Source organism: Dermacentor andersoni, chromosome 8 (assembly GCF_023375885.2).
Source record: "Dermacentor andersoni chromosome 8, qqDerAnde1_hic_scaffold, whole genome shotgun sequence".
NCBI lineage: Eukaryota > Metazoa > Arthropoda > Arachnida > Ixodida > Ixodidae > Dermacentor > Dermacentor andersoni.
Window position 1 is genome coordinate 7,075,997 of NC_092821.1, and position 72,089 is coordinate 7,148,085.

Sequence of the window (72,089 nt, forward strand, 5' to 3'; positions counted from 1 at the left end):
AATTAACACAAAATACAAAGGCGATCAGTACACACGACCCGGTAACACTGCTACTAGCGTTCTACTGTTAGTGGATGGCGTTCGTGCTCACGTCTGGTTCGGTGCGGATGTGGCGTGGTATGGGTCCCGTAGTCCGTGTCGGAGTGGCGTTCGATGTTCTAGGGCTGCCGTCGCTGGTGGCGTCGTTGGCGGCGTCGTTGGCTGCGTCGTACACGCTCCCGGTCCAAACGCCCATGAAGGTGTTGCCGATGATGTTGGCGTTGGGGAACCACCCGGAAGAGTGGCAGCAGCGCTGGACAGCAGGTGGTAGCAGGTGCAGGTGGCAGCAGGTGGTAGCAGGTAGCAGGTGGTAGCAGGTGGTAGCATCCTCCATGGACTTCCCGGAACGAGGTTAGGAACGGCAGGAAGTATGCTGTGCGAAGCCGTAGAACGCGAGCTCACTGGAGCAGTAGCCGGCATCGCTCTCTTCCGGCCGAACCGTCCATGACCCGCCGAGCCTCCGCTGCTCTGTTCTTCCCCCCGTGCCTCGCCCTTCCTCGCCCTTTTATAGCATTCACGTTAGTCCATGTAATCCTCCTGTTCGTCTTCTCTTCTCCTCCACTCATCGCTTTTCACCTCCACAGATTCTTCTTTTTCTTCTCTTCTCCGCCAATCATCACTTGTCCCCACATTGAGTACATCTTTATCTCCTATAGTCTTCGGTTATTCCACGTCATGCCTAACTCCATCCTCGTCAGCTTCTTGAAACCTTTCTTCGTTCATAATTTTATCTTAGTTTCTCTCTTATACGTGACAAACTGATATGCTAGTTGAGATTAAGAAAAGAAAAATGGAATCAGCAGGCAGGCCATGCACGTCTTCAATGACTTGTTGCCAATTCATAACAGGTGATTACATAAGCGTGACAGGATGGATGTCAAGGAGAGAGAACTCAAGCCGAGGATGGTAGAAAATTGCTTAATGAGACAACATATGATGTTTGTAGGCGTAGGATGCAATCAGCTCGTATAATACGGGATTGTAAGGAGATGCATTTGTTTTGCAGTGAAAAAAAAAATAGGTTTGTGGTGCTGACAGTAGAGACTGGTAAAGCTGCGGGGACACCTCAACTGTTAGCACACTAATTAACATGACAATTGGCTCTAAAAAAGACAACCCCATTTCTGAAAAATAAAGCAACGTTGTCCCGACACATTGTTTTATTATGCATACTACACTAACGGCTTCCACAGTTAAGGGCACTTAATACCAATAATGCAACGAGCATTTTTCTTTGTAAAGAATGGTTTATATGTAGTTGATTCCTTCCAATAATCCACTTATTTTGCAGCAACACATTCTGCTGCTGGAGGCACTCGAGCGCCTGGTAGCAGTAGGCGAGCGCCAGGCACGTGCTCTTGAGAGTGTGGCAGAAGTCCAGAGGGCTGCTCTGCAACAGTAGTATCGGTGCTCTCACTGCTCTCCAGTCGAGCCCCGAGAAGGCACCTTATAAAGGAGCTTTCAGTTTATTATTTTTTTCATTATTCAATAACATCAATAAAATTATTGTAGTAAACATTGTTCTTTGCATATTAGGACACTTGTAACATGCACTTGGTGTCTCTTCAAAATAGCCAAAAACGTAAGACAGCCTGTGCCGCTCCTGGACCATGTAAATGAAAAATACACTAATGCAGCATACACGTCATTGTGCCCTTTGTTCTTTCTATGTGCAAGAATACAGTGCGTGTTGATTAGCCACAAGATGAACGGTGTAATTCACAATGAAAAGACAGGAAACAGAAGGAGCTGAATAATGCTATCACATATAGACTGTGCATTGGACTGCAACACTCCCCGATTCAAACGTGACATTACATGCATATTTGATATCACATATTAAAGCCTTTAACAATGTCATATATTTGCATGTGCTAATTTTCACACAGCTTAAGCCCTTGCATAGCTCACTTCTGATGTATCCATTTCATAGGCGAAATAATTGTACACTCTGTCCTATTGTGTTGTATGAAAAGCAGCATCCTCTTCAGTCGGATGCAACTTCAGAAGACAGGAGAGGCCAAGATGACCAAAGCGCAGCAGCCGATTGCCTCCACGTCTAAAGAAATAGTCCCTCTACAATGAGCGGGTATTAGTGCATCCGGCGGCACGACGTCAGTCTAGAGTGCGTGCCCATTAGTGCAGGCTTTGTTCACCTGCCTTTAAAGTGCATAATCCGCGGCCTCCAAAAGTTGTATCCGACTATACAGTCAGGTAATACCTTGCACCAGTTGCATAGATTTTAGTAACTTGATAGCACGCAATGATCAGAAACAGAAATCTATAAAGGCACCCAAGCAAAGCTGGCTGACCACACTTCCATTATGAGCGGCTGTAAACAGGTCTCGCCAAATATTCCCATGACGTCCTTGAAAAAGAGCTGGTTTGGCACTTCTTTAGAATCAAAAACAGATTACAGTGAACGTTGTGTACCACGTCAAAACAAACTGAGCTTGGTTATCTGCGCATGATGTAATGGAAGCTTGTGCTTCACATAGGGAACAAACTGATCTGTCCAGTACATTTGCTGAGTCCGGTGTGGCACCTATTATATCATTAGTGTCAATATACAAATTACACTTTTCAAAGGCCATTCATTTCACAATTATTTTTGTATGACGGTTCTTTCAATCAGTGCTTGTATTATATGAGCAGGTGTATTCGAAAGCAACGCTTTGTTTGCAAGCTTTCAGACTTCCATAATTGTGTGGCAAAGGACTGGCATGTTGTCGAATAGTTCACACTTCCTCAGACCTGAACCAAAGAAGCCCAATGCTCTATTTGAAGTTGGATCGCACAACAATTCGACGGCACACAAAGAAGAGTAACATACACAGCAGAGCGTTCTGCTGTGTGTATCTCTTCTTTGTGTCCCGTCGAATTGTTGTGCCATTCAACTTCAAGCTTCTTTACCAATACACCCAGTCTTCAACCTCACCAATGCTCTAGTTATTAGGCCACAATGGCGCACATCTTTGAAATGTCCCAACACAACTTAGCTCTACGAAAAATCACATGTGTTAAATTTTGCAGCACAGGTGTACGCGCATGCTATATTCTCTACCACTAAACTCACAGGAATCAAAGGGGCAAGCATTAACTAGCCTTACTGCTGCCGTTGACATCATCATCATTACACCAATTGAAAGACAGTGCCACGTTTCAGTAAAGGGAGTGACGGAGGGAAAGGTGTGACAGTGAGGCTTACAATAAAAATAGGGGTTACAAGACATGGTCAGTGCCGAAATATGGTGCATGTCGCTCATCCTACTTTGGCATTGTGGCAAGCTTTCACTGGTTTGGCATATCACGTCTTGTGCAATCACTGCTATAAACATGTGCAAAAGGTCGATTTGCTCTGCAATTTTTGTTTTTATCATGGCCGGTTAAAGACCCACTTTTCATTGAGTTCGGCACATTTCTCCCGGCATGTAATTTCGCCTTAGTTGTTCATGACATCTTCACGCACACAGAGTTCTGCAGAGCATTGGATCTGCATTGTTCTACTGCTTAAGAATGATAGCCCCATTATGAGACGCAAATATATGATTTATCCTTGCAGAATAACGCTGCCCCCCCAAAAAAAGAAAGATACACTGGACCTCTGGTACATGCATCAACAGTGAACAGAGCAAACACCCTGAAATATTTTCTTCATGCAAGCCAGCACACTAAGATTCTCACTGCATTTTCATTTCGCCACAAATGCATAGGCACAATCGGCTTTGCGCAACATCCACATTTCGCGCTGCAACAAATTGTGCAATACCTCGCCGTTTCATAGTGCGGCCGATAGATGACGCATGACCACAATTCAGCATTATGCATACTAAGTAACTTCACCAATGAAGAACCCCAAGTTCTTTATGAGATTAGCAGTAATAGGTTACTTCACACAATTTGTGATATCCATTTATCTATCTATACTTAACCTCCTTCCCAAGAAAGTGAGCCGTTCGGAATGCACCCTGACAGACAAGTATAACAATCGGCAGAAAGTCAGCAACCAGCGAAAAAGTCAGTATCATAGGCAACCGCATATGAGATGTCGGTAACACAAAATATAAGTCGGCTACACAGAAGTGACAAATTTGGCAATATAGCGTGTCTAGACATTGCTTCAATGCTAATCGCAGCACCACTGACATTGAAGGCGCCTTAATTCCTACATACGTTCCGTCGACAAACCCGACTATGTTCGTAGTGTTCCCGCGAAGTAGGAAGCATTCTTTTATATATGCACGCTCAGCCGCAGTCTTCGAGAAAGCTAGCCACCGCTTACGCACTGCCGCATCGATAAGCGCGTCAGACACACCTCTGACACAGCGGCTAACAGTAGTTTGATGACGTCCAACGTAACGCTCGGCGCCGACGCTTCCCTGAGAACTCCCAGTCCCGTAGAAACGGAGGGCGCCGAGGACTTTCTCTACGACGGTGAGCGAATGAAGCCCGCCACGCTGTCTCCGCACACGAGAGTCTTCGCCTAGCTCGTCACACAGCCAGCGCACTGGCGTCTTCGACAAGCGAAAATGACGCTGTAACGACACGTCGGTCATGTAGGTTAGCGGGTCGAGACGGTTATACTGACGCTTGCTGCCGCTGGATGCAATGGCACAGGCTGCTGCAACCACCGCCATATTACCGAGTTGAACTCGGAGGGGGTTTCGCGATGTACGAGTTTAGCACGAGTTCGCCTGTCAACCAAAACCAGAGGTCACGCCCCTCGCGAGGCATGCAACTCTTGTGCGCGCACCCACCACGGTTGGGCCCCGCCCAACTTATCTTTCGACAACAGCGACGCGGTGTCGAGCTAAGAGGCATCAACAATCTTGACCACAGACATCATCGTGACCGCCAACACTGTCATCGGTGATGTACTGAGCAGCACAATCAAAAACAAAGCGTTGACTGTCGCTGGCTTATGCATACATCTTCTCGGGCTGAGATGGCCCCACAACATGGTTTCATTGCCTGCATTGTGGTGACGTAGCGCACAGTAAATAACCATCGGCACGTCACTGTAGCTGCTTTCAAGGCGTCGATGCGCTGAGAGGGACGACGATACTGAGGAGTGCGTATCGCAGCAGTCGTTTGAGATGGCTGCTCTGTCATCGGTGATGTATTCGAGCCACTGCGTCGTAAACACGATCAGCGTCTGAGAATTGCTCGCTCTTTTAGACCCAGTGCAATAGCATTTTTTCATCACAAGCACTGCGCACTCAACTGTTCCAACGCCTTTCTCCGTTCTAAGTCTCATTTCATAACTGCACACAAGAGCCCCCACCTGCCAAAATGCGATTGCTGCGGTGTCGTTACGATATCCATCTGCGATCGCTGCTGGCTCCAGCAGAGGTACTCCGCAAGCACCTTGGACTGCACAACACACTGAAACACTACGTACATGCGCTCAGAGGTACCTTCACTGGGCATGCGATGACAAGCGGCGAATTGTGTCGCTGGAAAGCACGCACTTCTTCGCAATGTATCGCAAAGGCTTCGCGCGCTAAGATAGACTGGTACATTTTCACTGAAGTGCGTCACTACACACCCTGAAACAACATACCGCCATTTTGCAGCGGCAGCGGTTGCTCCCGTATCTATGACTAATGTGTCATTCTTAGTTCGTACAGCGGGGGCTTTAATAGCCTAGTGAAGCGCCTGCGATGAACAGCCGTAACGCGGCGCTGCGTTTCTATTTCTCAAATAGAGAAACAGTGGTCATGACCCTCCATGGGTCATGACTGACTTTGTTGGGAATAGCACTGCAGCGCCCCTAGGCAACTTCTTACCGTATTAACTCCCTCGTGCGTGCGACACTCTTCAATGTATCCGTTTATAAGCTTTCGCCTCACTGTCGCCACTCGCGGCAAGTGCAAAATCTAATAATTAGCTCGATCTCCGATGTAATCAGAAATTTCTGTGATTCAAAACGAAAAAGAGATAATTAAAGAAATAAAAATGATCGTTATTTTATTTGCTGTATTTTAACGTATTCGTTTGAGTCAAAGTGTAGGTGCAAGAATGCGCCGCATGTACCCTGTTCGCATTCGATGGGGGATAGAAAGATAGTGCCCGAAAGAGGAGGCACGCCCTCAACGCACCCGGGAAAGGCATAGCGAGCGGCTCACGGCAAATGTGCAGACATACAAAGGGATAGTCATGGTATTGATAAGTTGCGATAATCCGTTGATAACAATAAACGGCGCTGGCGCGTTTCGTTGTGCAGCCTTCTGCGCTTGAAACGTGGAAGCAGCGTATCGCGCAGGGTGGGCTCATGTTGTCATACGAGGCTTTTCGCCTACATATTGCTTTGCCTGTAGCTTTCCCGCGTTCCGCGCTAACTCCGTTGACTGACTCCCCTTGATCAAACTCGGGTAAAACACGGGTGAATGAGAAACTCGGCGCATCCTGGTTAGCCCCTCAGGTCAGTAGAAGCCACTTCTTATGCGGTCGTAAGTTTTCTGGATGCCAAGGTGGCCCATAGTCAAATCGTCATGAGAGGCTTGAAGAACACGAGCCCGAAGGCAGCCAGGCAGTACGGGTGCCCAGCGTTGTCCATCAGGGTGATGGATACGGTGGTGCAGCACGGCGTTTTGTAGCTTGAATTGTGACAGCTGTCGACGAAGGCTGGCGTTAGGCGGGCGCGAAGCTGCACGAAGGCGGTCTATAATACGGCGACAGTACGAATCGGCGAGTTGTTAAGACGAAAATGATTCATCGTTATCCGAAGTGAGATGGTCAAGAGTGGCGATGAACAAAATCGCTGTAGAAGAGCCGTGACAGATTGCGGCCCTTGAGGTGGTTGGTGCGGAGTTTTTCATGAGTTCGTCTGTAGGAAGCCGGCAGCCGGAATGAGCCTCTGCGTCTTGGTGCTTTTTACCAGACTTGTAGATGATCTCAAAGTCATATTCTTGGAGACGACGAATTAAGAGACCAACACGTCCTGACATGTTCTTGAGCGTGGAGAGTCAGCATAAGGCGTGACGGTCCGCAGCGATGGTAAAATGGCGCCCGTGGAGATAAGGGCTAAACTTCTGAAAGGACGAATCGACCGATAGGCATTCCTGCTCGGTCATGGTATAGTTCTTGTCGGTAGCTGTGAGCACGCGGCTTGCATATGGAACAACTCTGTCATGCAAAGAGGTGTCTCGATGGGGATGAACAGCACCAATTCCATCACCACTGGCGTCCGTGTGCAAGACTGTGTGTGCAATCGCATCAAAATGACACAGGACAGGTTAAGATGTGAGGGCAACCTTCAGCTGGTCAAAACCAGGTTCACATTCCGGTGACCACATGAAGGGAGCACCAGAACGAAGTAGGTTGTATAAAGGAGCTGCCGAAGAGGCGAAGTCGCGTGCAAATCGGCGAAAATAGGAAGCGATACCATGGAAACTGCGTAGTTCTTTGGTCTTTTCTGGTCGAGGAAAGCAAAGCACCGTCCAAATTTTGTGACGATCAGGTCGAGTACCACTCTTGCTCACAATGTGACCCAACACCTTAATCGTCTTGCTTGCAAAACAGCACGAACCTGAGTTGCGCTATGCTGCCGCAACTCCTCGACACCATTAACAAGGTATGGTCAGATGGCGTTGTCCCTCCGGGCTGGAAATCGGCTATTGTGATGCCGATTCCGAAACCAGCAAGTCGCCGACTGACCTCGGCAGCTTCCGACCCGTTTTTGTAATGGTAGCGTTGTGCAAGCTTGCTGAGAAAATGCTAGCCATATGAATTTTGTGGTGGCTATAGCACCATGGTTTCTACCACCCTGCTGAAATTGGCTTCCGTTCAACCATAGGTGCTGAAGATGGGCTCGCTGTATTGGCATGCCCAGTTTTATCGTCAACACGTAGCCACACTGTCCGTGCTGTCCTCGCTATGGACGTCGAAAAGGCGTACCATGACATCAATCATGATGCCGCCTTGGCTTCAATTCACATGCTGCATTTTCCGCCTACACTACGAAATTTTGTCAAATCTTTCCTTGAAGACCGACACATTGCAATTCGCCTCGGTGGTGACGTCGTCGGCTCATTGTCCCTCTTCGCGGCGTAGTTCAGGGATCGGTATTGTCATCCACATTATTCAATATTGCTTTCATCCCGCTTACATGGCGCTTACACGATGTACGCGACATAAAGTTATTGTTGTATGCTGGTGACATCACGGTTTGGAGCACTCATCGTGACCTGCAGACTCAGGCCGCTGGCCTTGAATAAGCTTTAGATATTACGTCGACTTACGCTTCTTCGGTTGGCCTTAAGTGTTCCATCAGCAAATCTGCTTACATGTCAGTCGCCAATCGCTGGGGCTGCGGTAAACTCTCTGCAACACGCATTCGTCTTATATCCGGAACCTCACTTCAACAACGTTCAACTATAAAAATTTTGGGTCTGACGGACCACGAGTCGGGAAACGGAACTGCTTGGCTCACCAGCGCTGAAAAGCAGGTGATTCAGACGTTGTGTTTGATCAAGCGCATTGCTCCTAAAACGGGCGGCACCCGCTCATATGTTCCGCGACAGTCGGTGAAGGTGGTAGTGCAGCAACGCCTTGTTTATCAAGCCAACTTGGAGCATTTCACGAGGGCACAATGGGATCACGTTAAAGCTGTTAAATGCGAGGCAGTGAGGGTCATCACTTCTCTTCCCCACATCACCCCGATCGTGGCTCTCCAAGAGAATGCACAGCTGAACATACTAGGTGAGCTGGTGCAGCAGCGACGTGATGCCCACAGGCTTAAGGCAAGCCTATCACACAACTTGTGCTCTCAGGCTCTCTCGTACTTCCTTCTACCACCATCGCCAGTTCTTCCTATCTGGCGTTTTGTACAGGTGAGCGATAACAAGCCAACTGATATGCGTCGCCCGACATCAACTCACGCGACCAAATTATAGCTCGACACCCACCTCCGCTTGGCTAAATCGTGCTTACGTTTATGCAAGCATTCAGGAATGTGAAACGACCACTACACTTTATTGCCCTTACTCACCTGCCCTTAATAAGACGTCCCAGTTTAAAATCCAAGAGCTTCCTTCCTCGTTTCGTGCTGAGCTCCTTGCTGTTCGAGAAGCGTTCTGCTCTGTTGCCGCCTTTCCCATGGTCCCCACGGCCGCGTCGTCATCCGTACTGATTCCCTTCAAATGACGCGGCTTCTGCGACGCGTCAGTCACATCGATTCATCTTCTGGTGGCAAGAAACCCACTGCCATTATGTATCGAGTGCATCCCACGCGACCTTGTAAGCTTCCAAAGCCGTGCGGATTCTGCGACCCGTCTACCAACCTCTCCATTGTCACTGCCTCAGCTCTTTCAGCAAATGATGCCACCCTCCTTTTAACTAGAAAGGAGCACCTCTGGCGCACCACACGTGCTCTCATACCTCCGTGTGCGGTAAACCTACCCCGCCGTCTTACACGTGCAGAGGAGGTTGCGCTTCGGAGGATCCGAGTCTGGGTTGCCCTCATTCCTGCCGTGACTAGGAAGTGGCCTCATTTTCGCCAGTCATATCCTCGCCCTCGGTGTCCAGTCAGCAACTCACGAAATGCTGAAGTCGCCATCCACCACCTGCTTTGGGTTTGCCCTGCATTGAAACCGACGAGGCTCCGGCACCTCACAGCAGCGGGACTTTCGCCGCATAATATTAGCGATTATACTGCGTGGACAAAGGAATCACATTATCGATCCCTCTTGGACTTCGTTAGAACCGCAAATCTTTTTTCATTCATTTAATTAGCCTTATTCCCCCCCAACCCATACCCACGTATGCCCTGTGGCATTTACCCTCGCATTAAAAAAATTGGAGCCTTATCAAGGTTAAGCCCAGTGGATGCTTCGCATCCACTGGGCTTAACCTTAGCATATCCTTAGCGTTTGGAGGCATCTTGACCGCATACACGCCCGGCGCAAAGACGCTGCCGCGGTTGCGGGCACAGAGACTGACGCGACGGCGGGCGCGCGCCGCTTCATCCCTGGCGTGACGTCACATATCGCGTGATGCAGCGATGGTGGCGCCGCCGCCGCGTCGCGCGCGACGGCGCGAACCGAAGCGTGGAGGCCTCCGCCGGGCGACGTCCGACGGCGCGATATGAGGCCCCATCTGCAGCCAGTGTGACGTCATCACGTGACGTCACATCATGTGATCTCACTTCAGGGTCAATGGTGGCCACCGCCGGGAGGTGACCGACGGCGCGATATGAGGCCCCATCTGCAGCCGGTGTGACGTCATTACGTGACGTCATGTCACGTGACCTACTTGAAGGTCACTTGAAGGTCAATGGTGGCCACCGCCGGGAGGCGACCGACGGCGCGATATGAGGCCCCATCTGCAGCCGGTGTGACGTCATCACGTGACGTCATGTCACGTGACCTACTTGAAGGTCACTTGAAGGTCAATGGTGGCCACCGCCGGGCGTCGCGCGAAGGCCCGAAACCTACGTTATATGCTTCGCACAAAAATATCCACCTAATAGCATGTAGGACGAGATGGTAGGCAATTAGTAGGGGCGGCTCTATGCGCTGGGGGATAGTGCGGTATTGAGGGGACGTTCGCCGGAGGCGCGACACCAATCAGCGCGTATGTGGGTAGAGACCACGTTGAACGGACACCGGTTGGAGGCGCGGTAGCAACCTAGGTGTATGTTGGTAGGATGCGAGGAGCAGGAGTGTCAACATGCGCAGAGCAAGTCATGGACGCGAGCTTCCTCCTTGATGACGAAGCGCAATCCTGCGCCAGAACGCTGAGAAGTACGGTCTAACAGAGATGAAAAGCCAAGTGATTGAAGTTCCTCGCAGATAATAGCCCGAATCATTACACGCAGGTAAGGGTCCGCCACAGAACGATGTTCGCAGTCCGGCTGCAAGCGTACGGGCTCGAGCTAGTCGAGGCGCTAGCACGTCAAGGCGATGTCAGCGACTGTAGCCGGGTTCCTCACGGCAAGCACGTTGAAGGCCGCAGTCTCAATGTCGTTAAGACGATGACGTACCCTAACCGACTCAGGGAAACAACGACGAACAATTTCCAAACGGTTCTGGCCTCGTAGTTCCTGATTCGCACGTGCGCAGACGGTCGTGAACTCGGTTAGGCAAACCGTACAGGCGTACAGACGACCTTATACTGTAGTGAATACATGCTCGTCATCTACAGGTGTACAATAGGAAACCCGCGTAAAGTAATATAAATGCAAATGTAGAAGAAATAACTAGACGCAAGCGACTACTTTTTTACTTGATGAAACTCACTATGTGAATTTTGCAACTGTTGTTATTTTTTCAATATTATTTGCATGCTACTGCAAACCTTCTCATTACCTTTTCTCTTCCTTTAGCGCTACATCTTTTTTTCGGTGGTGGGGCGGGGAGTTCTCACTAAAATGTCAGCGCAAGGTATGTCAGTAGAGTCAGTTTAAGTCAATTTATTTATCTAAAATGCCTGAAAACATGTTTGAATTATCCACGGTATACAGGTTTGATGATCGCGGAAGGCAGCACGGCATAGTATTTCTCAATCGTGCTAAAATAGTAGTTTCGGAGTCTCCAGTACCCAAGCGGCCATGGACGCCGCTAGATAGACAATATGTTGTCGGTGGATTGAACAGCACTAAAAAGAACACACTAAAGAAATATTGCACCCTTAAGGGTGCTTTTCGTTTCTATAGCTCACCCCCTTACACCTTTAGCAAAGGGTGTTTAGAGAACGAATACACCCATATGAAAGAGTGTTTAGTTGGAACTATACCGTTGTCACCAATGGGTGTTAAGCCAGCGTTACACCCTTTCCAACGAATGGGTGTTCTGTCATAATTTGCACCCAGGTTTATCAAGGTTCTCGTTAGAGGCATAACAACCTTTTCACTTAAGGGTGTATTATGCAGCTCTAAATCTACTCATATAGGTTGTTTGCATGCATCAGGCATAAAATAGCCATGCATTTACGCGCAGTTGACATGAGTGGTACAAATGTTGCATGACATATGTCCAATTCATTGAGGACGGTCCTCAGATAGCTTGCGACTGCAATACTATACCACATGGAAACAGAATTATTGTATGTGGAATAAACAAACGAAAGCGCTCCTTCGAATGTGTGCATACTGCAAAGACATACCGAGCTCATTTTCAAGGAGGTAATTATTTATTTCTCTACATTACAAAAGTTGCAAATACAGTTATTTAAATATCGGCAAAGTGCCTTCAGAACGGGCGCTGAGACAGTCACATAGACTGAACTTGTGAGCCACAAAAAATTCCCCAGTAGGGCACTTATACGTGCGTGGTAAAATGTCCCTTGTGACGAGCAATGAAACGACGTGCAGCACACTTTGATTTGGAGACATCGATGTCAAGAAAAACGTTCTCGAAACCACAGCAAAGGCTGTGCGCTGCTCTGTTCTAAGTTGTGTCAAACAGCCCACATGCAGCCATGACCGCCGTCACTCCTTCGTCAATGGTGCCAAGTAGTCGGTGCTTGTCAATTGGCAGAAATAAATCGTCAGCTTCTTCAATGCTTTCTCCCATGAATGTCAGGCATGGTGTACTGGGTGCGTGAAAAGTCTGCATAAATGGTAATGACATTTTCCTGTCACGAAATTTCAGCAGGAAGATGCTGTATGCTTCCAATCTCTCCCGATGCATACAGGCACAAAATCACTTTTTATGAGTGGCCATAGTACAAACACAACATATTTGAGAAAATCAAGCGCAAATAAAATTTTCTGCAAAAATAACCGACATGACTGAATTACTATCAGTTACAAGGCGTTAGATTGCCAAAGAGTGTACTATACACTGCCATTACTTCAACTGACAGTTGGCAACCTGAAAAGAATAAATAAAAAAGCCCGTTTGCATGTGCAACCTCGCACTACCGCTTAAAGGGTCCGTGAAGCGGTTCGGACAAAATTTGTAGACGCGTAGTGTACAGTTACAGTAAAACATTTGCGTAAAGAAAAAAAATAACATTAGAACATTTGAATGGTGAAGCGTCTTATATTGAGAGCTACGGACTATTACAAGTTACCCTCTTCCCTAGCCATGATTTTTCTCCCTTCGTTTGCCGAGTGATCGTAGGCAAGCTCCGCCTTCACTGGCTCTGCGTCATGATGTGACGTCGAGCCCTGTACTTCCGTTTGTCTTGGAGCCACTGTGTGAATTCTCTCCAACCTCTCCAGTAGCCTCCTGGCCGTTGATCCCGAGCAAGAGCTGAACCAGCCAAACACAGAGCTAACATTGCTGTAACCAAATGTAAAACATTTTAAACATTTAAAACGTGTTCAAGGTTACCCTCCTACCGAAAATTTACACCAGCAGAATAAAATGCACTTGCTCTGTGTTTGGTTGAGCTTTGTGCCACCAGGTGGCTTCACCATGCAGGCAGTTTGAGTTTTCGCCGCTCATTCCGTAAAATGTCCAGTCGACTTGTGCTTGCATTTACCCGAATACCAGACACGCTAATCTATTGTGGTAGCAATCCTTTGGCATGAATCGACGGCCACAAATGCATAGATGCCGGTGCCGATCCGATACCGGCAGTCCAATGCACTGCCACCACTTCACTCATCTGCTGTCTTGCCGAGGCGGAGACAAAACGTCACAGCTGGACATTGCCAGTCGCTACGTTTGCAGCCTAAAGCGCAACGAAGGCGAACCATGGTTCTCGCGTAACGATCGAGACCAACACTGACCGCGCAGCTCCCGTCAGCACGGACTACGTTTACCACAAGGAGACGATACTTGCTGGATGCCAAAGGTGCTTTAGTGTAGATACATTGTCCTCGCGCATCCTCTTTCTCTTACTTCCCCTTTATAGAAAGAAATTAACTAACATTGTAACTATTACAAACAACATTTGTTCACCATAATGTTTGAAAAATTGTTGATGACGGGCCATGGGCAGCCAATGGGATAGCTCACTCTATTGACGTCATATGGTCAAACCGCGTCACTTGGTCAGGGACGGCTGAAAACTGAGGCGAGTTGCATGCTGCACTCGGTAGCGATGTGCTTTTTAAAACACTTTAATAAATTACGCGCTATAAGCAGAGCACTTAGATGCGTCAATAGTCAGAAGGACCTACCCTGACAACTCAGTACAGTTGTAGAATATCAATATCGTTTCAGGGTCCCTTTAAGACAAACCTTCACGACATATTTCGCTGTCAACTAGTTGACAGAACAGAAATGCCAAATTTGTGCTTTTTCTTTTGTATAGAGTCAATGATGTCATGAACATTTTAATCTTTGTTCCTGATTATGACGCGCCCTTTTCAGAAAAATGCCTTACAACCACATGCGACAATTCGCTTATGGAAGTGAAGCTGTGCCCTTTAAATAGCGTTGGCACAACCTCTGATTAAGGCAGGCACCACTCTGACGAATGTACGGTTTTCCACAGGATACATGAATGTTGTACACCATGCAACAGACACCGGCAACAAAACGACTGTCATGGTTTGCGCAGCACAGGTTTCTCCCTGATAGTCCTGCCGTTTTTTTTTTTTTTGCGTCATGACAAAGGCATTTTAGACTATACCCGGTGGTGAAAAAAATACAAGAGGCACAACATGCGCGTTTGCTTTTTCAGCGCGGACCTAGTTGGGTGGTTTCGTGCTTCTCTTGGAAAAAAGGGCAGAACACTCAGGGAAAGATCTGCGCTCTGCCCACAGGAAAAACCTGTGCGTACTCGATCGTGTATAACATTCCACTATGCCTTGGCAAAATATACGATGGTTAGAGTGGCGCCTGCCTGAGTGAGAGGTTACGCCAAACAATCTTTATAGAGCACGCGTTTGTCACATTTGTCAGTGCACTGTCAGTTATGTTGCTGCAAGCTCTTTCTGAAAGGACACGTCATAATCAGAATAATAGACCAAAGCATGTGACATCATCAACCTCCTCCACAGAAGAAAACATGAGTTTTGAATTTGCTCCTCCCATCACTGCCTGAAGGCGAAGTCAGTCTGAGAAATTTGGCTTAAATGATTTTGCACAGGGAGGTGATCGGCTTTTTGTATTTATTCCTTTCATATTAATTTATTTATTTCCTTGTACCCTCACGACCGAAGTATTACAGAGAGGATTGTGTAAAAAAAAAAAAAAAAAAAAACGTACGCAAATAAATAACACAGCCGCAAGAAATGGTTCGTTATTACAGCAAAATGTATTAGTTCATTGTTTCCGGGACCGATGATGTCTGGTAAAGCCGTACGAAACTTTGGGTTGTCCTTCATTGCGGCAGCTGCACCGGGAAGGTGGTTCCATTCCTGAGAGGTCTTAGGAATAAACGATCCGTTACACGTTCTGGTGCGTCTCTGAATGATTCCAACCTTGTGGCTATAATCAATGCGAGAGAAAATGTAGGTAGGTTATGACATAAGATAGCAATGTAGCAATTAACTTTCAGCTGTTGGAGCAGAACTTGTCCTGCGTGTTTTTCTCCATGGCCATCCCTTTTGTGCAACCATGACAATGAACTTGAATGAGCTCACCCAATTTTCCACCTTATAGCTTAGATTCGTGCCCTACGTCTTATTACTGAACCATTAGGTTAGTGGGTGCCTAATTCACTAACGACCCTTCAAGAGCCAATACGCCCTCTTACAAGGCCAGTGAAGTCAAGGTATAGCTATAAATATCTCAAGTATCACCAATGCTAAAAGCATTGAAGAAATTTAAGCATGAAGGAAAAAAAAACAGTCAAGAACACAAAGGACAAGAGAAGTTCGCACCACAGCGACTGGACTATCAACTGAGCTTTATGAATTATTAATAAATAATAATGAAGCTCAGCTTTATTAATAAAGTTCAGTTGATAGTCCAGTCGTAGTGGTGTGAACTTCTCCTCTTGTCCTTTGTGTTTTTGGCTGGTTTTTTCCTTCAAGTATGTACCAACTGGCCCGGATTTCAACCCTTCTGCAAATTTAAGCATTTTAGTATGTAAGGTTATACTATAGAGAAAGTGACAGAAAAATTCAGCATCTTATACATATGTAAGGGCACAGCATGTGCATTCTTGCATAACTTACGAGTGAAACGAAAATTGCACCACATGTGTTGAGTTCATGCAGATGTTTTGCCATCAGCATAAGAATGCGCACTGTTCGGATATCTGCAATAGAAATGAAAAAAAAATTCCTTGTTACCTTGAATTTCTGATGTTCAAGATTATTCCTACACAAAAATAATGGCTTCACAGTATATAGGAAGAATTCAATGCTGCATAGTAACTTTCAATGAAAGGGATTTGTTGCAAGTAGTACGTGTATGCCTTTGTTGCTTCTAAGAGCCTTATGTGGTCTACGCCTGAGTATTATTGCAAATGCTTAGTGATTATGCCCAGCAAAAAAAGCTGACTGCATATATCAAATTGAATACTTAATGCAAGTTTATTTTATGACAAGTAAGGAATTAAATGACAAAATATGTCAGGTTGATATGTCCCCTTCCAATGCATTTACATGAAGCCAACAGATATGAAGGGAATCATAGGGAAAATTTTTTGTAGTTTTAATTGAAGTGTACAGATGATAAGTTAATAAGAAAGTGGACTAGAAAACAACTTGAGCCATTGGGATTCGAACTCACTACCTCCGCATTAGGTGTGCGTTGCACTATCTATTGCGCTATCGTGGTGGCGGCTGCTCCCACGTCCAAGAATGTCGACATGGGGATACTAATGATAACTAAGGCCTTTAAGCCATGCTTTATAGGCTCACAAGTGTCGGCGGCGGTGTCTAGCTGAAACGTGGGCCGATCCTGGTGATAGTGCAGAAAGGGTCCAAGCTCAATCGCAGATACCAGGGACAAAAAGGAAGGAAAAGAGACAGAGAGAGAAAGCAAGAGGAAGAAAAAGAAAATGAGAGACAAAGAAAGAGATGACAGAGAGAACGAGAAAGAAAGAGAAAAAGAGAAAGGGAAAGAGAGAGAAAGATAAATAGAGAGAGAAAAGAAGAGAGAAACAAAGAAAAAACCATCCCGAAGGTCAGATACACACACGGCAAGCATCGCTTACCCCCATTTTCTCTACAGTGAAAGGCTGTTGATTTTTTGTATTTTAGCACCATTTATGTAGTTTTCTTATCTAATCATGGAAGAAGGCAAGTGAACAATTCTTATCATGACAATAGTTTTACATATTTCCTTAGCTGCTGAGGTAATCATGGACCAAATCCGGAATTCCAGTGTTCCAAGCTTAGGCAAATCTGAGCAAGACAAATTTAGTTTTGCTGGTCTTTGCACAATACGAAAACAAAGCACAGCCTCAGTCAATTGCTAAATTTTCAGAAGGGCTCTCTTGAAATGCTGCAGGAAGGAGGGCCACTTTCATGCTCTTTTCTTGTATACCAGACTGAACTTCCAACTTTTGCTCAGTTCGACTGGTGTAATTCGCAATTTCCGCACCAAGACGCGCTTACAACTGAAAGCAGCACATAGAGCAGCCATCCATAACATACCTTTCTTGCGCCTTGCCCCACACGATTTGCTGACCACATTCAGCAGAGGCATCAGGTCCTTTTTCTTGGCACCCAAGGCATCCCCGAGGGCTAGGCTGATCATCCGCTGGAACCCCTGCTGCATCGCTTTCATTCCATCTTTCTTTATTAGGAAACCGAAATCCTGAAGAAACTGTAAGAATGAAGAAGCACCATATATATATAAACATCATATCTATTAGTGCGTATACACTAAAACAATCACCAGCAGGGATTTTTCGCGAATGAAAGAAATGTCTATACATTAAACAGACATAAAAAGAAAAAACATGTAAGTGTTCCGAAGTGGAGACGCACTTTTCACAACCAAGCACATCAGAATATTTGAGTACCCATTTCAGCAACACCATTGGCGTAGACAGGAGGAGGGGTCAAGGAGGGGTGTTACCTTCTTTCCTAACAAACAGACCGCTAGGAGGTCGTGGAGGCCAACCCTTTTCCCTTGTACAGAACATTGTGGCCCCACTCAGGGCACGCCTCTACTGCATTAGGGATTGTCTTAACAAAAAAAGTTGAGGAGGTACCAGCGCTAAAAATTCCACACAGATAACAATGGGACGAGTGCGTGCAAAAAACTTGGAGGCATTGGTGCTCCCCACGCGGCCTTGGTGCCTTCGACGAGCTTCTTATTTCTGGTACTTGACCGAATCGTCCACTGCGCTACGTGGACAAAAAGCATTCCGAAAATATTGCGACATGCATGTCTAGGAAACTTATAAGCACCCCCTCTTCTCTTTTTTTATTCTATCCCTTGTCTCTGAATTGCTTTTTAAATCTTCAGAAGAGCTTGCTGTTAGTCTAGTTTGTACACGCTATTAAGGATGGAAACAGCGCGGGACCAGAAGGAAAGACCTACAAAATGCTGATTTGTGCAAAGCAAAATATATTGTTACGGAAAGGAAGAAACGTGCGTCTATATACAGATGGCTTTTTAATGGCTGAGCCAGCAAGCGTAGAGCAGCGATAATGCTACACTCTTCTTCGTCGTCTCCAAGGCCACCATCATGTTCCTCCTTTTTCCACATTACCGACTATGACATCACCCCCTTCGGAAAAAGCACCTTATTGGTGCCGCTCACCGGTCTGAGAAAGGTAGGGTTTCAGGCGGCTGACGTGGATGATGTCAGAGAGAGGTGAAGGCACCGTGGATACAATCCAGAGCATCGTCAATGCGGGGATGTGGATATACATCTTTCTTGGTGATCGTGTTTAGGAGACGATAGTCAACGCAGAATCGCCAGCTGTTATCCTTCTTTTTGACGAGAACAACAGGGGACGCCCAGGGGCTGGAAGAGTGTTCGAAAATTCCTTTGGCAAGCATCTTGTCAACCTCGCTCTGGATAACTTGTCGCTCAGAAGGCGACACCGTTTATGGGCGTCGGCGAACAGGTGCTGCATCCCCGGCATTTATACGATGCTTCACGACCGTAGTTTGACCCAAAGGGCGATCGTACAGGTTTAAAATGTCGGAGTAGGACTCGAGGGGGCCACGGAGCTCTGCGGCTTGTTGGGTTGAGAGGTCCGGTGCAATCATCTTTGTAAAGTCCTCGGTCGGGGCTGATGCAGAAGGCGCAGAATCAGCATTGGTCGATGACGGCGCAACAGATAGAGCGGAAATGTGGCACTCGTGCGTCGGTGACAACGTGGCTAGAGACATGGCTAGAGACATTTGTGGGCACTGCCCGAAATTTAGGATGGGAAGACATGCCTGATTGTCCGCAACAGAAACGATGGTGTGCGGGATGGAGGCATTGTGAGAAAGCAGGACTGAAGTTGCGGGAGTAAGGACATAGTCTCCGTCACGTACAGGTGGGCAGGATAAGACAGGGATGCAGGTTACTGCAAGAGATGGTAGGCGTATAAAATCCGTGGAACAAAGCTGAGTTGGAGCTTGAGCAGGGAGGTCAACGGAGACAAGTAGTGGTAGGTCAAGTTGTACAACGCCGGCGGAACAGTCAATCAGAGAAGAATGGGCGGCCAAAAAGTCGAGTCCGAGGAAAACATCGTGAGGGCAACGTTCGAGCACACTAAACAAAACGAACGTGTGGCGACCGGCTACAATGACACGAGCAGTACACATTCCAAGCACAGCCGGAGTTCCACCGTCGGCGACCTGGAGCAGTCGAGTCCGAGCAGGAGTCAGTACTTTCTTCAAGAGCGTTCGAAGCTCCGCACTCATTCTGGAAATTTGGGCTCCAGTGTCGATGAGTGCTGTAACAGGCAAACCATCCCCGTCCACGTCCAGAAGGTTCCGATTAGTAGGCAGGGTCAGCAGAGGAATTTCAGGCCGGGGTTCTAGAGCAGCGTCACCTCCAGGAGCTGCCCCAGTTAGTTTCCCGTCGGAGAGCGGCGACCGTAAGCTGGGGATGGAGAGCGACGCAGCTGGGGCGAACGGGAGCGGCGACTATGTGGTGATGGCGAGCGGCTGCTCGCGGTGGCTCGAGTGTTGTCAGGAGCGTCTTCAACCTCGGTGGAGAGTGATGGCGGGTGAGGATTAAGTGGGGAGCTGTGGTAGGCGGGAAAGCATGGTCGAGAGTGGGATGGCCAGGAACTTCGACAGTGGCGAGAGATGTGGCCCACACGTCCACAGTAAAAGCAGATGGGTCTATCGTCATGTGTGCGCCATTCGGCCGGGTTGCGATAGCTAGGATATGGACCGTATTGGCTCCGGTAAACAGCGTCAGAGGCAGCAGAGGAAGCAAAGTCAGGACAGCTGGCGGAGCAGATGGATGGAAGGCCCACATTGGCAAGTTCTTGGCGAATTACCGACTGAATGAGAGACACAAGCGGCCGGGAATCGTCAAAGCATTGCGTCACTGGCTTGGCAGGAGACGCTGCTTCGATTTCCCGCCGAACGATACGTACGACGTTCTCGCAGGAGGTGGGCTCACGCGGTGGACAAACTTCTTTGCACGTCGATGAAGCTGCGGTATTAGGTAGACGCGTAAACTGTTGAACTCTGCGGCGACTCTTCGCGTCTTCAAAGCGGCGACATTCGTTAATGATTTCATTGACCATTGTTACGTCTTTGTAAACAATCAGGTTAAACGCGGCGTCCGCGATGCCTTTTAAAACGTGGCTGACCTTGTCTGCCTCTGCCATATTGTTATCCACTTTGTGGCAAAGGGCGAGGACGTCCTGGATATACCCCACGTAAAATTCAGTGGACGTCTGTACACGGGTCCCAAGGTCCTTTTTTGCAGCACGTTGGCGGCCGATGGGCTTGCCGAACAAATCTCTAAGCTTCTGCTTGCACTGGTCCCAACTCGCAATCTCTTCTTCGTGTGTTTCGAACCAGACCCGTGCCGTTTTCTTCAGGTAGAATATTATATTGGCCAGCATAAGCGTGTTCTCCCACCTGTTGTGTGCGCTGACCCATTCGTAATTCTGCAACCAGTCATCGACGTCAACGTTGTCGACCCCGGAAAACATGTGAGGGTCGCGAGGCTGGGCCAGGATGACCGTCGGTGGCGACGAAGGGGCCGTGGTTGAACTCTCTCCTTCGGATGACATGGCGGAAAGGTTACGTCCGCTGCGGAGCTCCGTCTTGCACAAGTGTTTACCCCGCACGTCCACCAAAGATGTTACGGGAAGGAAGAAGCATTATGGCTTTTTAATGGCTGAACCAGGAACCATAGAGCAGCGATAATGCTAGACTCTTCTTCGTCGTCTCCAAGGCCCCCCTCATCGTCCTCTTTTTCCCACATTACCGACTGTGACAATAATAATGATGGGGGTGCTGGGCCAGGGAAGCTAAGAAACGGCCACAACAAACAGGTGGGAGTGCAGGTTCCTGAATGGCCTCGAAGACCACACATGAAGAAAAATATCTGAATGTTAGGGACCACTGCACCGTACAACAACCAGGTGAATGGTGAAGACTGCGACAATGACTAAATGAAAATAATTTCAAGAAGGGGAGTGGGAGGGTGACGGATACGAGGGGGAGGGGCAGTGCATAAGACGTCAAGGGTGAAGTTGGCGGACAATTCCGGAAATAGGGAGAGTCTTGTTACCGCCTTATTGCTCAACACCAGACAGCCATGGCTAGTCGCCTAGCTGAGGCTCAACTTCCCCGTCGTAACCCACACTGCTTGCTATGGAAAGCCCGTACAAACTGAACGACTCGGAAATTTTTAGAATAGCTGTGTGTTAGGATACACGACACTCAAATTTTTTGGTGCTACTAACCCTTATTTTACTGCCAACTATGGACGCAATAATTTTGATTAAGGCTTCTAAACAGGAAGCAGCCCTGTATCGAACTATCTGCTTCATCCATTCGCGCCTGCAATCAAATGACAACATACGTCGCGTGATGACTACAATACTATAATCGCAAGTTACTTCCAAACATCTCTTCAAACAAGTTGGACAGCAGGTCATCGAAAGTGACCGAAACTTGCACCATATACCACTACTGAAGTTCTAGCACAAAGCTTTGTTCATGTATATTTAAATCTATAATAATATAACATGCCCACAATGCCGAAAGCACGATGGATATCGACGAGGGTGGCTATAGGAGCTTATTGGTATGGCATATTCTCTTTAGTTGTGGCGCAAGCTGAACAAGGGCAACAGACACATTTAATACACAAAGCAATTGTAGGCGACTTACAAAATATTGCCCGCCCTCTCCCGTACGTAGCCGTGGACGCACCACTCCCTAGATCTGGCTGGAAAACAACAGTTATCTCCACTGTTACCTGTGCTGTAATATGTCTGGGCTGCAAGATACACACAAAACACATGATGGTGTGCAGTCTTGTTTTTGCTTCGCCCCATTCTTAATGCTGTTCGTTTTCCTAAGTCATGTCAAAGCTTTAGGTCTTCAACATACACATTCTATTAATGATTCCATTTGTACACATAATTTTCTTTTACTTATCAATTTTAAAAGTAGCATGACTATGATAGCATAATTTGATGCAAAGTGGCAGCACACTTTAGCAATGAAAAACATTTTCCAAAAGTTAAGCAAAGTGTTTCGGCAACACGAAAGCGTGCATCCTCGTTAAAGCATATTTCTCCGGGGAGCGCTAGGAGCTCGCTTTTGCGTAGTGTACAATCGTCACGCGCGCACACACACACATAAAGAAAGGGAACCGAGGGGCTCGATTTCGTTAATCATAAAAAAGTCAACAGTCCAGTGTGTTGAATTAGAATGTATATATATATATATATATATATATATATTGCGAGACAGCTGTTAAGCTTCAAAAGTTTATTTCGCAGCTCGCGCGCTGAAGGAGATGACGCTGGCCATGCTGATGAATATATATAATGCTCACACAATTTACCTCGCGTGTGGAAGCGGCCAACCTGCCCGCTGGTTATAGCGGGAAACGCCGTACAATAGGCTTTAAACGCAAAACATGCAGAATCTCTGTGGCACGGCAGCGGCCGTCCAAAGGCGGAACAACTGGAATGGCACGATAGTTCACTGGCGAAGTCTGTTGCCGAACAATGTAGGGCCCGATAAAATGGGACTGAAATTCCTCGCACAATCCAGGAGCGCGAACTAGGGTCCACAGTAACACTCCGTCTCTTGGGTGGAAGGAAATAACACGGTGAGATGCATCATAGCGAAGTTTGCGGTCTTGTTGAGTGGCGTCGGTGTTCAGGCGGGCACATTCGCGACACCAGGCAATGCGCGAAACGAACTGCTCACACACTGATGTGGCCGAAGGCACGGGGACACTGAAGAAAGAAACGTCGAGGATAGTTAGCGGTTGGCGACCATACACAAGGAAAAAGGGCGAGTACCCCGTAGTGCGTTGGACGGCCGTGTTGTATGCGAAATGGACGAATGGTAGAATGACATCCCAACTGGTGTGGTCAGGCTTGATGTACATAGATATCATGTCGGACAGCGTTCGATGAAAGCGCTCTGTGAGACCATTAGTTTGAGAGTGGTAGCTGGAAGTGGTTTTATGAATGGTATTGGACGCACGGAGAACATCGTCGAGAAGTTTAGGGAGAAAGGTCCTGCCGCGGTCGCTCAAAAGGACACGTGGGGCTCCGTGCCGTAAAAAAATGGCTTCCAAGAAAAAGGCTGCAACCTCCTCTGCAGATCCCGAAGATAGTGCGGCTGTTTCAGCGTACCGTGTCAAGTGGACTACAGCTGTGACGATCCATCGTTTACCGCCGGTGGTTAAGGGTAGTGGTCCATAGAGGTCGCTACCAACGACTGCGAAAGGAGCTTCAGGACACGGCACAGGTTGGAGCAGTCCAGCCGGAGGTGAGGTCAGTCGTTTGCGGTGTTGGCAGAGCGAACAGGAAGCCACGTATTTCGCTACGTTGGTTGCAAGTCCAGGCTAACAGAAGCGGCTGCGAATTCGCTCATAGGTTTCATGGAAACCAAAGTGACCGGCGGTGGGTTCGTCGTGAAAGGTCTCCAATATCTGGGCCCGAAGTGATCGGGGAACGGCAGGAGCCCTAGGTGTCCTTCGGGACAAAACACGTACCGGTATAATATCGAATTTTCGATATTAAAGTTCAACTGCCGACGGAGCCGAGCGTAAGGTGTGCGAGACTATCTGCGAATACGTTCCATTACGGAGTGGCAGTAGGAGTCATTACGATGGCTAGATGCAAACGTATGAGCATGGCTGGATGGGAGCCGGCCGAGAGCAGCGAGCGAAGGGAAAGCAGGCCCTGTGGTTTGCTCACGAAAGGTGGTAAGCAAGCATCGTTTGAAGAGCACGGTAGGGGAGAACGAGAGAGAATCGGCATCCTGGTGTTTCTTTCCAGACTAGCAGGTGACGTCGAAGTTATATTCTTGTAAACGAAGTATCGATCGGCCGAGACGTCCCAATAAATTCTTTAGCGTCGCCAACCAGCACAAGGCGTGGTGGTCAGTAACGACCGTAAAGTGGCGGCCATGCAGATAAGGCCGAAATTTTTGGACGGACCAAACAACGGCGAGACACACTTGCTCCGTAATGGTATAATTTTTCTCTGCAGCTGTTAGCGTGCGACTTACGTATGCAACCACACATTCTTCGGAATTTTGCTGACGTTGCAGAAGAACAGCGCCGATACCGTGTCCGCTGGCGTCAGTATGTAGAAGAGTGGATGCGGTGTAGTCGAAATGACAAAGCACAGGTTCGGATGTGAGACCACGCTTGAGGGCGTCAAAAGCAGTTTGGCATTCATCCGACCATACGTAGGGAGCTCCAGAAGAAAGGAGTTGATGGAGCGGAGCCGCAATGGTGGCAAAGTTATGTATGAAGCGCCGGAAATACGAAGCTAGCCCAAGGAAGCTACGCCAGTCTTTGGCGTAGCTTTAACGGCATTACATTAAATTCATAAAGTCCATCGGTTGTGGAAAAGGCGGTTTCAGAAGAAGTGGTAAGAAGTGGTCGCCAAGCGCTTCCTCGTCTTGTGGAAGCAGCGGCAGTGCAGCCAACACGCTGTCTTAAACTGCCCTGCAATTTTTTACAGTTGTTGCTGCTCTTGTGCTGGGAACGTGGCTTTGCTCGGATCGACGTAAGCGCCTTTGTGGAAACTAATCGTCAAGATCAAGCTACCTGTGACAGTTGTCTTCACCAAGTCCTGCGTCACGGCCCAAGCAGCTGAAGCGCCACCATCCGCTACATAAGAAGTGGTCGCCAAGCGCTTCCTCGTCTTGTGACAGCAGCAGCAGCGCCGCCAACACGCTGTCTTAAACTGTCCTGCAATTTTAACGCGAAAGCGTTAAGGACCTCATGTCGCAGAAAAGCCGGTGTCGTCGGCGTTGGCCGTGAGCGATAAATCCCAGCAGGCACTTCATGAATAAAAAAAACAACTTGCAAGATGGGCTGGGTGGGAATCGAACCAGGGTCTCCGGAGTGCGAGACGGAGACGTTACCACTGAGCCACGAGTTCGATGCTTCAAAGCGCTACAAAAGCGCCTCTAGTGAACGCGGTGTTGCCTTAGAAACGAGCTGTTTCTAAGGCTCAGGCGTGCGTCGCTTGCTCAGGCGCACATTTCGTTGCCGCGCCGAACGCTGCGTTGCTCGACGCTCACCGCGTCCAATGCGCGGCGCGTAGTCGCTGCGCCGTAGCCCATTGTCTTACACCCCTTGGCGGGTCGACGGGAACGCTGTCGCGTTCCACTCTTGAAGGCGAAGCAGAGTAACGCATGAGTTGTTTCTTCGTCTAGCCGAACCAAATATAGCCAAGCAACAGCAGTTCACCAGACTAAACAGTGGTTCAACAACTAAAACAAAGGCTAGTATGCTTCGCATCCTGGGCTTAACCTTAGCTAAGCCACAGCCATTTTTTTTACAGGTTTGTGTAGTTTTTCTTTTTCTAGCTGTAATATCCGATCAATTTTCGTATTCTCGCTGCTGCTGCTGCCTAGTTTTTGCACGACATTGAAAATCTTGGTTGCGTTGCTTTTCGTCCATGTCACCGTGCCTGCCTGTCAACGGTCTCAGTGCCTTAGAAGAGGAAACTTGCGGAAAATGTGATGTTGACATTGAAGCTGATGCTCATTTCATGACATGTTGCGTCTGCAGAAATGTTTACGATCTTGGTGAATGCTCCGGAATCGCCGAAACGACTTTCATATCAAAGGGGGAAGAGTATAAGAAAGCCTGGAGGTGTCAACATTGCCGCAAGAGCAAAACAAATGCGCCTTGCATGAACAGTAATATGGAACCCTCTGTAGCTTCTCTGCTTCTTGACATCAACCGTAAGCTTGATGAATTATTAACCCTAAAGAAAACGGTGGACGGCATTGAGGCATCATTGCAGTTAATGTCAAAGAAATATGACGAAATACTTGCTCAAGTCTCCAAGCATGATGCTGAAATTAAGAGCATGAATTCCAGGCTTTCCAACCTTGAAAACTCCGGTGCCAACAACGAGGTATGAAAGTTGTCTGTTGCATTGAATTATCTGGAATACCAAAGCAGGAAACTGAACCTTGAAATCCATGGCCTAAAAATGCATGAAGATGAGTCCCTAATCAACAAAATAAACGTGCTTGCGTCAAAGTTAGAGCTTGATCCCCTGACCAGTCAATCTGCTCTTGCCGTGCACACACTTCCTTCTAAACCTGATAAGATTCGCGATGTTATCATACGCTTTGCACAACAATCAGTAAGGGATCAATGGCTGAACAAACGTAAAGTACTGCCAACAGTAGAAGAAGGTGTTTTCAAGTTGGAAAACCTAACTGCCCATAACAGGGTGCTTTTGAAGACCGCTAAAGACAGGGCAAAATACGATGGATTCAGTTTCGCTTGGCACTGTCGCGGAAAAGTGTTTGTAAGGAAAAAAGAAGGCAGTCATGCCCGCACGATCACCTGTGCTGCCGACCTTGATGAACTGAAATCATAAAACGTGTTTGATGGATAATTGTCTTTCAACTGCCATGTCTTTCACAGGCTTGTTACCTCCATCAGATTTTGTTAATTATATTGGAAATTGTCATAATCGGGCGACTAAATGTTTTCACCTAAACTGCCAGTCTGCTAGAAATAAAAAAGATGAACTTGATTTTTTCTTTGAAAGCCTCAAATTTCAGTTTGATTTCATAATGCTCTCTGAGACGTGGTATGACCAACACTCTACCCCATGATGCCTTCAGAGCTATCAATGTTTTACTAGGTCCAGAACCACTTCGCGGGGAGGTGGTGTTAGCATGCTTGGGCAAGGTAATCTTTCAGTAAATTGCATTGATGAATTTTGCCTCTGGACGGAAGACTGTGAAGTCTTATCTGTGTTGCATACACGAACTATTTTTTATGTATTCTACCGTCCACCCAATGGGAATGTCGAGCGATTCTTGGCGTTTCTGGAGAAATTATTTTCATATGCACATGATCTACAATGGGCAGTTGTTTTCGGTGGCGATTTCAACATTGACGTGTTGACTGATACCGCAGCGAGTCGATACTTTTTGCTTTTGTTGCAAGCATATGGCTGTCATAATACTATCTCACTTCCTACCAGGGTCACAGCTAACACATCTACCTGTATTGACCTTCTTCTGACAAAGTTTCCCCAAGCTGACAAAAAAGCCGGTGTTTTCACGTTTGGTTTAAGCGACCACATGCCCATCTTCCTAAGTCTTTCCGTAATAATAAAAAAGAAAACAAATGTAACTTCACTTATCAACCAATTACAATGCACAAGCTTGCACAGTTCCGAAATGAAATACGGCTGATTAACTGGGGGGATGTTCTTGCTGCAGATAACGCAGACGCTGTCTATGAAACATTCTTGCACACTTTTCGAACTTGCTACGAAATACATTTCCCACTTCGTACCAAACCTTCGCGTTCTTCGAAAATCCGCAAACCCTAGATCACGACAGAATCGCTGCGTAAAATTATGGTTACAATAAAATTATATAATAAGTTCATTAAAACCCGGAATCCACATGACCTGCAGGTCTTTAAATCATTTCGGAACCAATTAACAAACGAGCTGCGCCGCGCTAAAGACCGCTATCATCTCGAATATTTTCAATCCTGCTGGAATGACAGCCGGAAATTATGGAAGCGGGCCAACGATTTGTTCATTCGTGTGCCTGATTATCAGCCTCAAACATGTATTTTGGAAAATCGCAATGTAGTTCCAGACGTGTTTTTGCCTGACACGTTTAACAATTACTTTGCCAGCGTTGCAAGTGCACCTATCAACATGAATGGTAGTCGTTACTTATCCGTTGATTGGTCCGATTCAGTTTTGTTGCACCCAACGAACGTGTCAGAAATAATATGCAAGTTCAGTGAACTCAATAACAGCAGCGTTTGTGATGTCAATGATATTCAGATTAAGCCTGCGCAATACGTCTTAGATTTGATTGTGCCTGTATTAATGCACGACTACAATGTCTGCCTTTCTTCCGGTGTATTTCCACGTCAGATGCAAACAGCAAAAGTTTTGGCTTTGTTCAAGAAAGGAGATAAGAAATTGTTGGCAAGTTACAGACCAATTTCTATTCTCCCCGTATTTTCAAAAGAATTAGGAAAAATTATTTTTCAACGTGTTTCTCATTTCCTCGAAAGCAAAAAGTTTTTAATCGATTGTCAGTTTGCCTTTCGCAAAAATAGGTTTACTGAACTTGCCCTGCTTCAGCAAAAAGAATTCATTTTGGATAATTTTGATAAAGGCCTTCTTACTCTAGGCATTTTTATAGACTTTATCATGGCCTTTGACTGTATTAACCACGAGCTTCTGTTACATAAAATGAATCGCTATGGTATTCGTGGCATCACTTGAGACCTGATTAGGTCATATCTGTGTCATAGATGCCAATTTGAGCAAATTAATAACATTTCATCTCAAGTCAAACCAGTTTATCTTGGCGCTCCACAGGGTAGCATTTTAGGCCCTCTTCTCTTGAATATCTTTATAATGATATTTTTAATGTAGATTTCCCCACCAAGTTTATTTTATATGCTGGTGATGCAACCGCTTTGTTTTCCTTAAAGGGAAGCTGAAAGCTTTTCCAGAAAAAATGAGTGAAGAGCAGTACGCCGTGGTTTTCAACCCTCTGAATTCGAATATCGCATCGAAATTGGGTGAAAGAAAGCGCAAACATATTTTATTTCGACGAAAATTGCAGCAGCAGACACGCCCAGCTCGCGCGCCCCGTTTTCGCCTGTGATTGGTCTGGCGCCTTGTGACGTCAACGATGGCGTTCATCCGGACCGACTGCTGCCGCTACACACGAAGCACGGTTCAAGGTAGTTTGGTGGTCTTTCGCTGAGACGGTCATGGAAAATTTCGAGAGCTTGCGTTTCTCTGAGGATTTCGGCGTTAAGTCCAAACTCACCAAGAGCGATTCTGCACGCGACGGTGACGGGCGTGGGCTTCGAGCGATAAAACGGGCCGTCGCTTGAACAGATCGCTCGGTGTTGTCGTTCGATCGCTCGTTTCTATAAATCTAGAACTCGTCGCTCGTCGCCCGGAAAATGCTATGAGCGACTAGCCAATAGTGCGAAGCCGAAACTGGATGTACATAACTCAAATACTACTGTTTGTCGCACGGAACGAGCAAACTATTGAATTTTACACGTGCAAAAATAAGAACCTAGTGCAAGATCTTCAGAAATATTTTATGCTCCTTCTTCAGTAAAATACATCATCTTAAATTGATAAAGCATGCGTCACGCTAGTTTCGGCGCGTATATTGCTGCCCTTATACCGGGAAGTCGTCGCTCAAAGCCGTCGCTCGCGTGGAGTTCGGCTTGCAGGCGACGAGTGAACGCGACAGACATCGCCTCGCTTGTCGCGCTGTCGCTGTCGCGTGCAAGATCACTTGTAAGGGGTTTATACTTTACTCCCTACATGTACGAGCCGAGTGCGAAGAGCCGGCCTCTCCAAGAAGCAAAAAATGCTGGTGCAAGCACTGCTTTCCACGTGAATGAAGGCGAAGTGTTAGCATCTCCTTTTGTTGGAAATGTTCTTTGGCGAGTATGTTTTTTGCTAAGCTGCATTCAGCGTTTCAGTGAGTACGTTTACGGGCAAACAACTGTAGTGTTATGTTCCTGCATGCCTCCTCGTAGAACTTAGGCGGTGATGCGATCTTCGGCATTTGTGCGCTGCCCCAAAGCTGTCGGCAACCTACACAGACGGTTTAAACGCGGGAAAAGTTTACCGGCTGTTGTAGCCCGTGTAGTATAGAACCTTCATCAGCGCGCCATCTGCACGCTACTCATAACCGGCGAATTCCGTCAGCTACGTGAAATGGTCGGTTTGTCTATGTGTGTTAGAGAAGGGGGAGCGCAGCGTCCTGGCGTGAGCAGGCTTTCCAACACATGCAAACCTAACGCTTGCACTGCGTTATGGTAGCTGCATGCAGGCTGTTTCACAACACACGTGCGAATAGAAAATTCGCGGCGCTTGGCGATGAAACCTGCGTCAACGGTGAGAGATAAACATGCACTTCCGTTCAGCGAGCCAATTTTTTGGGGGGGAGAAACCAAAGCACGCATTATTTATAAACTCCGGTAGTAATCGTCACGGAAGTGGTCAGAGCACAACACTGTTGTTCTTGAGCGCTTGAAGTTGTTTCGCTTCACAGCAGCCTCCCACTTAGCTGAAAGCTTCTTGTCTTGCAGCAACTAATGGAACATCGAAACATCGTCGCGGCAGTTGGTGTTCGTGCAAGCGTAGACTGCACAGAACGCCGGCATGATCGGCCTACAAGTTCAATTGATGCTGCGCACGTCAACTACCACTCCTATATACACGCAAACAAAGGAATGTAGGGTCGAGCGAAGCAGATTAGGACGGCAAGCACGCAGAAATAAGCCCGGTCAGGCACGGTCGCGGAGACTGCGAAGGAGCGGAACACCAGTGTTGACGTCACTACGCTGCGGTTTCTGGTCTCCGCTCGCATCGTCAGCGTCAGCAGCAGCGCGCGGCGCTCGACGGGGGGCGGAGCTACAGCGCAATTTTAACCGACGATTGCCTCGCTGCTAAGTGAAAAATCCCCCCGAAAATTTTACCTTCATGGTTTATAAGGTTCCCGCATCCGTATGTGAGCGTTTTATTGAATTCGACAGACTCTTCAGCTTCCCTTTAAATAATGCTGTAACACTGCTTACAGTTGCGAATTTTGTGCTTAAGAGATTATATATTTGGTGTGTCGAAAATGGGTTGAAAATCAACACAGAAAAAACTAAAGCAATTTTGTTTCAAGCCAGGAATAAGAAAGCTCTCCTGAAGGATGACATTAAACCTGGCTATTCAAAAATCTTGCTCGTGAATTCCATTAAAACCTTAGGTGTTTTCTTTGATCATGACATGTCTTGGAACTGTCATACTAATTTTTTAACAAACAAGCTTTCTCAAGTTTCAAGTCATCTTTTTACTATTAAACAAATTTCACAGAAGGTAGAACTTCTGCTCTATAACTCTTTATTTTTTTGCCACCTAAATTACGGCTGCCTGCTATGGGGTGCAACATCTGCCACTAATATTAATCGTACTTTTCGTCTGCAAAAGAGAGCCATTCGTGTTGTGTGCAAAGTGCCATTTGACTTTGCAACTAATTCATTATTTAAAGACGTAAAGATGCTTAAAGCTCCTGATCTCTTGAATTTTCGCTTAGCGTTAACATATGGTAAGGAATGCCAGAAAAACATTAACCACGTCAGGTCTATAGCCAACTTGACACGAAATAGAAGCTATTATGCTACAAGATTTCCGGAATATTGGTTTGTGCCATACCCACGTACCAACTATGCGAAACAAAAGCTTTATACACTTTACCACATTTATTAAATAGGTTAATGAACGATGGTATTGTTTTTTCTTGCAGTAAAAACAAGTTAATAAATTACTTTCGGGCCTATTAGCCTTTAATCTCTGTATAAGTAGGCTTCTTTTTATTGAGTTATGTATTTTTCTATTGCTATCTGCTGTATGAACACTTGAATGAGAACGGTTATTGTTTTTGTTTTGTTCTTTCTCTCTTACCCTCCCTTTTTTTGCCATGTGTTTGTTTTCTACTGCTGCTTTCACGAGAAGGTTTAAGGACTAGTCAAGTTGCTCTTTTGTAACCTTTTTCCTTATATCCTCCATAAACTTGTATATTTATGGAAATAAATTAATTAATTCATTCATTCATTCATTCATTCATCCCTTCGTGCATGGGTATCTGCCAGTATCCGGAGCGTAGATGAAGGCTAAAGAAATACTCCGCGCCTTGTAATGAATCTAACGCATCATCGATTCGGGGCAGGGGGTATACATCCTTGCGGGTTATCTTATTTAAGGCACGGTAGTCTACGCAAAATCGCACTGCGCCGTCTTTCTTACGCACCAAAACGACAGGTGACGACCAAGGCCTTGAGGATGGGAGGATTATGCTACGTCTCAGCATGTTGGCAACGTGGGTATCGATGATCTGGCGTACAGTGGAAGAAACGCGATATGTGTGTATGCGATGAACTGTCGCAGAAGTCTGTCCCAGACGAGGAGAGTGTACGTCGAAGGAGTCTTTATGCTTGGACAACAACGCCAGTAACTCCCCCGTCTGCTGTGGCGTTAAATCTGAGCTCATGGTACTAGTGAGAACAGAGGCAGGGACCGGATCGAAAGCTGTGGGTGGTTGTGAAACAGCAGTAGTCGAGACAGAGACAGGCTGTGCGTCCAAGACGCACAGGAGAGCGGCGCCTTTAGAAATCAGAACTGGCTCATTAGTTGTGCTGAGTACAGCCAAAGTGGCCGTGCCGTTGGTAAAGCGAACAAGGCTGTGTGCCAGAGCAATCCCTTTGGATAAGAAACGGGCTGACGGTACAAATAAAACGTCACCATCGGCGATGTCAGAGTTAGCTACAAGGAGTTGTTCACGACCAGGGGGCACCATACAATCGTCAGCAAATCGTAAGCGAAGGCGTGGTTCGTGCACATCGTCGGAATGGTCAGTCTCTGTCAAGTTCACGAGTCGTTGACGGCACGATATGAAAGCAGACGCCGAAGAGAGAAAGTCCCTCCCTAGTATAAGCATGTGAGCACAGGAAGTCAACACTGCGAACTTGATATGGTGGCGTATTGCGTCGATCGAAACTCCAACGGTGCATTGCGCCGATGGCCGAATCACAACATTATTTGCACCACGAAGAAGTGATCCACTGTAAGGTGTAGTAACTTTGCGTAGGGGAGCGCACAAGACGGCGTGAATAATGGAAATAGCTTCTCCCGTATCAAGCAATGCTAGGACTCGTACACCTTCCACAGAGACGAATGAAGTATTGGCCGGGCACGCTGGAGGAATTGTGGTCTGTGCGAGCCATGCAGCTTTCCCTCCAAAAACTGCACCATCTAGTTTTCCGAATGGTTGTCAGGAGTGCGGGTGGCCGGTTGCAGATGTGATGTCGAGCGTCGGAGAGGGTAGGGCGAACGGCGGCGACCTGGACGGTAGTTGCAAGGCGCCTCGGGAGGTGGAGAAAGTGAGCGTGGGGAGAGCCGGCGCTGGTAAGGACTCGGAGGAAGCAACGTGTCTCTTTCATGAATATCGTAGCCACGGCGTTGGTCCTGTTGTCGTCTTCGGCAAAAACGCGATATGTGCCCACGAATACCGCAATAATAACAGATGGGGCGGGGCATAGGCCGGGTAGTGTAACATCCTGTGGCAGGCGGACGGGCTGGTAGAATCGCCAGATGGTTGGGGCCAGTGGAAGGGGCAGGAGGCGCTGTCCGAATGAACGCTGGTTGCATAGCCGCAACCTGAGCCTACGAGGTGGATGGCGGAGGGCCACAGCTCGCAGCCCAGGTCATGGAGGACAGCTCCTCTTTGATGATGTCGCGCAGGCCAGGAACCGAACGCTGAGGCTGGAGAACGGGAGGACTGAGCAGGCCACACGCTTGGAGCTCTTGGCGTATGAGAGTCCGAATCAGCAACCGCAGGTCGGTATCAAACGAAGGAGGTGCGTCACCGGCGACAGGTTCTAAACGGATGGCCTGCAGTGCGTCGAGGTGTTGGCAAGTCGCGATCACATCGTTTACGGTATTTGGATTCTTGATCGCCAGTGCGTTGAACGCGGCGTGGGCAATGCCCTTTAGGATGTGACGAACACGATCAGATTCCGTCATTGTGGCGTCAACACGGCGACAAAGGGCGAGGACGTCCTCGATATAAGAGGTGTATGTTTCCCCGGGAACTTGCCTGCGTCCATCAAGCTTTTTCTTGGCGAAGTCAGAGCGAATGTTGGGAGCGCCAAAAATCTGCCGAAGTTGGTGTTTGAATGCCGCCCAGTCAGGCAAGGTGCTCTCGTGGTTGAGGAACGAAGTCGTGGCAACGTCAGTGAGCTAGAATGCGACGTTGCGAAGCTTGTGCATATCATCCCACCGGTTAGACTCACTCACGCGGTCATCAATGTCGTCACTATGAAGGCCAGCAAACATGGTGGGATCGCGCTGCCGCGTGCTGACGGTCCATGAAGGAACGGCCGGTGGGGCAGACACGGTGACCACGGAGGCTCCTGGAGGAGCTTCGTGGGGCATGCTGGCGGATAGGCGGAACAAACGGCGGCCTGAACGAAGCTCCAGGGAAACTCGAAGGCGTAGAGGACCAAGGGATCTAAAGCCGCCTCCACCACTTGCGAGAAAGCTGTTAAGTCTCAACGGTAAATTTCGGAGCTCGCGCGCTGAAACAGAGATGAATATATACAGATGAAGGAGATGAATGGGTAATATATTGATCACAATATGTATATATATATATATATATATATATATATATATATATATATATATATATATATATATATATATATATATATATATATATATATATATATATATATATATATATATATAATGTTACGTGCAGCTGGGGCTCATTTCTATGTACACTTTATTTACAGGGAAGCTAACGGAAGTCCAAAACGGCGACGCTATATCGAGCTGGCCCACGTCGTCTTCTTCTTCCTGCTCAGTGCAGCCACACTGTGGCGGCTGTTCTGTAGAATCACCCCCGGCAGTAGAACCACCGTCCCGGTGCTGAATCTACACATCCGTGGTGAAAGGTGTGTGGTATGGCTTTAGTCTTGCCACGTGAACGATGTCACTTGCAGCCGACGATGACGCTGAGAGGTCGGCGGGGATGACTTCATACGTGACATCGGTCACTTGTCGCACCACACGGTATGGGCCAGTGCAGCGCGAGAGCAGCTTTTCGGAATGGCCCACACGTCGAACGGGTGACCAGAGAACCACCAGAGAACCGGAGTAAAGTGCACGTCGCGGTGGTGGCAATCATAGAGGCGTCTCTCATGCTCCTGTGAGGCCACGACACGGGTGCGGGCGAGCTGGCGCACGAGGTTGGCGTGTGCGATCGCGTCGCGGGCATATTCAGTGGCTGAACGTGTAGCCGAGGGCAACAAAGTGTCGAAGGGCAACGGGGGTTCTCGGCCATATAGGAGGTAGAATGGTGAATAGCCAGCGGTGTCGTGACGCGATGCATTATACACGAACGTCACATATGGTATCTGAAGATCCCAGTCGTGGTGGTCGGTCGCAACGTACTTCGAAAGCATGTCAGTGATGGTGGGGTTGAGGTGCTCCGTGAGGCTATTGGTCTGTGGGTGGTAGGACGTGTTGAACTTGTGCTTTGTCGAGCAGGAGCGGAGGATGTCCTCGATGACTGCCGATAGAAAGCTGCGGCCCTGGTCAGTGAGTAATTGGTGCGGAGCACCGTGCACTAAAATGATGTCATAGAGCAGAAAGTCAGCAACGTCCGTAGCGCATCTTGTCAGGAGGGCTCTGGTGATTGAGTACCGCGCAGCATAATCAGTAGTGACGGCGACCCTTTTATTTCCGGAGCCCGAGAGAGGAAACGGTCCATGCAGGTCTAGACTAACACGGAAAAAGGGTTCCGGTGGGATTTCGATCGGCTGGAGACATCCAGCTGGAGGTGTGGAGGGCTTCTTCCGGCGCTGACAGGGCTCACAAGCGGAAACGTAGCGCCGCACGGAGCGGGCGAGACCCGGCAAAAAGAATCGACGTCGTACACGGTCGTATGTGCGCGACGCGGCCAAGTGTGCAGCCAAGGGAGCGTCGTGAAGTTGTTGGAGGACAGTCGAAGGCAGGTGCGATGAAATTACGAGCAGAAGGTCGAGGCCGTGTGGGTTGAGATTTCGGCGGTATAATGGCCCCTCCTTAAGTAGAAACATACGGAGAGAGGCGTCGCCAGGCGTTGACTCCAGATGGTCGATGAGGGCTCGTAATGAAGGATCGCGGCGTTCCTCGTTGCCGATTTCGAGCAACTGGGACACAGAGACAACGCTAGCGATGGCGTCCGCATCAGCCGGTTCGTCGACGGGGTAGCGGGACAAACAATCGGCATCCTGGTGCAAGCGTCTCGTCTTTTATACCAGGGAGAAGTTATATTCTTGCAGGCGTAACGCCCAGGGAGCGAGTCGTCCCGTGGGGTCCTTAAGCGAGGACAGCCAGCAGAGTGCGTGGTGATCAGTGATGACACAGAAGGGGCGTCCTTACAAGTATGGAGGAAACTTCGCAACAGCCCACACAAGAGCGAGGCACTCGCGCTCTGTGATTGAATAATTGAGCTCGGCGGGTGATAGAAGTCGGCCGACATAGGCTCTAGCGCGATCATGTCCACGCTGGCGTTGTGCTAACACTCCTCCTATGCCGTGACCACTGGCATGAGTTCGAGCTTCCGTTGAGGCAGACGGGTCAAAGCGGGCCAGAATTGGAGGCGTGGTAAGGAGAGTAGTGAGCTGCGAAAAAGATGTGGCATGGTCCGGTCCCCAAGAAAATGGGGCGTCTTCCTTCAAGAGGTCGGTAAGGGGACGTGCGATGGTCGCAAAATCCTTCACAAAGCGTCGCAAATAAGAGCACAGCCCTACGAAACTACGAACGTCTTTGGTAGGCTTCAGAACAGGAAAGTTCGTAAAGGCGCAAATTTTGTCCGGATCAAGTCTCACGCCTCTGGTGTCCACGAGGTGTCCGAGGACGGTGATTTGGCGGCAAGCGAAGTGAAATTTTGGCGATCTGAGCTGGAGACCGCCGCGGAGGAACAAGTCAAGAATCGCTGAAAGACGATCTAGATGCGCGTCAAAAGGGGGCGAACAAACGATGACGTCGGCCAGATAGCACAAACAGGTGTACCACTTGAACCCCTGAAGCAAAGAGTACATCATTCTTTCGAATGTGGCGAGCGCGTTACAGAGACCGAAAGGCATCACCTTTAACTGATAAAGGCCGTCAGGGGTAACAAATGCCGTCTTCTCTCGGTCCATGTCATCGACGGATATCTGCCAGTAGCCGGACCATAAGTCGATAGAAGAAAAATAGGTGGCACCGTACAGGTAGTCTAGAGCGTCATCAATACGTTGCGAAGGGTACACGTCCTTTTTTGTGATCTTGTTCAGGTGGCGATAATCTACACAAAAACGCCACGTTCCATCCTTCTTTTTGACAAGTACGACGGGAGAAGCCCAGGGACAACAGGAAGGCTCGATAATGTCCTTTGCAAGCATCTTTTTCACTTCCTGTTCGATAACGGCTCGTTCTGACGCAGAAACACGATATTGACGTTGGTGAATAGGGTTCGCATCACCAGTGTTTATGCGATGGGTCACAACGGACGTTTGACCTAAGGGTCGATTGACAAAGTCAAAAATGTCACGATAGCCTTCGAGAACGCGGCAAAGAGCTTCAGCTTGAGCATGTGTAAGGTCAGAGGAAACCATCATCTCAATGTTGACGTCAGTACCGTGCGATGACGTCACGGTATGGGCTGAGCTTTGACGATCTTCCACTGTGAATGGCTCGACCTCTACATCCTGCAAAGCGCTAATTATTGCCAATGAAATCCCCCGAGGCAAAACTTGCGTGGTTAGCGCGAAATTGACAAAGGGAAAACAGGTGCGGTTGGCAGTAATTGTCAGCATAGTGTGCGGCACGGTAACACCACGCGTAACTGCCGGAATTGGTGCGACCACGTAATTGGCGTCAGGTACAGCTGGTAACGGCAAGTCGACGTGTGACACAGAGTGAGGCGGTAGGCGACTAAAATCCATGCAGCTCAAACGGCTTGGAGGCGGGTCCACAGGGTGGGCAAGAAGGGGCAAGTCAAGGCGAAGTGAACCGCCCGAACAGTCAATGAGGGCAGAATGATTGGCAAAGCAATCCAGACCGAGAATGAGTTCGTGAGGGCAATGCTCGATGACGGTGAAGAGAACGACGGTATGTCTCTCAGCAATGGTGAGTCGGGCAGAGCACATGCCGAAAATAGCAACAGTCCCTACGTCGGCGACTTGTACAACTCGGTTCGGGGCGGGCGTCAGAACTTTCTTTAGCCGACGGCGAAGAGCAGCACTCATAATGGACACATGCGCCCCGGTGTCAGTCAACGCGCTCACAGGAACATTGTCGACGAGAACGTCCAAAAGATTCTTGTTCGTTGGTAAGGTGAAGCGAGGATTTCGTGTCAATGTCGTCACTACAGCTTCAACTCCAGAAGCTGCGCTGTCTAGTTTTCCGGTAGGGGGTGCGACGAGTGAGTCGGAGAAGGAGCACGGCGTGACGGGGGCGAACGAGATTGTCGACGGGAGGGAGAAGGCGAGCGGGAGTAGCGGGGTCGTGTCGAAGGTGTCGCAGGGTCAGATGATGGAGCGGGCATAGAAGGGGTGAAGGAAAAGGATGCGCTAGAGGGGCGATGGTGATAATCAGGAGAATAGCGCGTCGGAGAAGTCCAGCGGCTGCGGCAGTGACGAGCGACATGTCCAATGCGTCGGCAGTTAAAACAGATCGGCTTGTCGTCCACGGTTCGCCATTCAGAGGGGTTGCGCTGTCCATAAGAGAAGCAAGAAGAGCGTGGTTGGAACGTGCGTGCAGAAAGAGGTTGCGAGCGTGCGGTACGAATGGATTGCAGGCCGACGTTGGACAACTCTGGACGGACGATGGCCTTGATCAAGGAGATTGTCATTGGAGAATGATCAGGTGACGGGAATGAAGGGGCCGTCGGTTGTGCCACTTCGACCTCACGATGAATGATGCGGGTCAAGTTGCCACATCGCGACGGCTGGTGTAAGAGGTCGTCACAGGATGACGTAGCAGCTGTGTTGGAAAGTCGCGTGACGTGCTGGGGTACCCGGCGGCTTTTAGCATGCTCGAGACGGCAGCACTTCTTGAGGATCGCATCGATGCTGGTGACGTTCGTAAACACCAGTAAATTGAAGGCGTCGTCAGCAATGCCTTTGAGGACGTGATTAACCTTATTGTCGTCAGACATGGTTGGGTCAGCCTTGGCACAAAAGGCCAAGACATCGAGATTGTACGACACGTAGGACTCGGTCGACGTTTGTCTAGTGTGGAAAGGGCTTTCCTGGCATTGACTTGGCGACCGAACAGATTGCCACAAAGGTCGCGGAGTTTCTCTTTGAAGAGATCTCAGCTCGAGATCTCCACTTCGTGAGTCTGGAACCATGCAAGTGAAGCTCCGTCGAGGTAGAAAAGAACATTCGCAAGCGTAATAATCGGATCGCACCTGTCACTGGCGCTGACACGTTCGTACTAGCGGAGCCAGTCGTCAACATCAGGAGTGCAGACTCCGTTGAAAACACCAGGATGCCGAGGGGGGGGAACGGCGACGTAGGTCGGGGCTGCAGGCGGAGACGGTTCTGTAGGCGAAGTGCCACCAGCAGGAGCTGAAGTTGCACTATTGCCATTGCGACCACTGCGAAGCTCCATGACGGGTACCAGGAACGTCCACTTCCACCAAATTAATGGTACGTGTAGCTAAAGCCCAACGCTATATACAATTTATTTACAGTAAAGCTAACGGAAGTCCAAAATGGCGACGCTATACCAATCCGGCTCACTTCGCCTTCTTCTTCCTCCTCGGTACAGCCCACTGTGGCAGCTGTTCCTTAGCAATATATATATATATATATATATATATATATATATATATATATATATATATATATATATATATATATACGAGGAGTGACACAACAGAAGCGAGACTAAGTGTGTAGCTCGAGAAAAGATGGAGTTGGCAACAGCACTTTTGCTGACCAGTTTCGACGGAACCAGTCACGCCAGTTGGAAGTGCTGCGTCATTGAATGAACACATGCAACTGCATTCTGCCGGAAAAATGTCTGATGGAAAAACCGATCAGCGCATCAACACCAAGTTTCTAGTGAAACTTATGAAATCAGCCACGGAAACATTTCAAATGTTAACCGAGGCTTATGGAGATGAAACTTTGTCTCGTGCCCATGTGTTTTAATGGCATAAGCGGTTATCAGGGGGAAGGGACAGTGTGGAAGATGATGAACGTGCTGGGCGCCCAAGGTCAGTGATTACAGACCAAAACATTGCCAAATTTCGTGATGTGATTCGTGGCGACCGAAGATTAAGTGTTCGTGCAGTGGCGCAGCTGGTTAACTTGGATAGCGAAGCTGTTCCGCGCATTTCAACGGACGAATTAGATATGAGCAAGATTTGTGCGAAGGTTGTTCTAAAGTGCTGTCCGATGACCAAAAACAGTGCTGTAAAGACATGTGTGTGGACATGTTAGAAAGCATTGCAAACGAGCGAAATTATATACATATATATATATATATATATATATATATATATATTGACGCGAAATAGGTTTGCACGTGCTGACACGGGACCCTTAAGGCGAGAACGACGAAGTTCGTGGTTGCGCGCGTGCTCGCCGAGGACCAGCCATCGCTAAAGGCAGACGTTTTTTCTCAATCTGTCGGTGCTAAACTGTTTTAGTTGTCATAGCTGGGTGACAATATATATATATATATATATATATATATATATATATATATATATATATATATATATATATATATATAGAGAGAGAGAGAGAGAGAGAGAGAGAGAGAGAGAGAGAGAGAAAGAGAAAGGGGTGGAGGAGGGAGAGGATTGGAAGCTGACGGTGGAGAGCCCGTCCCGAAATAAAGTTCTGGTGACACCACTGAAATACACTATTCTCCATCAGTAGTCCGCCAGACATATATCAGCAATGCAAGTCAATAGTGATATGATTGTTTCATTGGGAGAGCTTTCAAAATTGCCTGCAACCACAGTGAGCGAAAACGAGAGATCTGCTTGCTGCTCTCGTTGCATGATATTTGCACATTACACAATGTGCAAAAGAAGCACAGTGCACTTAGGGCTCCTTTTTGAGCGGTGATTGCAGTAACATGTATTGCGCCGTTTTTTACATGGATGCAAACATTGCCTTTCTGGTGCAAATTTGCAGCCTTTCGTTTTCATCATCAGTTCGTGCTTTTCCAAACTACCTGCTGTGGGGCCAATCACTGATGTGAAGATCGCTGATGTGAGACGGAGACAAATATATCGGAGGTTTAGTGCCGATACAGTATATTGGCAACAAGGAAAAAGATAAGAACTAGAAATGAGTGGTAACTTGGCCAATTGCAGCTAGTGTTGATGTGCAAGGCAGAAAACGAGGAAAAGCAACAAGAAATATGAGCAAACAAGAAACAGGCAGAGGGAGCAGATGGCAAACTGATACAACATAGGTGGTGGCCTATTACCACCCACAAACAACTCATCCATTCAATGTTTCGAATTTACGGATATTTCTTAGCAGCTGCGTCAACAGGAATTTGGCACAGCTCTTTCACTCTTGCAGCATGTGTCAGCTGCAGCCTGCTCTGAATTTGCTCAACATTGCGGTTCTCCTTCAGGTACTCCTCAATAAGCCACACTTTATGTTGTGCCAGGCTACACTCGTCTTCGCCGCTAGGGCCCGAGATCTCTGCCTGCATTGTAAGTGTGAGTTAAAGTACATTGGTAACGGCAACATGAAAAACTCATGCAGTTCATTGGCATATTTCCGATCCTATCCGAAGTATGGAGGGTCCAAATAAATGCTACACTAAAAAATGTTCACCCACTTGGGCCTGTATCGTGCACTCAACATTGTCATCCGTCTTGCTTGCGTTTCCTTTCGTGAAAACCTTGCACTTGCTATTTCCCTGTGAAGAATGCTATGTCTTGCTGACAACACCCTTGCTGTTTGTGAGCAGAACTTACTCGGCGTGCATCACTGAAGAAAGGAAATACACACAAGATAGATTATGATTATTGTTTGAGGAAAAGATGTGCCCCAAAAGGAGCAAATATTTCGAAGAGCGTATACAATTGCAACTGTGATTTCATCTTATGCAATGAGCAATCTAAATCTTATCAATCTGCACAAATCTGCCAGTACCTTCATTCAGCATGCATTGCGTATACACTCGAGTGAAGGCCACACTCATGTTAGTACCATACCCAAAAGTTAGGACCCAAAATTAGAGCAAAAAGGCGAGAAACAAAGCAATTGAAGGTTGTCGCTGTAGCTTGTATGCTCTACTATTTTGAGCACGCCCCGGGTGCTGTCTTCGGACATTGTTGTGAAAAGCCTCAAAGGAACAGGCAATCCAACCCCCATGGGTGCATGCCATCAAAGCGGGCCTGCGCCGCAGCCACAGCTACACTGGCGATGCTAGACAGCCACCAGGCACTAGACGTGTGCCTGAACATGTGCATGATAATGAGATTCGCGCTATCGGTACAAAATAATAAGAGGGATTACTGCAGCTAGGAAATGTGTATCGAAAAACACTCTAATGTAAGGGCCGCACCTGGTCAAGAGCAAAAAGAAAACCCGCCCTTACTCAAGCGTAATATTCACAAATATGTCAGTGGAGATACTGACCAACGCAATAGCAGCCACGCCAAACTGTGGAGAGTATGCAAAAGATGCGTGGATCACTCACCAAAAGTTTTCCAACATTGCCGCATAGTAGTTCATCTGACGCCACGCTTTTAAGGGCTTCCGCTGCTCTTTGTCTTTTTGATGCAGTTCGAAACTTCTGGCGGTTTGCCAAGACACGTTCTGCTGACAGTTTGGGCCTCTCATTCTTGAATTTCTGCCATATAAACATTATCCAGGAATCCTAGCACACAAACAAATAAACTCTTCGGACTTCTACTTCACCTTTCATACTGTGCCTGTCATTACACAAGCTGATTTACAGTCATCACATTTGCATAAATTATATTTTCAAGGGGACTTCCATTCGGACTAACCGTCCTAGGCTGAATACCTTAATAATCAAAAATCTGGCGAAGCCATAATTTGTTCCCCATTGGTGCGGTGTGGAAGTTAATACCATTGCAATATTTTATGCAACAGAATGACTAAAGAAGGTATATTAAATATTCAGGAGGCCTTGAGAGTAATTAAGGACCTTCGCAGCCCACAAATAATACGTGCTTCACATGGAAACATTTAATGGCACTTTGAGTGGACTTCGCCGTGTCATTTGCAGGCTGTCAGACAAAAGAGCGTAGGGATACTTCCTGCAAAATGCACTCACTAGCGAATGTATTCGACGAACTCAATTCGCTGCTATGAAGTGTGTTGCCTTGATAGTAACGCTTTAGAAGTAAAATATTACTAAATGCAAAGCTGGAATTACATTCCTTTTTATTTCAAGTGTTCTAAGCTGTCCAAGATGCAAGGAAAACTCATTTTTTCTCTGCTTTTCTTTACTGCAAAGGTGTCCTTTCTTGGGTCGTGATGACCGATGATGTTAATGCGGTTGCAATGAATAACTTCATTTGCACCAAAGTTAATTTAAATGCTATTTTGAACTATATGCCTATTACTTTGCCCACATTGTTTAAGATATCAAATACATGTTGTACCTACTAATTCATCCATTGCCATTCTCAACATATTCACAGGGCATGTTTCTTTCTGGTGTAGCAGAGTGCCAACAAAGTGACATTAATTTTGCCCGCGTATGAAGCCTGCTCCACAATATGCCTGAAGTAATTTTAGGCATACTACAATTTATTCATCATCAGACCATTGCAGCACAGGAACCTCCAGCAGCAATCCCCAATTACCCACATCTTGCGCCAGGCCACCTGATCTCATGAATGAGAATTTCCTAACCTCATCACACCACTTAGTTCTCTGTCAACTGAACGTCTTTTGACACCGTTTCTGCAATCCTAATATAAAACCGGTGTAATACATTATTTGGCCAGCTAATTCATTCTTTCCTCTAATGTCAACCGAAATATTGGCTATACCCACTTGCTTTTGAATCCACAACACGGTCTTCCTGTCACTATTGCTACTCCTAACACACTTTGTTCATCTCCTGGCACCACCATAACTCATTGTCAAGCTTCTTTGTTTACCTGCAAGTTTATGTCCTATATTTGATACCGGTAGAATTTAATAATTTTACACATTTCAAGTGTAGTGTAAGCAACCCATAATGACTAGGCAAATCATGCATGCCTTATGCCCTGTATCCCACTCTAGTGTAAGCTTCCTTTTCATGGTCAAGGTTGTCCGAGTAAATCACTTAAATAAACAGTTTTGTAGCTATAGACTTAATGTGCTCAATTGCAACAACATTGATAAGCTATATTTAAATGGAAATGTTATGAGACCTCTCTTAAAACTTTTAACTTATTGTGAACAAAACACCTGAAATTATATACAAGCAACTAAAACACTCATGTTGAACACAAAACAAAAGTCATCACAGCAATGGCACACTATGTATCAAACTAAAAAACTTAGACTTACGTAACCACATCCACAGGCATCTGTTAATTCTGGGTGCCGAACAAGTTTACAGCCCACTTTTGGTAGAACCGCCTGGATGGGTACCTGCAATAATTACAACTTTTAGTGACCATCTCCGTACATGGCGAGAAACAAAACAAAAAGTTTCAAAGCTACTGTGATGGCCTGCTCACAATGTATGTCGCATCATTTCATGAAACAGGATATCTACAATTCTTGTGGTTTCAAAGGAACCAAATGGCTTGGCCCCTATAGAAGAAGCCTGAAGGAATGTGAGATCTGGGAGCTCAACTGAAACTCCATCATCGTTTTCTTCGCTGTACAGAAAAAACAAGGGGAGGACACCACCAAGAAATTTGCAAGTATGCGTGAACTGCCAGTAATGAATATGCAAATCCTAATCGGTTTTTAAGCAGAAGAAAGAGCATTCCATTTTATTTGGCAGACTTAATACCCTAACTAATTTTTGCGACTCTAGCTGTACTTTTATTCATCAATGGCAGGCAGAACATAATACGGTTGGCACTATTAGAGCAGAAACTTAGCTGGAAATTGAAGTTCACACAACGAGCGGTGTAACAAGATTTAAGTGTAACCTCCAGAGACAGGACGGCAGTCTTGTTGGTTAGAAAACAAACGAAGGAAGCTGTTCTACAGCTAGTTCTAATCTAATTAACTTCTAGTTATACTCTAGCTAACAATAAAACTGAAGAATGGAGCTGGGTACAGCATGTAATACGTAGAACGGATAATTGGTGGTCTATTACGAGTTACTGGAAGGGTACCATACAGATGGAAGTGCAGTCGAGTGCAGCAGATAATTAGGATGTGTAATGAAATATGAACATTTCCAGACATAAGAAAGGGTCAGGTGGCGCAAGACATGGGTAATTGGAGATCGTTGGGACAAGCATCAGTCCTGAAGAGAAACTAAAGATGCTGTTAATGATTGGTAATTATTCATACCTTCTAGCATTTGTGATGCGCCGCGCAAAGTAGCTGTCTGCAGCATTTGCGTGCCTGATGTGCTACCCTGCAATATAACATGTTGCACTTATACTACAAGTATCCGTCTTGCTAAATGCCAGAACACATGCGTTGTGAGAAGTAATCACATAAAATGACAAGTAAAAGGGGATAGTACAATGAATAGTTTTAAAATTTGGTTCTCAAGATGGTGTTGCACAGAGCTACATTACTGCTTTGTGTCAAATCCTTTAGAGCCTATAACTCTTATTCAGATATTTCTCAGCACATACGGCAGCTGATGACTTTTTAAAGCATGTACACAAACAATGAGAGCTAAAAGTAAGAAATTAAATTTATGAAGACAACAGGAAAGAGAAACTTTAGTACACTTCCAGGTTGTGTATGTACCACTGACCATCATCTTCGAGGACATCAATGTATTCGTTGAATTCCTTGTCGGGCACGTGTCATATGTACCAGAACAAGGAAAGATAAGTAAGTAAGTAAGTAAGTAAGTAAGTAAGTAAATTTATTTTCCAGGTTCAACTGGAGGGTTTTCTGGCAAAAAGCTGCATGTTGCATAATGCAACACCAGCCATGGACAGAGCAGCATAAGCATACATCACTGACATCCAATATACAGAAAAGAGTTGGAAGATTTCAGGTAATATACTTTGCGATGGGGATCTTTCCGGATTGCTCCTTGGCGCCCCCTAAAGTAACTGAACAAATAACGTAAGAACGTTTAATCCCTCATAAGGCAAACCAAACTGCTGAACAGAAACAGTAGCTGTCGGCGAATGTCAAGATAACTCTATTTGCTTCGTAAAGATTGGTTCATGCAAGGCACCATCATAATGCACAGGTATTTCGAAGCAATGTCCTAAACATGTAAAATACCGAGGTCAAACTGTAGCAAGTAAAACAGGTGAACATTGCGGCAATAACGTTTTCCTTGCATTTTACGTAAGAAACTTCTTAAGCCAATGTACCTACAAACACAACATTGGCAACAGTGAAACTTGACCGCACGTGGACTCAGCAAAACAGCCAAGTCGCCTCCCCTAACAAGGCTCGCGCTATAATAAGGCTAGGAACTGAGAAGTGTTGTGCCGGCAATCTAAAAATCACAGCGCAGCCCGTGCAATCGATGGCCATGCGTGCCTCTGCGCATCCTAAGTAGCCACTGAAATATTCACGTCACTCGTACACCACAGCGGTGGCCGAACGAACGCCCCTCGTTCAGGAAAGAACTCGGAGACGGAAATATAAGAGCGCGAAAACACACGCCACAGTAAGCTGAGACACACGCAGTGCCAAATTAAAACCGCATATATTTATTGCAGGAATACTAATGTCTGCCCGCTTAGGTATTTCGTACGTGCGATATTATAGTTCCGTTTTCGTAAATGCCGCAGCGACCCGCCCAAATCGCTACTTTCCTGACCTTTACCGTTTAGAAAACTGCTCTTATAACACGTTTTACACTACCTCACAATCGTCAACCAATGAAGTGAGTCTTACCTGAAATCTGTCCTTACTGAAGTCAATTTCCGCGGCAAGCAGGCTGCACTTCCCCGTGGAGTCAATAAGGCCACGCAAATTTGGCCCGCTGAGCTTCAGTTTCCTTATCGGCCCATTATTTCCCACTCTCAGCAAGCAAGTGACTTCCATACCTCGTAGACCGCACACCGAGATTGCCACTTGAAGAACAGACCGGCGCACAAATGGGGCGAATCGCAGTAGCCAAAACGAGCGCAGGCAAAGAAAAGCGCGCACCATCAACGGAACCGTGAAGCCCGGGAAGCCGTGGACGCGCACCGCGCGCCCTAAGATGGACTACGGATTTTCCTACGGCACAGTGGCGACATCAAAGCCAATCGGATAAAGGAACAGAGCCTGGCCGGCGTGGGTGTTGTGATCGTTCATGTGACAGACGCAAGACTCTTCTTGTAAAAAACATTGTAATTTCAATATAAATAAAATATTGCGATATTAATATAGCAATCAGTTCATTTTTTTTTCTTAGGACAGGCGTTTTGGCAAATAATGTTCATTCACAACTGTGGCTGTGCTAAAATAGCTCCGTATACCGTGATTTGCTTTTAGTCCCTATGATGTAGCGTAGTGGCGTCCAAGAACTAACGGCGCGCGCATCCGTTGGCGCGCGATGCTCTAAATCGGAGGTCTTTTGGTCGCTTCTCGATGCGCTCGCTCTCCCATGATCCACGCATCGAGGCACCCTATCTTAAGGGGCTTTAATGGCTTTAACGCAACTTAAGTTGAAGCCCATGCTTGACTGTAGGCTCCCCATGCTTGACTTGATCTAAGTGACGCCTGGCGTGGATGTGCCCAGGACGCTCATTGCGTTTCCTCCAGCGCGTTCACGACAAGCGTTATATAAATCAAGTCAAGTATGGGCTTCACCTGTGCCTGACGCGCGGAAAACTTGCGCCCGTTACTGCGCACTGCGTTGCCACACAGCGGACGAGCGTACTGAAACGACGTTGTCGTCGCCCTAACCGCGGCTCATGATATGACCGAAGAAGAAGCATGTGCTTGCTGCGGTAAAGCTAGGCAAACTATGGAGCATGTTTTATTAGAATGTGAAGACGTCTGCTCCGCGTTCTATTTAGGCACCACTGGCCTCCTTGAAGCCCTTGGGTTCAGCGAGAGCAGTGGAGAAGTAAACATGTCCGCAATTGGGGATTAGTAAGAGGCGATCGGAGGATTTGTGGAAGGAAAGTAGGGAACGAAAAAAAAAACGGGGACCTACAAAAGCACAGTTCACAATAGGGGATCATAAAATTTGGTTGTGGGAGTTCATGGTTCTTTCGTTTTTTTTTCTTCTTTACCCTAGGTAGGACATTAGGCAGTAGAATAACAAGAGCTTGGTGGCGCAAGCCACCGCCCCGTTTCAAAGGGGATGCTCATAGCATTCATCCATAACATCCATCCATCCATGAAGAGTGTGTTTTCCGCGGGAGAGGATTGAAAATAATTTAAGGTGAACCAGACAGCCAGGCGACGAGGTAAAGGACGTGGATGACATGGATATACTATAGTGTGATTGCCTAACATGCTGAAACCACGTACTGGCAGAAACCACTCAAAAAGGGATCTTTCAGCTTTTTTACTCGCTTGAAAAGAAAACGGGAGTTGAAGTTGCCAGAGCTCCCTAATCTCTGTAAGGTGCTTCTTTCGCGCACAATAGCAATTTTGCACCCTGAAAATAATAAAAGGGTGCGGTAAGGGTGCTCCGCTCAAGCGAACCCCCATTTTGAAAATTTTCGGAAATATTGAGGGTGCAAAAAGGGTGTTTCGGTAACATATCCACCCACGAGGGTGTAATTTTTCTTAGGGTGTAGTGTGAAGAAAGGAGAACATAAGCAAATGAAAAAAATTTTCAGCGCTTACCGCGAATTTCCTAGTTGCGTTTGGAGGGAGAGGGAGGTACGCGAAACAGTTCACGTTCTCGGCAGCTGCCTGTTTCATGCATCAGAGAAACCTTTCCGAAGGAGACGGAACTGGTAATGATGCGCCGCGCAAGGCTGAGACGTCGAATGTAAGGAGGGTGCATGGAAAGAAATCCTCAGTGGCGAGACGGGCCGCAAAACAATAGGTCTGAGCCGCGCGTAAAATAGGCGACCAGGAAAGCGGCTTTGCTGTGATGCTTGTTCTGTTCCTATGATACGCTTAATAAAAATTCGGCCCCTCGGTTCACACCGTTTCTTGTAGTTTTCTGTCTCTCTCTCTTTATATATATATATATATATATATATATATATATATATATATATATATATACATATATATATATATATATACATATATATATATATATATATATATATATATATATTTATATATATATATATATATAAACTGTAAGGAAGATAACGAACGTGCACACTGGGTCAGCAGCATCGGCAGCATCAAGTGCGCAGCAGAAGCTCGAGCTCGGGAACTGCTCGGTGCATCGTAGAACCGGCGGTCGCTACGAACCCTAATAAATCTCCTTTACAAGTGGTGGAGCCGTGAGGGGTAACGTTCTCTACCATCCTGGAACTCCGTTCTCGGACGTTACCCTCTGCCATGCCGGATGCCGACCAGCAGACTCTTCCACCGCCACCCGTCCCTTGCCCTGGTACCGTTCGCCAGCGGGAGCCTCCCATTTTCAGCGGAACCGACGACAACGACGTTGAGGAATGGCTGTCGTCCTACGAGTGGGTGAGCGTTCATAACAAATGGAATGACTCAGATACACTGGCTTACGTATCATTCTATCTCGCGGGCATGGCCAGTCTCTGGTTCAGAAATCATGAGAGGGATATCCGAACGTGGTCGGTGTTCAAGACTTCGATTACCGAAGTATTTGACCGACCCGCCGTCAGGAAACTCCGAGCCGAGCAGCGTTTGCGTACACGCGCACAGGACACGGGTGAGACATTCACCAGCTATATAGAAGACGTTCTAGATTTGTGCAGGCGCGTGAACGCTGCTATGACGGAAGCGGAAAAGATCAAGCACGTCATGAAGGGAATCGATGATGACGCGTTCCAGATGCTTCTGGCCAAGGAACCACGCACTGTTGGCGACGTCATCAGCTTGTGCCCGAGCTATGATGAGTTGCGTAAGCAGCGAGCTCTGACAAGGCGACATCCAACACGAAATGCGACGTCACTCTGCAGCCTGACCACCGGCCCAGAACAAGCCTCCCTGATAACCCAAATCAAGCATTTCGTCCGCGAAGAAGATGCACGACAGCTATCTCTGGTGTCCGTTACACAGGAGTCTGCCAGCACTTTGCCGTCTCATCTCAGTAACGTAATCCATGAAGAGGTCGCGGAAGCGCTGCCGGCTGTTCACCAGCAAGATGTTGTGACTACACCACTCACTTATGCTACGGTTGCTGCAATGGCCCCTAGCACTGTGCCCGTGCATCGCTTCCAGCAGCATGTGCACCGCCCTCCCCCTCCCGCCCCCTGGACCACCACTGCCGTCACTAACCCGTGGCGTACGCCGGACAATCGCCCTATATGCTTCGCCTGTAGGTATCCCTGTCATGTCGCAAGGTTCTGCCGCCGCCGATCGCAGGCGTTCGATGGCGATCGCCGCGCGCCCTATGTGCCGCCTGATCCACCTGCGCCTTACGGATCCTTCGACCCATCACCAGCTCGCTCCCAGACTGATCGCCGTCCTCGCTTCGAGCGCCTCCGGTCACCCTCCCCACGTCGCCGATCGCTTTCCCCTATGCGTCGACGGCCCGTCTCTAACGAAGAGGGAAACTAGACGACGCAGTTGCTGAGGCAAGAACTGCGCAAGTGTCGACATGCTGAAGTCCTCCTCCTTTACCTGCTAATGTCATTGATGTGTTTATCGAACATGTCGCTACAGTCGCCCTCGTCGATACCGGTGCCGCTATTTCAGTTATGGGTGCAAGATTTTGCCGTTCGCTTCGTAAAGTGACGACGTCTCTGTCTGGATTGTCGCTCCGAACGGCGAGTGCTCAACCCATTCGCCCTACCGCCGCTTGTACTGCCCGTGTGACAATACAGGACGTTTTGTGCACGATTGAATTCATAGTTCTTTCATCGTGCTCCCACGCCGTTATTCTAGGATGGGATTTTCTCTCACGCCACAACGCCATCATCAATTGCGCTCGGGCTGAGATTGAACTTTTCCACCTTGGTTACCTGGCCTCCGTCGATGTTCATCCTGCCGCTAAAATTGTCGTGAAAGAAGACACCTGTATTCCTCCGCGCTCTTCAGCATTCGTACCAGTCTTCTGTAGTATCATATCCGACGGGACGGTCTTCTTCATGACCTCTGATCACTTTGTTACCCGAAAAGCGCTTCTTTTGCCCTTTGCAGCTCTTGACCTTGCCGCCGGTGTCAGCACGATGCCCATTTACAATAATCTTTCCTCGCCGCTATCACTACTCCGCCGCGAATGCCTTGGTTACGTCGAGTCGGTCGATTCAACACGAATTGTCTCCGTCCTCGACGAAGCGCCTGCTACTGCCGTCCATGAACTCAGCGCCCTCTCCATACCCGACTCAACATGCACTGGTGTGTTCAGCCCATTCATCGCCGAATATCTGCCGCATTCGCAGCGATCTCGACTTCTCGCACTCCTTCAGCACTTCCGCCGTTCTTTCGACTTTGCGCAACCATCTCTTGGCCGCGCATCGACGGTCGAGCATTACATCGACAATGGCTCTCACTCACCGCTGCGACAAAGACCCTATCGCGTGTCCACTACGGAACGTCGCGTCATTGCAGACCAGGTCGATGACATGCTCCGTCGAGGCGTCATTCAACCTTCCCAAAGCCCATGTGCCTCTCCCGTGGTCCTCGTCCCAAAAAAAGACGGTTCCATCCGCTTCTGTGTTGATTTTCGACGATTGAACTAGATCACGCTGAAGGACGTCTACCCATTACCATGCATTGATGATGCTCTGAACTGTTTACATGGAGCCGGGTTCTTTTCTTCGCTGGATTTGCGGTCAGGCTACTGGCAGGTTCCGATGACAGAGGCCCATCGCCCGAAAACTGCCTTTGTTACACCAGACGGCTTGTATGAATTCACCGTCATGCCTTTCGGGCTTTGCAACGCTCCTGCTACGTTCGAAAGGATGATGGATAATGTTCTACGTGGCCTCAAATGGAAAATCTGTCTTTGCTATCTTGACGATATTGTGGTGTTCGCCCCTGATTTCGCAACGCATCTGCTCCGTCTCCAGCACGTACTCACTTGCTTGACCAACGCCGGGTTGCAACTTACCCTGAAGAAGTGTAGATTTGCTGTTCGTCAGCTCACAATTTTAGGCCATGTCGTGTCAAAGGAGGGCATTCGCCCGGATCCCGAGAAGCTATGTGCTGTTACTTCGTTCTCAAAACCTACCACTATGAAAGAGCTACGCAGTTTTATCGGCCTCTGCTCTTACTTCCGACGATTCGTTCGAAACTTTGCGTCAATTATATCGCCTCTCACGCAGATCCTTGGTGGCGCTAGAGATCTCTCATCATGGTCTCCAGAGTGTGACGACGCTTTCGCAACCTTGCGCCGTCTTCTCACGACGCCACCCATTCTTCACCATTTTGACCCTCAAGCGCGAACCGAAATCCATACCGATGCAAGCGGTGTAGGCCTTGGCGCTGTGTTGGCACAGCGCCAACCTGGCCACATAGAATACGTCGTCGCATACGCGAGTCGCACGTTAACCAAGGCCTGAACCAATTGCAGCGTTACAGAAAAGGAGTGTTTGGCCATTGTGTGGGCGCTTGGCAAGTTTCGCCCATATTTATACGGCCGATCGTTTGACGTAGTGACCGACCACCACGCACTATGTTGGCTGTCGACGCTCAAAGATCCATCCGGCCGCCTTGCCCGCTGGGCATTGCGAATCCAAGAATATGACATCCGCGTGGTTTACCGTTCCGGGCGAAAGCACTCCGATGCTGACGCGCTATCCCGATCGCCGCTTCCCCCGAAGGCCCGTGACGACTCCGCCTGCGAGTGTACATTATCCTCTCTGGACGTTGACACTATCGCTGCTGCACAACGTAATGATCCCTGGACTGCATCTCTGCTCGACCTTCTCTCGGATACGTCGGAAGTTCCAGCGTCACGTACGCTTCCGTGCCAAGTTCCTCATTTTGTGATTCCAGACCAGCTACTATATCGACGCAACTATGCCCCAGAGGGACGCACCTGGTTACTCGTCATTCCGAGAACCTTGCGATCAGAGCTCTGCTCCTCGTTCCACGTCGACCCTCAGTGTGGCCATGCGGGAGTCTTCAAAACCTACGAAACACTTCGACACCGCTATTACTGGCGGGGAATGTACAATTTCGTTCGAACGTTCGTCCGCTCTTGTCGTGAGTGCCAACGCCGTAAAGCGCCACCACACAACTCCGCCGGTGAACTCTAGCCTCTGCAATGCCCATCCCGACCCTTTGATCGCGTGGGCATAGATCTCTACGGGCCACTTCCGTTGACTCCTACCGGCAACAAGTGGATAATCGTTGCGGTAGACCACTTAACCCGTTATGCGGAGACCGCTGCTCTACCAAATGCTACAGCGCAAGAGGTCGCCAATTTCATACTTCACCGTTTTCTCCTTCGTCATGGAGGTCCACGTGAACTTTTAAGCCTTCTTATCTGAAGTCATCGAACAACTGCTTGCTGAATGCGCTATTGTTCATCGTAAATGCACTGCTTATCACCCACAGGCTAACGGTACCACGGAACGCTTTAATCGAACTCTTGGTGACATGCTCGCCATGTATGTTTCACCTGATCACTCTAATTGGGACCTCGTTCTTCCGTTTGTCACCTATGCCTACAACACCACGACTCAGGCCACTGCCGGATTCTGACCCTTTTACCTTCTTTACGGCCGTCATCCTTCGCCCACAATCGACACCATTCTGCCCTACCGGCCAGACCCATTCGAATGCCTGCCGATCTCGGAAGCCGCAGACACTCCGAGGAATGTGGCCAGCTGGCCCGCCGATTCACCTCGGACGACCAGAACCGTCAAAAAGCCGTTCACGATGCCCAGAACTCGACTCCCACTTTTCTACCGGGCACTCTCGTCTTGTTGTTAGTGCCACACCACACGCCTGGGCTCGGTTCAAAACTCCTTCCGAAGTACGACGGGCCATACCGCGTTCTCGAGAGAACATCACCCGTGAATTACCTAATTGAGCCGCTAACGCCGCCGCCCGACATGCGACGTCGTAACCGCGAAGTCGTTCGCGTTCAGCGTCTCAAGCCGTGTCACTATTCTGCCGTCCTTCCAGAAACCTAAGTCGCCAGGATGGCTCCTTTATTTCCGCGGGGCCATTGTGAGGAAGATGACGAACGTGCACGCTGGGTCAGCAGCATCGGCAGCATCAAGCGCGCAGCAGAAGCTCGAGCTCGGGAACTGCTCGGTGCATCGTAGAACCGGCGGTCGCTACGAACCCTAATAAATCTCCTTTACAATATATATATATATATATATATATATATATAGTTTTTGGAATGATATCGATAGTCCCATCCGCTATCTGTCAGCGAACCTTGTGTAATCTGATTGCATTTATGGATGACGCGAATGTTGTAAAACTTTGCGGAAGACGCGCGGGTCCCAGCGATTACTCTGGAACGTTCGACGACTGATGTATAAAAGCCAACACACTTCACCCGCTCATCAAATTTTCGACGATTGCCGATTTTGCTCGCCGCTATTGTTGTGCTTTAAGTGTAGCCGCTTTTTGTAGGCACAGGTTTGCCCAATATAAGTTAGTTTCGTCGTTCACAGTATCGTTACTGTGTTCTTTAACTTCACTACCACGTGTCCTCTGGCGTAGTTGCCTTACGTTCATGTACCGGACGCCCCCGAGAAGCCGTGATCCAATCCCGGACCGCAAAGAGAACACCAACATCGTGCCGGAAGATCGACCAAGCCGCCGGCTCGAGCAGCTGCCCCCGGAATAAGGTCTTCTACCAGACACGACCAAGAAGATCGTGGCCGAAACAGCCCCAATGGCAGCTGCAGCGTCCCCAAAAGTTCTGTAGCAGCCCAGAGAGCCACTGACATTCTAGGACCCGAAAAGCTGGCTGGAGACGTATCAGAGGGTCGCTACGTTTAACAGCTGGCACAGTGACGACAAGCTACGACATGTCTATTTAGCAGTAGAAGACGCCGCCAAGATGTGGCTCGAGAATCGGGAAGCCCCCTTAACGAAGTGGGACCTGTTCTGAAGCGGCTTCCTGCAAACATTTACAAGCGTCGTGAAAAAAAAAAAAAGAGCGAGCCCAAGCTCTACGAGAAACGAGAGCGCAGCGGTCCCATTAAGACGATCAAGATCTTCACGGAGGAGATGACCCGTGTATTCTGCCACGTTAACCCGGAAATGTCCGAGGAGAAGAAAGTGCGCTTACTGATGTGTGGTGTAAAGGAGGAACTTTTCGCCGGAATGGTACGAAGCCCACCGAACATGGTCGACGAGTTCTTTCGCGAGGCCACCAGCGTCCAGAAGGCACTGTAAATGCGGAACCGGCAATTCCACCACCGCCCTAACTCGACAAACTACGTCGTAGTTCAGTCACTGGCCACCGACGACCTGCTCGAAACTATCCGAGCGGTCGTGCGGGAGGAGCTACAGAACCTGCTCTCGTCATCACAGCCTCAAGTGACTTCGATTGCCAACGTGGTACGTGAGGAGCTCCAACAACAACTTGGAGTAGCGCCTGAATCACCGCAGCTTCAGCAGCAAGCGATGACATACGCCGTTGTAGCCCGCCGTCACGTGCTTCCCCCCCCCCTCTGCGCCCGCGGCAGGGCCAGGTGACGACACAGTTCCGTCGTCCACCACCACCCCCGCCGTCAGCACGCCAACCCGTCGCCCCACGCAGCATTCTAAGGAAGGCTCACGTTTGGCGCGCCTCCGACCACCGTCCGCTTTGATATCACTGCGGAGAAGCCGGGCACATATACAGCCGATGCCCTTTCCGCGAGATGGGATTGAAAGGGTCCGTCATCAACGCACCGTGCATACAGCACGGCGAATGCCCTGGCGACATCACCGGCTATCTCGCTGGTACAGTGGAGCCCTCGACGACCATCCCGTTCGCAGTCACCAGGCCGCTACCTGTCGCAGCAGCGCCGTCCATACACTGGCCCCAACCGGCGCCGGACTGTTAGCCCATATTCGGAAAACTAAAGGCAGCGACCGGTGGAGGTGCAGTTGCTGTTCGACGAACTGACGAAGATCCTCCGCCGCCGACGAAGACGCCGATAGGACGTTCTCGACGACATAACAAGGGCACGCTGCCGCACCGACAAAGTCTATAAGCAAAGAATACGCCGACGAAAGACGATCTGACGACGCCACGTACCAGCCACAGGTCAACGTGGCGCAGCCGTGATCTGACGCCTAACCACCAACCTCGACTTGCTTGTCGACGACCACGCAGTCACCGGCTTAGCAGACACAACAGCTGATTACTCCGTCATGAGTGGACACATCGCCGCCCACTTAAAGAAAGTTAAGACTGCTTAGGAAGGCCCTCAAATTCGCACCGTTGGAGGACACCTCATTACGCCGACTGGAATCTGCACGGCAAGAGTTACCGTTCATGACCGGACTTACCCTGCCGCCTTCCTTATCCTCCAGCAGTGTTCAAGAGACGTCATTCTCGGCATGGACTTCCTGAACCAACACGGCGCAGTCATCGACCTGAAGCCGAAATCAATAAAGCTCTCGGAAGATAAAGCGTTACCGCCGGAGAGCTATGGTAGTCACCATGCCTTGAGTGTGCACGAAGATCAAGTGAGCATCCCACCACGCTCCGGCGTTATTATTTATTTTTTCCGTCGGCACCGAAACACCCGCTGGCGTATAAAGCGTCATCTAGGGTGACCAACGTCTACTACTACACCGTGAAATTTGTGTCGCAAGAGGAATCGCTGGACTGCACAGAGGAAAAACGAAGGTGTTGCTGACAAACCTCAGCAAGGAAATCGAGCATGTCAACAGAGGCACGACAATCGCCTACATCGAGAGATGTGTGGAAATCAGCAATGCGTTTGTCCTATTGGATTTTGTCGCATCTAGCCTGAAGACCATAGTTCCTGAACCAAACCGCGATATAAATACAAGTTTCCCATGAGTAAGCAGCAACAGCTCAGAAGTCTTCTACGACAATGCAACGAGTGTTTCTCAACGTCATCGCATAATGACGTTGAGATTTTCAACGATCAGATTTTCAACGATCGCCGACTGTGTTCGCCGCTGTCGTTGTGCTTTGAGTGTAGCCTGTTTTTATGGGCACAGGTTCACCCAATAAAAGTTATTTTGTCTTTCACAGTATCGCTACTGCGTTCTTTAACGTCACTACCACGTGACAATATATATATATAACCCAATAAAAATTATTTTGTCTTTGTCAATATATTGTCACCTCATAAAGGAAGGATTGCAAGTGCTCTGCTTGGAAGGTATTTCGATGTTCTTCTCTGAGACAATTGAGTGTTAGAGTAGATTGGCCCATTTGGCGGAGGCAACGAGCACCTCAAAGCAGTATGTTAAGGTTGTACTCAAGAGCTGGCAATACTTGTCTGAGAAGTCTTCGTTGGCGCGTCCACGGTGCGACACTAGCACATCAAAATGGGATTTACGCGTTCTTTTTGCGCATGCGTGATGAGTAGTGGTTGCAAGGGAGAAATATGGGGACCTTCCGTCCTTGAGATTTGTCTTCGCCTAGGTACTGCGTGGAATAACCGTGTTTGCTCTGTTGCTCCGTCCCGAGTCGAACTGGCAGCCCAGAAACGACACAATGCGTGGCTAGCGCGGCGAAGCAGCAGTGCCCAAGGTATGTTTGTTGCGTTTTATATATATATATATATATATATATATATATATATATATTAAGATACAAACAAAAAAGAAATAAAAAATAAAATAAAAGCAGGTAACCTCTACCATAGGAAGGAGGAGGAAAAGAGATAAGAAGAAGGCAGGGAGGTTAACCAGAATCATGTCCGGTTGGCTACCCTACACCAGGGTGTGCAGGCTGCATATGGGCTCAGTTGCGCCCACGGCCATGTGCAGTGACGGCTGCCCTATAAAAGCAGACACGCGCGGAGTGGGCGGCTCTGAGGGCTCCATTGCGAATTCAAATCGTCTTTTTTTTCTGTTAAAGGCTAGTACAAAAAGTGGATTTGCTTCATTCCTATCAAGAAATTCTTTACACAAGGTAGAAAAATATGAAAGCTAAGAACACTTTATTACTTTCTCCCTCGTTTTATCTAAGATTTCTTTTTCACAGTGCAATAAAGGCATGTGTTTGAAAAGTAAGCTTGGTTACAACGTGTGAAGGAATTGTATCATGTGTAATGAAAAAGAAGAGCGGGGCAACAAGTGGGCCAGCCGGATCGCCAGTGCTTAGCACGAGTGTGGGCCGTTCGGGCAACCAGTTGTTCCTGATCTGCGTCACCTGCCTTCTCGGTTACGAACAGACGCTACCATCTGACCTGTTCAATACACCCCATTACAATTGGTGGAAGGTGTGGGGTATTCAAGAACATCTACACCCTGGAACTCCGGTCTCGGTGTCCGCCTCCTGTCATGCCTGACTCTCCCTAGCCGACGTCGCCGCCACCCTCCATTGCCTGCTCTGGCGCTGTCCCGCAACGCCATCTAGCGGTCTACAACGGTACGGATGAACAGGACGTCAATGACTGGTTGTCTGCCTATGAATGGGTGAGCTTGCACAATCGATGGGACGATACCGCTAAGTCAAATTCCGTCATCTTCTACCTTGCGGAAGTGGCTCACCTGTGGTTTAAAAATCACGAAGCCGACTTTCAGTCCTGGTTCTGCTCAAGAACAGTTTCGCTGAAGTTCTCGGTCGCCCCGCCGTCCACATGCTGCGCGCCGAGCAGCAGTTACGAGAGCGAGCGCCATAACCCGGTGAAACATTTACCTGTTATATCGAAGAGGTTCTCACCTATGCAAACGTGGGGATTCTTGTATGCCCGAAAATGACAAATTGAAACCCATTTTGAAGGGCATCGCCAATGACATTTTCCAATTGTTGATCGCCAAGGGTCCGCACACCGTAGCACAGCTCATGAACTTGTGCCAAAGCCTAGGACGAGTTGAGGAGGCAGAGTAATTTGACCAGGTGCCCCTCAGTGGCTGACGAGGCCCTCTCTTCCATGACAGTCTTCTGTAATCGCTCCCCCCTGCTCACACAAATCCAAGTTCTTGTGCGGGAGGAAGTTGCAGGTCAGCTTTCTCTACTACCCTTCGCTGAGCTACTCCAACATCAGCAGCTGCCGCAACAGCCTCCTAAACAGCTCGCACCTACGCTCCGACGGGTTATTCAAGACCAAGTTTCTAAGGCTCTACCAATGCAGCATCAGCAGTGCACCGTCGCCGCGCCACTTACTCATGCATCGCCGTGCAGCCTCCTCGTCAACCACTCGTGGCGCTACATCCACGGCCGGTATCACCCGTTCATCGACCTGCTCCTGCATTTGCTAATCCTTGGGGCACGGAAGACAACAGGCCCATAAGTTATGCCTGCGGAATTACCGGCCATGTTGGACGACCCTGCCGCTGCCGCATGCTGCACTCTGATGGGTTTGTGCAGTCGCCTCCCTGCGGCGACGCGCAACCTTTTCATGACACTTATTTTATTCGTCAGTCGAATAGGCCACCAGCTGAGCGCCCGGTACTTACACGTCGTTCACCTTCCCCGCGTCGCCGCTCGTTGTCCTACATGCGTCGGCGCTCTTCACCCACGCAAGAGGAAAACTAAGCGCCGCAGTTCAGAAGGCAGGAACTGTGTCGCCATCGATCTGTACAACTACTCCAAGGTCGCCTCCGAACGTTGTCGACCTTACTGTTGACTTGACATAAAAATTGTTACAGCCCAATTACATACAACCACAAGTATGAAGGACGGAACAGAAGCGCTGTGGCGAGTTGGTGCATACTTGACATAAAAATTGTTACAGCGCAATCACATGCAACCACAAGTATGAAGGACGGAACACAGCGCTTGTGATCAGTGAACACGTGGACGATATGCTTAAGCGCGGCGCCATTCGACCTTTCAATAGCCCGTGGGCATCAACGGTGGTTCTCGTCACAAAAAAAAGGTGGTTCCATTCAGTTCTGCGTCAATTATCGCCATCTTAATAAGATAACGCGAAAAGACGTCTACCCTCTACCGGGCATTAATGAGGCTCTGAACAGCTTGCAAGGTGCTGAATTCTTCTCTTCGTTGGATTTACGCTCGGGCTACTGGCAGGTCCCGATGTCAGCAGTCGATCGCCCTAAATCTGACTTCATCACTCCAGATGATTTATACGAATTTAATGTGATGCCATTTGGCCTATAGAATGTGCCTGCTACGTTTGAACGAATGATGGACAATATCTTGCGCAGCCTAAAATTGAGCACTTGTTTATGCTACCTCGCTGACATCGTTATGTTCGCCCCTGACTTCAGCACGCATCTTCTTCGCCTTAGGTAAGTGTTGACGTCTTTGACCAACGCAGGCGTGCAACTGAACCTGAAAAACTACAAGTTCACAGCGCGCAGGCTCATGATTCTAGCTCATGTCGTATCATAAGACGGCATTTCCCGACCCATCAAAACTTCGCGCTTTGGCAGAGTTTCCTAAACCTAAGACACTCAAACAATTCCCTGCCTTCATCGGCCTCTGTTCTAAAGTCAGACGCTTTTTTCTCAATTTCACCTCGATCTTATCACCTCTGACACAACTTTTAAGTGGCGCCGACGACTTATCCTACTAGTCTCCTGCATGCGACACCGCGTTCGTGATCTTACGCCGTCTCCTGACGTCTCTCCCTATATTGCGACACTACGACCCCACCGCCCCAACTGAAGTGCACACTGGTGCCAGTGATATTGGCCTCGGCGCTGTCCTTTGCAGCGCAAGCCTGGCTACTCCAAGTATGTCGTTGCTTACGCCAGTCGTGCGCTGAGCAAATCGGAACGCGATTACAGCGTCACAGAAAAAGAATGCCTGGCCATCGTTTGGGCACTCAGGAAGTTTCGCCCTTATTTATATGACAGGCCTTTCAATGTGGTTACTGATCATCTAGCCTTTTGTTGGTTATCCTCTTTAAAAGACCCGTCTAGGCGCCTTGCCGGCTGGGCTCTGCGCATTCAAGAACACGACATACGCGTCATCTACCGCTCAGGTCGCAAACACACTGAAGCTGACGCTCTGTCCCGCTCTCCGCTGACAGCCGAGACGACCTCCCTTACCACCATTGAGGCGGTATCCTCGGTCGACATCGACACCTTCCCATCAGAGTAGCGCAAGGATCCTTGGGTGGCCTGTCTTTTGGATCTCCTTTCTGGCTCGCCTGAATCTCCCCTCCCCGCTCCCTGCTTCTTCAGGCTGCCCATTTTGCTCTCTGGGACAGCCTCTTGTATCGACACAACTACCAGCCCGATGGTCGCAAGTGGCTCCTGGTTATCCCTAGGACTTCGCGCTCCGACATGTGCGCGTCTTTCCATACTGACCCACAATGTGCGCACGCGGGCGTTTTCAAGACTTACGAGTGCCTGCGGCAACATTACTACTGGCGAGGAATGTTTACTTTTGTACAAAAGTTAGTCCGCTCGTGTCCGCAATGCCAACGCCGCAAATCTCCGCCGCATCCGGCCCACGGTTTATTGCAGCCGCTTCCGTGCCCTGCTCGTGCCTTAGACCGTGTGGGAATTGACCTGTACGGGCCGCTACCGCTAACACCCGCTGGTAAACGATGGATTATTGTCGCAGTTGATCACCTTACACGCTATGCTGAAATCGCTGCTCTACCTGCGGTGACCGCCAGTGACGTTGCATCCTTTCAGGTCCGTCGTTTCATTCTTCGTGATGGCCCATCTCGGTAGCTGCTGATAGAGGCCGTGTGTTTTTGTCGCAGGTGGTTGAAGCTCTGCTTGCTGAATACCGAATAATTTACCTGACCACCAGGCGTACCATCATCAAACTAATGGGCTTGCGGAGCGTTCCAATCGCATGCCTTGGTGATATGCTCGCCATTTACGCTTCATCGGAGCATACAAACTGGGTTATCGTCCTCCCATTTGTCGCGTACGCATGTAATGCAGCTACACAAACAACTACAGGATTCTTTCCATACTTTCTTCTCTACGGTCACCATCTTTCCCATAACATCGATACGGTTTCGCCTTATACAACAGACACGTTAGAATGTGCTGCAGTTCCACCCGTCGCCCGATACGCAGAGGAATGCAGTCAACTATCCCGAAAGATAACCTCCGTCGAAGAATGACAAAAAGCCAATCGTGATGGCAACGCTAGGAATCCGAACTTCGCTCCCGGCACACTTGCCTTGTTGTCCGTTCCTTCTACCACGCCTGGATTTACGACAAAACTTCTCTCGCCGTATGATGGACCATATTGCATCGTCAAACACACCTCTCCAGTCAACTATGTCATAGAACCACTTACACCGACACCTGATAAGCGCCGCCTGGGACGGGATGTTCACGTTCACCGCCTCAAACAATTATATGACCAACTCGTCTCCACGTCGTAAGTCGCCAGGACGGCTCCGCTTTTGCACAAGGGTAATTGTAATGAAGAAGAGCACGAGGACAAGGTCAGCCAGAACATCTTTTCCGTGCCTCTAGTGCAGCCAGTGGGCCAGCCAGATCGCCTGTGCTTAGCACGAGTGTGAGCCATTCGGGCAACCAGCTGTTACTTCTCTGCGTCACCTGCCTTCTCGGTTACGAACAGGCGCTACCATCTTAACTGTTCAATAATGGGGTATTGGTAATGGGGTATTGGTAATGGGGTATTACACATGTCACATCAAGGGCTCCTGAAATGAAATTACAGTAGCGACTCCCTTGCTACCAGAACGTACCCAAAAGGAAAATGGCTTTTTATCTACCTTAAAGAACCACAGCGCATGCACCGAAACAAAGCCAGCGAGCAGGGCTGTTACTTCTCGGCGTCACATGCCTTCTCGGTTACGAACAGACGCTACCATCTTAACTGTTCAATACACACCATCACGCTTGTCACATCAAGGGTTCCTGAAATAAAATTAAAGTAGCGACTTCTTTGCGACCAGAACATACCCAAAAAGAAAATGGCTTTTTAACTAACTTAAAAGAACCACAGCACAAACACCCAAACAAAGGCAGTGACCAGGGCTGTTCCTTCTCTGCGTCACCTGCCTTCTCGGTTACGATCAGACGCCACCATCTTAACTGTTCAATACACCCCATCACGCTTGTCACATCAAGGGTTCCTAAATGAAATCATAGTAGCGACTCACTTGCGACCAGAACGTACCCAAAAGGAAAATGGCTTTTTAACTAAAAGAACCACAGCAGATGCACCCAAGCAAAGGCAGGGACCTGGGATGTTCCTTCTCTGCGTCACCGGCCTTCTCGGTTACGAACAGACGCTACCATCTTAACTGTTCAATACACCCCATCACGCTTGTCACATCAACGGTTCCTGAACTAAAATTATAGTAGCGACTTCCTTGCGACCAGAACGTACCCAAACAGAAAATGCCTTTTTAACTAACTTAAAGAACCACAGCACATGCACCCAAACAAAGGCACGGACTGGGCTGTTCCTTCTCTGCGTCACCTGCCTTCTCGGTTACGACCAGACGCTACCATCTTAACTGTTCAATACACCCCATCACGCTTGTCACATCAATGGTTCCTGAAATGAAATTATAGTAGCGACTTCCTTGCGACCAGAACGTACCCAAAAGAAAAATGGCTTTTTAACTAACTTAATAGAACCACAGCACATGCACCCAAACAAAGGCAGGGACCAGGGCTGTTCCTTCTCTGCGTCACCTGTTTTCTCGGTTACGATCAGACGCCACCATCTTAACTGTTCAATACACCCCATCACGCTTGTCACATCAAGGGTTCCTAAATGAAATCATAGTAGCGACTCACTTGCGACCAGAACGTACCCAAAAGGAAAATGGCTTTTTAACTAAAAGAACCAAAGCAGATGCACCCAAGCAAAGGCAGGGACCTGGGATGTTCCTTCTCTGCGTCACCGGCCTTCTCGGTTACAAACAGACGCTACCATCTTAACTGTTTAATACACCCCATCACGCTTGTCACATCAAGGGTTCCTGAACTAAAATTATAGTAGCGACTTCCTTGCGACCAGAACGTACCCAAACAGAAAATGGCTTTTTAACTAACTTAAGAGAACCACAGCACATGCACCCAAACAAAGCCAGGCACCAGGGCTGTTACTTCTCTGCGTCACCTGAATTCTCGGTTACGAACAGACGCTACCATCTTAACTGTTCAATACACCCCATTACACATGTCACATCAAGGGTTCCTGAAATAAAATTATAGTAGCGACATCCTTGCGACCAGAACATACCCAAAAGGAAAATGGCTTTTTAACTAACTTGAAAGAAGCACAGCACATGCACCCAAACAAAGCCAGGGACCAGGGCAGTTACTTCTCTGCGTCACCTGCCTTCTCGGTTACGAACAGACGCTACCATCCTAACTGTTCAATACACCACATTACGCATGTCACATCAAGGGTTCCTGAAATGAAATTATAGTAGCGACTTCCTTGCGACCAGAACGTACCCAAAAGGAAAATGGCTTTTTAACTAACTTAAAAGAACCACAGCACATGGACCCAAACAAAGGCAGGGACCAGGGCTGTTCCTTCTCTGCGTCACCTGCCTTCTCGGTTACGAACAGACGCTACCATCTTAACTGTGCAATACACCACATCACGCTTGTCACATCAAGGGTTCCTGAAATGAAATTATAGTAGAGAATTCCTTGCGACCAGAACGTATCCAAAAGGAAAATGGCATTTTAACTAACTTAAAAAACCACAGCACATGCACCCAAAAAAAGGCAGGGACCAGGGCTGTTCCTTCTCTGCGTCACCTGCCTTCTCGGTTACGAACAGACGCTACCATCTTAACTGTTCAATGCACCCCATTACACATGTCACATCAAGGGTTCCTGAAATGAAATTATAGTAGCGACTCCCTTGCGACCAGAACGTACCCAAAAGGAAAATGGCTTTTTACCTAACTTAAAGAACCACAGTGCATGCACCGAAACAAAGCCAGGGACCAGGGCTGTTACTTCTTGGCGTCAGATGCCTTCTCGGTTACGAACAGTCGCTACCATCTTAACTGTTCAATACCCCCCATCATGCTTGTCACATCAAGGGTTCCTGCAACGAAATTATAGTAGCGACTTCCTTGCGACCAGAAGATACCCAAAAGGAAAATGGCTTTTTAACAAACTTAAAAGAAGCACAGCACATGCACCCAAACAAAGCCAGGGACCAGGGCTGTTACTTCTCTGCGTCACCTACCTTCTCGGTTACGAACAGACGCTACCATCCTAACTGTTCAATACACCCCATTACACATGTCACATCAAAGGTTCCTGAAATGAAATTATAGTAGCGACTCCCTTGCGACCAGAACGTACCCAAAAGCAAAATGGCTTTTTAACTAACTTAAAGAACCACAGCACATGCACCCAAACAAAGGCAGGGACTGGGCTGTTCTTTCTCTGCGTCACCTGCCTTCTCGGTTACGACCAGACACTACCATCTTAACTGTTCAATACACCCCATCACGCTTGTCACATCAAGGGTTCCTGAAATGAAATTGTAGTAGCGACTTCCTTGCGACCAGAACGTACCCAAAAGAAAACTGGCTTTTTAACTAACTTAATAGAACCACAGCGCATGCACCCAAACAAAGGCAGGGACAAGGGCTGTTCCTTCTCTGCGTCACCTGCTTTCTCGGTTACGACCAGACGCTACCATCATAACTGTTCAATACACCCCATCACGCTTGTCACATCAAGGGTTCCTGAAATGAAATTATAGTAGCGACTTCCTTGCGACCAGAAAGCACCCAAAAGGAAAATGGCTTTTTAACTAACTTAAAGAACCACAGCACATGCACCCAAACAAAGGCAGGGACCAGGGCTGTTCCTTCTCTGCGTCACCTGCCTTCTCGGTTACGAACAGACGCTACCATCTTAACTGTTCAATACACCCCATCACGCTTGTCACATAAAGGGTTCCTGAAATGAAATTATAGTAGCGACTTCCTTGCGACCAGAACGTACCCAAAAGGAAAATGGCTTTTTAACTAACTTAAAAGAACCACAGCACATGCACCGAAACAAAGCCAGGGACCAGGGCTGTTACTTCTTGGCGTCACATGCCTTCTCGGTTACGAACAGACGCTACCATCTTAACTGTTCAATACACCACATCACGCTTGTCACATCAAGGGTTCCTGAAACGAAATTATAGTAGCGACTTCCTTGCTTCCAGAACGTACCCAAAAGCAAAATGGCTTTTTAACTAACTTAAAGAACCACAGCACATGCACCCAAACAAAGGCAGGGACTGGGCTGTTCCTTCTCTGCGTCACCTGCCTTCTCGGTTACGACAAGACGCTACCATCTTAACTGTTCAATACACCCCATCACGCTTGTCACATCAAGGGTTCCTGAAATGAAATTGTAGTAGCGACTTCCTTGCGACCAGAACGTACCCATAAGAAAAATGGCTTTTTAACTAACTTAATAGAACCACAGCACATGCACCCAAACAAAGGCAGGGACCAGGGCTGTTCCTTCTCTGCGTCGCCTGCTTTCTCGGTTACGACCAGACGCTACCATCATAACTGTTCAATACACCCCATCACGCTTGTCACATCAAGGGTTCCTGAAATGAAATTATAGTAGCGACTTCCTTGCGACCAGAACGTACCCAAAAGGAAAATGGTGTTTTAACTAACTTAAAGAACCACAGCACATGCACCCAAACAAAGGCAGGGACCAGAGCTGTTCCTTCTCTGCGTCACCTGCCTTCTCGGTTACGAACAGACGCTACCATCTTAACTGTTCAATACACCCCATCACGCTTGTCACATCAAGGGTTCCTGAAATGAAATTATAGTAGCGACTTCCTTGCGACCAGAACGTACCCAAAAGGAAAATGGATTTTTAACTAACTTTAAAGAACCACAGCACATGCACCCAAACAAAGGCAGGGACCAGGGCTGTTCCTTCTCTGCGTCAATTGCCGTCTCGGTTACGACCAGACGCTACGATCTTAACTGTTCAATACACCCCATCACGCTTGTCACATCAAGGGTTCCTGAAATAAAATGATTGTAGCGACTTCCTTGCGACCAGAACGTACCCAAAAGGAAAATGGCTTTTTAACTAACTTAAAGAACCACAGCACATGCACCCAAACAAAGCCAGGGACCAGGGCTGTTACTTCTCGGCGTCACATGCCTTCTCGGTTACGAACAGACGCTACCATCTTAACTGTTCAATACACACCATTACCCTTGTCACATCAAGGGTTCCTGAAATAAAATTATAGTAGCGACTTCTTTGCGACCAGAACATACGCAAAAAGAAAATGGCTTTTTAACTAATTTAAAAGAACCACAGCACAAGCACCCAAACAAAGGCAGTGACCAGGGCTGTTTTTCTCTGCGTCACCTGCCTTCTCGGTTACGACCAGACGCTACCATCTTAACGGTTCAATACACCCCATCACGCTTGTCACATCAAGGGTTCCTGAAATGAAATTATAGTAGCGACTTCCTTGCGACCAGAACGTACCCAAAAGGAAAATGGCTTTTTAACTAACCTAAAAGAACCACAGCACATGCACCCAAACAAAGCCAGGGACCAGGGCTGTTACTTCTCTGCGTCACCTGCTTTCTCGGTTACGAACAGACGGTACCATCTTAACTGTTCGATACACCCCATTACGCTTGTCACATCAACAGTTCCCGAAATGAAATTATAGTAGCGACTTCCTTGCAACCAGAACGTACCCAAAATGATAATGGCTTTTTAACTAACTTAAAAGAACCACAGCAGATGCACCTAAACAAAGCCAGGGACCAGGGCTGTTACTTCTCGGCGTCACATGCGTTCTCGGTTTCGAACAGACGCTACCATCCTAACTGTTCAATACACCCCATTACACATGTCACATCAAGCGTTCCTGAAATGAAATTATAGTAGCGACTCCCTTGCGACCAGAACGTACCCAAAAGGAAAATGGCTTTTTAAATAACTTAAAGAACCACAGCACATGCACTCAAACAAAGGCAGGGACCAGGGCTGTTCCTTCTCTGCGTCACCTGCCTTCTCGGTTACGAACAGACGCTACCATCTTAACTGTTCAATACACCCCATCACGCTTGTCACATCAAGGGTTCCTGAAATGAAATTATAGTAGCGACTTCCTTGCGACCAGAACGTACCCAAAAGGAAAATGGCTTTTTAACTAACTTAAAAGAACCACAGCACATGCACCCAAACTAAGGCAGGGACCAGGGCTGTTCCTTCTCTGCGTCACCTGCCTTTTCGGTTACGAGCAGACGCTACCATCTTAACTGTTCAAAACACCCCATTACACATGTCACATCAAGGGTTCCTGAAATGAAATTATAGTAGCGACTCCCTTGCGACCAGAACGTACCCAAAAGGAAAATGGCTTTTTAACTAACTTAAAGAACCACAGCACATGCACCCAAACAAAGGAAGGGACTGGGCTGTTCCTTCTCTGCGTCACCTGCCTTCTTGGTTACGACCAGACGCTACCATCTTAACTGTTCAATACACCCCATCACGCTTGTCACATCAAGGGTTCCTGAAATGAAATTATACTAGCGACTTCCTTGCGACCAGAACGTACAAAAAAGGAAAATGGCTTTTTAACTCACTTAAGAGAAGCACAGCACATGCACCCAAACAAAGCCAGGGACCAGGGCTGTTACTTCTCTGCGTCACCTACCTTCTCGGTTACGAACAGACGCTACCATCCTAACTGTTCAATACACCCCATTACACATGTCACATCAAGGGTTCCTGAAATGAAATTATAGTAGTGACTTCCTTGCGACCAGAACGCACCCAAAAGGAAAATGGCTTTTTAACTAACTTAAAGAACCACAGCACATGCACCCAAACAAAGGCAGGGACAAGGGCTGTTCCTTCTCTGCGTCACCTGCCTTCTCGGTTACGAACAGACGCTACCATCTTAACTGTTCAATACACCCCATCACGCTTGTCACATCAAGGGTTCCTGAAATGAAATTATAGTAGCGACTTCCTTGCGACCAGAACGTACCCGAAAGGAAAATGGCTTTTTAACTAACTTAAAAGAACCACAGCACATGCACCAAAACAAAGGCAGGGACCAGGGCTGTTCCTTCTCTGCGTCACCTGCCTTCTCGGTTACGAACAGACGCTACCATCTTAACTGTTCAATACACCCAATTACACATGTCACATCAAGGGTTCCTGAAATGAAATTATAGTAGCGACTCCCTTGCGACCAGAACGTACCCAAAAGGAAAATGGCTTTTTAACTAACTTAAAGAACCACAGCGCATGCACCAAAAGAAAGCCAGGGACCAGGGCTGTTACTTCTTGGCGTCACATGCCTTCTCGGTTACGAACAGACGCTACCATCTTAACTGTTCAATACACCCCATCACGCTTGTCACATCAAGGGTTCCTGAAATAAAATTATAGTAGCGACTTTCTTGCGAACAGAACGTACACAAAAGGAAAATGGCGTTTTAACTAACTTAAAGAACCACAGCACATGCACCCAAACAAAGGCAGGGACCAGGGCTGTTCCTTCTCTGCGTGACCTGCCTTCTCGGTTACGAACAGACGCTACCATCTTAACTGTTCAATACACCCCATCACGCTTGTCACATCAAGAGTTCCTGAAATGAAATTATAGTAGCGACTTCCTTGCGACCAGAACGTACCCAAAAGGAAAATGGGTTTTTAACTAACTTAAAAGAACCACAGCACATGCACCCAAACAAAGGCAGGGACCAGGGCTGTTCCTTCTCTGCGTCACCTGCCTTCTCGGTTACGAACAGACGCTACCATCTTAATTGTTCAATACACCCCATTACTCATGTCACATCAAGGGTTCCTGAAATGAAATTATAGTAGCGACTCCCTTGCGACCAGAACGTACACAAAAGGAAAATGGCTTTTTAACTAACCTAAAGAACCGCAGCGCATGCACCGAAACAAAACCAGGGACCAGGGCTGTTACTTCTTGGCGTAAATGCCTTCTCGGTTACGAACAGACGCTGCCATCGTAACTGTTCAATACACCCCATCACGCTTGTCACATCAAGGGTTCCTGAAACGAAATTATAGTAGCGACTTCCTTGCGACCAGAACATACCCAAAAGGAAAATGGCTTTTTAACTAACTTAAAAGAAGCACAGCACATGCACCCAAACAAAGGCAGGGACCAGGGCTGTTCCTTCTCTGCGTGACCTGCCTTCTCGGTTACAAACAGACGCTACCATCTTAACTGTTCAATACACCCCATCACGCTTGTCACATCAAGAGTTCCTGAAATGAAATTATAGTAGCGACTTCCTTGCGACCAGAACGTACCCAAAAGGAAAATGGATTTTTAACTAACTTAAAAGAACCACAGCACATGCACCCAAACAAAGGCAGGGACCAGGGTTGTTCCTTCTCTGCGTCACCTGCCATCTCGGTTACGACCAGACGCTACGATCTTAACTGTTCAATACACCCCATAACGCTTGTCACATCAAGGGTTCCTGAAATAAAATGATAGTAGCGACTTCCTTGCGACCAGAACGTACCCAAAAGGAAAATGGCTTTTTAACTAACTTAAAGAACCACAGCACATGCACCCAAACAAAGCCAGGGACCAGGGCTGTTACTTCTCGGCGTCACATGCCTTCTCGGTTACGAACAGACGCTACCATCTTAACTGTTCAGTACACACCCTCACGCTTGTCACATCAAGGGTTCCTGAAATAAAATTATAGTAGCGACTTCCTTGCGGCCAGAACGTACCCAAAAGGAAAATGGCTTTTTAACTAACCTAAAGAACCACAGCACATGCACCCAAACAAAGGCAGGGACCAGGGCTGTTCCTTCTCTGCGTCACCTGCCTTCTCGGTTACGACCAGACGCTACCATCTTAACTGTTCAATACACCCCATCACGCTTCTCACATCAAGGGTTCCTGAAATGAAATTATAGTAGCGACTTCCTTGCGATCAGAACGTACCCAAAAGAAAAATGGCTTTTTAACTGACTTAAAAGAACCACAACAGATGCACCTAAACAAAGCCAGGGACCAGGGCTGTTACTTCTCGGCGTCACATGCGTTCTCGGTTACGAACAGACGCTACCATCCTAACTGTTCAATACACCCCATTACACATGTCACATCAAGCGTTCCTGAAATGAAATTATAGTAGCGACTCCCTTGCGACCAGAACGTACCCAAACGGAAAAGGCTTTTTAACTAACTTAAAGAACCACAGCACATGCACCCAAACAAATGCAGGGACTGGGCTGTTCCTTCTCTGCGTCACCTGCCTTCTCGGTTACGACCAGACGCTACCATCTTAACTGTTCAATACACCCCATCACGCTTGTCACATCAAGGGTTCCTGAAATGAAATTATAATAGCGACTTGCGACCAGAACGTACCCAAAAAGAAAATGGCTTTTTAACTAACTTAAAAGAACCACAGCACATGCACCCAAACTAAGGCAGGGACCAGGGCTGTTCCTTCTCTGCGTCACCTGCCTTCTCGGTTACGAACAGACGCTACCATTTTAACTGTTCAAAACACCCCATTACACATGTCACATCAAGGGTTCCTGAAATGAAATTATAGTAGCGACTCCCTTGCGACCAGAACGTACCCAAAAGGAAAATGGCTTTTTAACTAACTTAAACAACCACAGCGCATGCACCGAAACAAAGTCAGGGACCAGGGCTGTTACCTATTGGCGTCACATGCCTTCTCGGTTACGAACAAACGCTACCATCTTAACTGTTCAATACACCCCATCACGCTTGTCACATCAAGGGTTCCTGAAATAAA

The 72,089-nt window shown here is 47.9% G+C and overlaps 1 pseudogene; it reads right to left on the minus strand.

The window, feature by feature from the left end:
• Positions 1-12,185: 12,185 nt before the first annotated feature.
• LOC129383623 (uncharacterized) lies at positions 12,186-41,773 on the minus strand (annotated as a pseudogene).
• Between the last annotated feature and the right edge of the window lie 30,316 nt (positions 41,774-72,089).